The sequence below is a fragment of the Ambystoma mexicanum genome, chromosome 7p (genome assembly GCF_040938575.1).
Source record: "Ambystoma mexicanum isolate Mex_15411 chromosome 7p, UKY_AmexF1_1, whole genome shotgun sequence".
In the NCBI taxonomy this organism is placed as follows: domain Eukaryota; kingdom Metazoa; phylum Chordata; class Amphibia; order Caudata; family Ambystomatidae; genus Ambystoma; species Ambystoma mexicanum.
Genome location: NC_090939.1, coordinates 652355288 through 652427376, shown reverse-complemented (window position 1 = coordinate 652427376; position 72089 = coordinate 652355288).

Genomic DNA, 72089 nt, shown 5'->3' with positions numbered 1-72089 from the left:
GCACAAGTAGCGCACGCGGCTGGCGCACAGCGTGCGCCTGCGATAGTCTGCGCCAGGCACGTGCGCTAAAACAGATTTCCGCGCACAGCGTATTCATGGATTTCAAGCTCCCAAACCAGCCGTGGCGCAGAGAATCGCAGCGAGCCTGCAGCAGCGCCAGTAACGCCCCCAAGAACGCCCTCGCGCAAGGAAAAGCCATCAAAATCGCTAAATCATCGCTAAGGGCTGCGCTAACCCTGGACCACTTCACAGGGCAGGCAAACAAGGAAAGCAAAGCGGGCAATCTTCAAATCATGAGTACGCGGGAAGTACTACACGCGACTAGGCAGGGAACGTGAATTACAGGGGTACGCGGGAATCACCACACGCGAACAGCCAGGGTACGTGTATTACAGGGGTACGTGTGAAGTAGAACACGCGATAGGCCAGGGAACGTGTATTACAGGGGTACGCGGGAATCATCACACGCGAACAGCCAGGGTGCGTGTATTACAGGGGTAGCGGGAAGTCCAACACGCGATTGGCCAGGGTACGTGTATTACAGGGGTACGCGTGAAGTAGAACACGCGATAGGCCAGGGAACGTGTATTACAGGGGTACGCGGGAATTATCACACGCGAACAGCCAGGGTGCGTGTATCACAGGGGTAGCGGGAAGTCCAACACGCGATTGGCCAGGGTACGTGTATTACAGGGGTACGCGTGAAGTAGAACACGCGATAGGCCAGGGAACGTGTATGACAGGGGTACGCGGGAATTATCACACGCGAACAGCCAGGGTGCGTGTATTACAGGGGTAGCGGGAAGTTCAACACGCGATTGGCAAGGGAACGTGTATTACAGGGGGACGCGTGAAGTAGAACACGCGATAGGCCAGGGAACGTGTATCACAGGGGTACGCGGGAATCATCACACGCGAATAGGCTGGGTGGGCCCTCACAGGTGTACCCTGTACACCCTCCACGGCCCCTGCAGGCAGCCCACAAAACAGTGGACTACCCTGCACACCTGATCATGTCCCCCTGCACCCCCATCCACCAGGGGCACCCTCCACCAGGCCCCCACCCATGTCTCCCACCACCCCCACCCCCCAGCAGTGCAGGGGCACCTGCCATCAGGCCCCCACCCATGTCTCCCACCACCCCCACCCCCCATCCACCAGGGGCACCCTCCACCAGGCCCCCACCCATGTCTCCCACCACCCCCACCCACCAGCACTGTGGGGCACGTGGCCAGCAGGCAGTCAGGCAGCAGCAGATGGCAGGTGGGAGCGTGCTCAGGGCTCTGGGGGACTTTAATTTGGCCTCCTGGCCAGGAGCGTGGTCTTTCGTGTTTGAACGCGTGGACAGCCTGATAGGGAGTGATTTTGCACGTGAAAACCCCACACTCAGCGAATCGCGCGAAAAGCCGTCCCCAGCATATGTGCGTCAATAGTTACCTGCACGTGCAGTGTCAAAGCGTGTGATTGGTGAAAAAGGATCTACACGCAGGAGTGACAAAGCGTGTGATTGGTGAAAAGTGAGCTACACGCAGGAGTGTCAAAGCGTGTGATTGGTGAAAAAGGATCCACACGCAGGAGTGACAAAGCGTGTGATTGGTGAAAAGTGAGCTACACGCAGGAGTGTCAAAGCGTGTGATTGGTGAAAAAGGATCCACACGCAGAAGTGACAAAGCGTGTGATTGGTGAACATGGGCCAAGCACGTACACGCCGTAAGTGACGCTGTACGTGTGGGCCTGTATAAAAGGTAGTGTTGAACACCATTTCCTTGTACGTGCTTTTCGTGGAGAGCGAGTGGGTGAATTCTGTACTTCTTGTCGTTTCACACGCGATTGACTTCACGGCGTTTCCAGTTCGTACTCCCTGTTACCTCTGACAGCTTTTTCTCTTTTTCCTCTAGTACTGGTTTACCTGGGCCTGTTCCCTCAAACAGTGTCCCCTTCTACTGTTGTCCTGTCTCCTCAGACAGCGTACACATCTTCTTTTGGCGGGGGTGTTGCCAACCAAACGCGCTCATTTTTCACGCTCTTTTACCTGGCAGACGGTGAGTCACTCACGTATCTAACTTCTGTGCTTGCCCCGTGTGTAGCCTACCCCTTCAGAGGTCATTCTAGGCTGCGTGTGACACGCATACGTTCATTGTGTTACTGGATGCCACAGCGTAGTGCAGGGTTTTCCATCAGCACACGTGGTCTAGGAGGGGTATTGTGCACGTTCCTTAACTTTTTTGGGGTGCCTGTGCGTTGCGTGACCCGTCATCTTTCCCCAGGGGTGTCATATAGCCTTGCCACTGCACTAGGGTACGAATACCATCTGGTACCCAACCCCTTTGACACCCAATTGCCCAGGACAATTGTGCACACCGACTCCCATACGCACAATACCATCAGTGCCATGGTTGGGAGGCGTGCAAGCCGTAAGGGTGGCAAAGGTGGCCGAGCCACACGTGGTGGCCGTGGAGGATCCACTAGGGGACGTGGTTGTGACTTGCAGGGTGCCCCTGTCCCCCCCAGTCTGGAGGACCAGTCAGGGACACCCATGCCCCTTCCCCCCCCCCAGTTGAGAGTCATGTGGCTGATACCAACCCTGATCAGCCCTTGTCGGACCAGGCCATTGTGGCACCAGACCTGTCCGAGGGTGATCCCATCGCTGACATCCAGGTCAGCAGGTCCACTGCACGTGCACCGGTGCACATTGGTGTCATCAGGGCACGCGCATCTATGCCAGATAGGTCATCTGCTGGCCCCCGTAGCCAGGGTGTGGCTCCATCCACCCCACCTCTCATACACCCTGCCAAGACTGTGTCGGTCCTAGTTCATGCACCTCAGATCAGGCCTGACCCCATCCCACTACCCCCAATGCCTGCACCTACTCCCATGCTGAGTGGGCAATCCCACACACCCAGTACTGAGTCCACCACGGCTCCTGCCCCTAGTGTCCACAGCGGCGTAGGACACTCTGGATCCCCACCCCCTTCCAAGCGCAAGAGGAAGAGTGCACGTCCGGCACAGGCTGATGCACCAGGCACGGCTGCACAGTCCGGCCCATCAAGGAAGCCAAGCTTCACAGACGCCGAACTGAATGCACTTGTTCAGTATGTGTCAGATCATGATAGGGAAATGGTCATCGTTGCAGGGTCCAAGACCACACATGCCAGACGCCAGGCACACTGGCAGACCATTGCTGACAGAATAAGTGCCCTTGGAGTAGTGAGGCGCACAGCTAGTGATTGCCAGAAGCGCTGGAATGACCTTAAGCGCAGGGCAAAGGATAAGCTGGCCTCAAGTCATGCCGCAACCTTGGTGACTGGAGGTGGGTCCCCAGCACAGGAAATAGAACTCACACCACACGAGTCCGTAGCTGGATCCTACGTCACCGAGGGACAACTCCAAGGTGTGGGAGACCTCCCTGATTACGAGGCATCATCCGGTGAGTGCACATGCATGTGTGTATTATCCATGTGCATGGTGTGTGTGTGAAGCATTCATGTTGGGTGCCTGTCAAGGGGGTGTGTGGCAGAGTTGATAGTGGCACCCATGTGCCCCATCCAGTATGTTCAGTGCAACACCATCTGCCCACAGCACTATCCCTACTGGCAACAGTGCACATATGGCCCGACACCATGGAAGTTGCCCTTGAATTGTCATTTTGTCACTACATTGTTGCTCATACTCCCCTGTCTATTCATCTGATGTCTTACATACCATTCCTATACTTTCCCCCAGCCATTCAAGTTTCATCTTCACATGCCTGACATGCAATGATACCACATGCTAATGCGTCCTCTGTATATAAATGCCAACCAACATGCTGTCATACTGTGGATGTTGCCTTGACATCCACCTCCTACCTGTGGGCTTTGGTACCGTCTGGTTTCGAGCCCCATTCCCTCACACTCCATGCTGCTCTTCATGGTCTATCTTCCATGACTTCTACAGTTCAGACCATCGTGCCCTACTCACGACACCTGCTTGCCAAAAGTCAAATGAGGGCACCCTGCCCTCCAATGCGACCCACCCTATTGCTGACCAGTGCATCTGAGCCTACTCAAAGCTAACTCTCACTGACATCTGCTCATACATGCCTTTGCCTGTCCCATAGACCCTTCACATGGTCCCTGTCCTCTCTCCTTGCTCCTCTTCCACCATCAATGGTGGGACCCGTTGGGGTGTACTCCTGGCCTCCTTCCAATCCTCAGAGGCCACTATTGATGTGCATGGTAATGGGAGCGTCCCAGTCCAAGGCCCTTAGGCCAACCTCAATCTCCTTGAGAAATGCTACCCACATCTCATCAACTTCCTTACCTCTCCTGCTGTCCCCCCTCCTCTCTCCTCATCAATCCTGCACTGCCTCCCTGCACCCTCCCATGAACCTTCTCCGCCTCCCACTCCAACTCCTACACATGCTGCACCCCTGATCTCTAGCACTCCCCGTAAGTCCTACAAGGCTGTCAACCTCCTCCACAATTACACTCCTTTCACTGCGGCTGCATCAGGCATTCCTCCGATATCTGTCACTTACATGAGGTTATGCACATTGACATCCTTGGTCTCATGGAAACATGTCTGACGGCCAGCTCTGTCTGCATCCTTCACACACTCCTACCTGATGTTCAGGAGACCCTCTCCTTGGCCCGCCACTACTGTGCAGGGGGGGTGTGCCCTTGGCTTCCCTGAGGGTATTCCTGCCACTGTCACTCCTACTTAGACCTACTCCACTCTGGAATGGCTTGTGTGACGTCTCTCTCCACCACACCTTGACATTCTCAAACAGTGCGTACTGTGTCTGGGAAAACTGGTCAAATGTACTACTTCCTTTCTGAGTGTCCTCACCTCTCCTCCTCACTCATGTCCCCAGACACAGAAATCCTCATCCTTGGTGCTGTACGCATCCACCTGCATGCTTGTTGACGCCCCCACGTGACCTTTCTGTGACCTCAGCAACTCCCTCTCACCCTCTAGACTCCCGTCTGTCCCTACTCATTCTGCAGGGCACACTCTTGATGCTCTGATCTCATCTGACTTTCCCCTCTCCGTCCATCTCTGCACTCCTCTCTCCTGGAGTGATCACATTCTCCTCTCCTCCCAGCTCACCCTCACCACCCCACAGGCAAAGCCACCCTCACCACTATCACACACCTTCTTGGTATTCCGACCCATGAAGTGTGTGTCAGTCGAGGCTCATGCTGCCAAAATCTCCCCCCCATCCAGCTCCCCCTTAGGCTCACTCCCATCCTGACAGGGCCCACTCCATGCTCCACTCCATGTCAGGTACACTGGATGTCTTTGCCACGGTCATGACCACCTGTCTGAAGCCCCATGCCAATGCAGAGTCCTGGCATGACTCGGATCTTGTGAACCCAAACCACAGGTGCCGGGTGGCAGAGAGGGAATGTCCTGCATCATGGCCATCCTCTGGCAAACTGGCCTGCCACATGCTCCAAAGGCAATAGCGCCTCACCCTTTTCACCAAGATGAGATCCCCAATCCAAGGGCACATATCTGCGGCATGTGACAACTCTGCAGGACACATAGAAATCTGCAAGGACCTTGCCGAGCCAGATGCAGTGTGTACCTCCCCTGTCCCCTCCGAGCCCACAGCACTGCATGATTGACTCTGTACCCCTATAGGCCACCCCCCCAGCACTTGTCTGCGCCTAACACCATCTGCCCTTGACGTCAAGTCCTACTTACCTTGTACAGCACTTCCAGCCGCCACTTCCCCTTGCACTTCATTGTGCCACCCACCCCTGCACTTGCGTGACATGAATGACACCAGCACCAGTAGGATTGTTGACTGGCATCCCCTTCTGCCCCACCACCCCTCAGTGCTCCGCTGTACCTTCATACATTTCTGGACCGGTGCTTCACGAATGCAATATGAATCCTTTACAGGTGATGGGGAGGTGGAATCACATTGTTTACTGCATTTTGTTGATGTAGACAAGGCACTGTGCATCGTGGCCTATTTGGACTAGCAGATCCATGTACAACATGTATACTTATTGAAGTGACGATGCAATGTCAGGACCAGAGTGGTTGAAATCCAAAAAACTCGCCCTCCTCTCCCTCTTCACTTGGTGGCTATGTCACATGCCATGTGTGTGATGGCATGTGCCTTTGACATGGCAATCACCGGCCAATGTGTGATGGCAGTGCTAGGCAGCATGGTGAGCAGGCGTTGCTCTCCAATCTGTACATTGTATGCCCTGAGCCTCCCCTACAGACCCAGTGATGGTGAATGCATAGGAGGTCTCCCAGTCATGTGGGACATGTGTCGTAGAACTACTGCCTCTGTTGTTCATCAGCCCTTGTTGCATGCCATGGTGCTAATGCCTGTTTCCATTTTTCTCTTTCATGTCTTTGCAGGGGACGAAGCACTTGTTGATGCTGGGGATGTGGTGGTTGAGCCGTCCCAGGAGGGCAACCCGGGCCGACCTACCACAAGTGAGGGACGTGGTGTGTTTGTGGGTGAAAACCCACAAGTGCTGCAGGTCGTGCTGTCGAGGGGTGTCTCTGGGGGTTCCTCCCCCGAGCAGTATTCAGGTGTAGACTCGGAGGATGACACCTATGTGCAGTCGCAGGTGAGTGTTCTTGGGAGAGAATCTCCTCTGTCCGACCCACCTGCAGCCGGGCCATTGCCCTCAATGGGGATGTCAGTGTCGGCAGATCAGCCTCCGGTGGTTACGGATGCAGGGCCACACCACCCAATCTCTGATCCTGTTCCTGGGGCTGCAGATCAGAGAGGGAATGCAGTCCTGCAGCCTGAGGCCTTGCCGGCACAGCAAGGCGCAGTCCGCCTTGCCCCAGGCAGGTGTGGTGCCCGTCAACGTGGTGGCCGTATGCCACCTGGCAATACCGGTAGGGAGCAATCCATCTACGGTATGGCCACCCAACAGGCAGCATCATCCGAGATGATTGCACAGGCCATGGATAGGGTGGCCACTTCCATTGTCCCCCCAGAAAGGCTGATGGAGCGACTGGAGCAGGCTACAGAGTCCATCTGCCAGGCACACAGGGAGGATATGTTGGCGTCCAACATGGACAGGCGGGCGGCACTGGCGACTCTGCGGGAATCACTTTCCATGGAGTCCCAGCGCCACAGGGAAGGCCTGAGGGAAGAACTCCGTCACCTCAGGTCGACCCTGTTAGAGCTTGAGGCTTCATCCCATAGAAGGACAGAGGAGCAGCTGGAGCGTCTGACACGGACGCTCTCGGCCGAGATGCAGGCAACTCGTGCGGAGGTCAGGTCATCCCGGGAGTTACTGCATGGGGACCTCCGCATGATTATAACCCAGAACCAGAACTACCAGACCCGCCTGCTTGCAGCCATGGAGGAGCAAACTCGTGCTTTGCGTGGGCTGCCTCCCATTGTCACACCATCTTCTGAGGCAGCTCCCCCACCTCCAGAGTCAGCTGCAGGGTCTGGCCAGAGCCATAGCGACTCATCTCCCACAACAGAGTAGCCGTGTGGGCCACGAGCCTATGGGGTGTTTTCGTTTCCCATGATCCACACAGGTGGATTGTGGCGTGCATCCTGTCCTCGGACCTCATAGGTGGCCCCCCCCCCCCCCGCCGGCCCTTTCATGGCCATTTTTTCTCTATTTTATTTTTATTTTGCAAGAGTGTTGCCTTGTGTGGGTACCTGGGCATACACTGTATTGTGGCTGGGCACATGCAGGCTTGTCCTGAGTTTGGTTTCGATGCTTGGGTAGCAGACATCCACACCCCTCCTGCTTCCGTTTCCATGGGCTTGCAAAGGGTGTGCCCAAGTGACATCAAATTACACGGTGACATTGGACTCCCATGAGCTGTTGGCCAGTCCATAGTCAATACTGTGTAGACATTCATAGTGTTCATTGTTGTTGCACCTAACTATGCATGATGGTTTGATATGTGCCTCTACTTACATATGTTGCTCATGTTTTGCAGGTATTTCACACAGATCTTCACAAGGGCATACTCTCTGGAGTCAGACTACATGTCGGTAGATGTGCACTGACACTTTTGCATGGCGCCATCACTGTACATCTGGACGGTGAGGACATACCAGCAGAATCAGGTAATGAGACTACCATTGATTACATGCATTGTGTCTTGTTTGGGTGGGCTTCAGGGTGGGTTGGTGTGTAATTTGATTGAAATTACTCTTACACAGGTGTGTAGTAGTGGCTCCAGGTCCGTTAGCTGCTCAAGTGCGGCTATGTTCCATTTGGGGCACTGCTATTTGTGACACTGGTGTCATGTTGTGATGGCCAGTTTGTTTGCTGTCACATACCATGACATGGTGTCCTCAGTGGCGGGACTGTGAAGGGAATGGGTGACATGGCAATGTTGTCATGTAGTGAATCGCCTGTGGCAATGCATATTAGATTGATGGAGTTGTGTCTTTGCGTTGTGATGCATTGCTGGTGTATGTGTAGCTAGGGGTGCACACATATTGACACTTCCATGTTAACAATCTCAGGCTGATGTGTATCTGACAGTTTATTGTCAAGTAAATTTCAGACATTGTCAGGTAGTGTCATCATTGATTGTCAGATGGTATGTGCCAGAGCAGTGTGCACTAGCCAGCACTGTGATTCCTAGGTGAAGAAGTTGGCCACCAGTTGCGTACGGGCTGCCTCCCCCCGTGCCCTTTCCCCTCCCATGCGCAGCGGGCGTGCATGTGGTTGTGGATGTGGGGGCACCACCATGTCCACGGGCAGGCCCCGGCGTGTTGCAACGTTGTGCAGGACACATGCTGCCACTATGATCCTGCACACTATTCGGGGAGCATATAACAGCTGCCCGCCAGAACGGTCAAGGGAGCGAAAGCGTGACTTGAGCACTCCGAATGTGCGCTCCACTATGCCCCGTGTTGCAATGTGGGCTGTGTTGTACCTTACCTGGGGTGGCGTGGTGGGGTTCCGGATTGGGGTCATCATGTGGGGGCTGATAGGGTAGGCACTGTCCCCTGTGGAGGTGGTGATGGGTATCATTAGTGGTGTTGTGTCATGACCCAGTATCTGACATGCATGCATGTGCAGTGGCATTCATGCTCACCAAGCAGCCATGTATCTCCATGCTGTCCAGCCTCTAGGTCCCGGCATAGGGTAGACATTCTGTAGATGAAGCTGTCGTGGGTGGACCCTGGATAGTTGGCATATACTGATGTGATTATTCCCTTGGCATTGCATACAACTTGCACGTTGATGGAATGCCAGTGCTTGCGGTTTCTATAGATGTGCTCTGTTGCCCTGGGTGGACGTAGAGCCACATGTGTGCAGTCAATTGCACCAAGCACTTTGGGGAATTGAGCCACACCATAGAATTCCTGGATGCACGTCCGCCTTTCTGCATGAGTCCTGGGGAGATATATATGCCTGCGGACTGATGGCCGTGCAGTGATGATGTTCAAGACCTGGTGTAGGCAGCGTGACTGCGTGGCCTGTGACACACCACCCACTATGGCACTTGTCCGCTGAAAGGATCCAGTGGCCAAGAAGTGCAGTACATTCAGGACCTTCTGCAGGGGGCTGAGTGCTTGGGAGCACAGGGTGGGTGATGTGAGGTCATCCTCCCACTCACTGACCAGGTCCAGTATGATGTGTGCTGGAAACCTGTACCTCCCATACACCTGGTCATCAGGCATCCCGAATAGGCTGGTTCTGGGTGTGAATATTCTGGCCCTGACTCTCCTCCTCCTCCTCCTTTGGTAGCCCACTGCCACTGCTGCTAGGAACGGTATGTTCATCCTGGCATCTGGCTTGTTTATTGAAAAGTGCGCAAATTAATGCCTTGCGCGTGTTGTAGGCGAGCGTGTGAGCCTCGCACCCCTGGAATCGAGTTCCCACTCCAATCGCGTGTGGAAATTCCCACGCAGCAGGCATACAGGTGCGCTGACGTACTTGCTTGTGTAAGTGGCCGCGCACCCCTGAAATACACGTACATAGGCCAATGGCGTGTACGCGCACTTTTGCCCAATTACACGCGATGAAATACACGTACATAGGCCAATGGCGTGTACGCGCACTTTTGCCCAATTACACGCGATGAAATACACGTACATAGGCCAATGGCGTGTACGCGCACTTTTGGCCAATTACACGCGATGAAATACACGTACATAGGCCAATGGCGTGTAAGCGCACTTTTGGCCAATTACACGCGATGAAATACACGTACATAGGCCAATGGCGTGTACGCGCACTTTTGGCCAATTACACCCGATGACACTCTGACGTGCAGTATTTCCGCGTGTGCTCCGTCTTCACGTGCTGAGTGGGGAACGCCCGTGCGGATCACGTCAGACGCGCTTACGCGATGAGGGACTCTGGTCCAATAGAATCGCGTATGCGTGCTGACGCACTTACGCGCTAAGGGCCTTTCCTCGGATTTCACGCTGACGTGCAGGAATTTCACGTGCCAAATCACTCCGTATCAAGCTGGCCACCCGAAAACACACGGAACACCATGCTCCTGCCCCGAAGGCCGAGTTACTGCCCCCCCAGTGCCCTGAGCAGCCTCCCACGTGCTATCTGCTGCTGCCTGCCTGCCTGCCTGCCTGCTGCCACCGTGCCCTGCCATTTGGTGCCTGCACATCAGCCATCTGCAGGGGTCCAGTTGCTGTGTCCACCCCTGCTGGAACTGAAGACTCCCAACTGGGATTACATCGCTCCACAGCCCAGCCCCAGGACCCAGTTGCCCACCCACACCTGCCTCTGGGGTTGCCATGTCGGGCACTTCTACATCTGGCACCAGTGGCAACCCCAGGCCAGAGGGGCAGAGGGGCACCAGCTTCACTGCCACCGAAGTTGGTGTCCTGGTGGAGCATGTCCTGGGGCAGTATGATGCCCTCTTTGGATCGTCCCGCGCCAGCAAGGAAGGACGGGAGAGGATCTGGGCCGACTGTGTGGTTGCCATCAACGCGGAGGGGGTGGCAACCCGCAACGTCCAGAAGATCAAGAAGCGCTGGGAGGACTTGAGGTCCAGGACCCTTGTGAAGGCCCGGCGTCTCGTGGAGGGGGGCCGGGGCCACATGAGTTCCATCCAGAAGAGGGTCCTGGAACGCGTACGCCCAGCGCTCCACGCCCAGATCCTTGAGAGGGAGACCCGTCTGGAGTTGAGCGGTAAGTGTCCAAGCATCACTGTGTGAGACAGTGCATGTTGCGGTGTGCTGGTTCTATGATACTTGCCTGTATGTGTGCCATGGGCCATGTATGCATGTATGTGTGCTGGGACATCATGGTAATGCATGTGCGACCAGTGATGTGTGACCCACATGGTTGTTGCATGTGTTGAAATGCGGCATGGGGAGCACTATGCAGATTTGGGACATGAGAGCATGCCAGTCTCGTTACCTGGACATGGATGGGGGTGAAGGATGGGTGCTGATGCCAGGTACATATATGGTAGTCATGTCTGTGTGCCTGACCTGCATGTCTGTGACTTGTGCATGCCATGGATGCATGACACATGTGTGTGACAATGCACAGATTCAGTGACGCACCCAACTTCCCCTTGTTTTGCCTGTGTTCGGTGTGATTGGGGCCAGATGGATGTGACTGAGGTGAAGTGTGTGCATGTGATATGCATGAGCCATGATGCATGTGAGTTACATATCATTGAATGTTTCAAGAGTCAATTGGACATGCATGGAAATGTGCATGGCATGCACCATGCCTGTTACTGTGTGTGTTTTGCCTGGACTGACCCATGTGTTGTGGAGGGACATGATGGAAGTGTACTTTGACAGGGGTGCTCATCTGCTATTGCTTCCTGTCTAGGGGACCATTGTACAGTAGCCTGATGCTTGTGTCCTTTGTCTCCCTCTACGCAGCGGCTAGTGAAGAAGAGGGCGGAGACGGCGCTGTGGAGCAAGGCGGCGGGGATGCCCCCACGGCTGCAGCGGAAGGGGTGGGTGAGCCCCCACAGGGGCCTGCTACGGCGGGAGACGGTGAGGAGCCATCCAGGTTGGTGGTTTGCACAGAGGAGGAGGAGGCCGACACTGGTGCACACATGGGGCCTGGTGGGAGCATCCCTGCTGGTGCAAGTGGTGCAGTCCAGGGCCAGGGGCAGGAGGCAGCACAGGTCACCGTGGAGGTGCCTGTGCATGTCGCTGTCCCTGACCCTGTGAGTGCACCACCATGCACCAGCAGGGATGCCCCGTCCCAGGCCCGTCCGCAGGTAGAGGGGATGTCCATGTCAACTGACTCCCCTCCACCTGCGGCCGTGGGAACCCCTGGCCGCGTGGAGCAGGTCCTGATTGGGGTCGCGATGCGCACAGCTGTGATTCGTGATGACGTGCGTGCTTCCCGGGAGGAGCACGCACGTCATCACGAAGTGAACCGTGCCGACGTGGCCCAATTGGGATCGGCCATGTTCGGGGGGTTCCTGCATGTGTTGGCCAATCTGACGGCCCTCTCCTCCTCTGTGCAGGCTATCCACCGGTCGTTCTCCTTGCCGTCTTCCGGCCCAGATGCCACCATGGCCCCCTGTGGACCTGCCCCGACCAATGCAGCCAGCTCGGTGGGGATCCCATCCCTGCCGCAGTTGGGAGTCGGAGGTCCAGCAGGGGTGGACGACACAGCAAGTGGACCCCAGCAGATGGAAGATGTGCCGGCATCATCGGGCAGGGCACGTGCACGACGGCGTCGGTGGTTACCATCAGCCTGGATGCCGTCGTGCTGGCAGAGGCAGTGGCGTCGGAGGCAGCAGCGGGCTCGACGTGGGAGGCATCATGGCTCAGGGCCATCAAGATCAGAGGGGCAGGCATCGGCCGGAGGGCAGGGCAACCCTGGCATGGCGGTGTGTTCCGTGTGGGAGGAGTTTGGCCAGCGGATAGGTGCAGAGCGGCAGCGGGCGGAAGAGGAGCGGCTCGCCATGGCCAGGGCGGAGATCTCCATGCATCAGGCATTGAGGCGGGCTGAGTGCCTCGAGGAGGCTCGCAGGGAATTTGGTGAGCACATGGGGTTGTCCCTGCGAGACCTCGGGGCCAGGACTGAGTCCCGCCTCCAGGACATTGACATGGAGTTCGAGGATGCCCTGGCCAGCATCACCAAGTGAGCCGCAGGACTAGCCCGCTGCCTTTGTATATAGTTTTTTAGTTAGTTAGTGCTAGGTTTCCTTTATTTCTTTTTATTATTTTGGACCGCTTGGACAATGGCCACTTTTTTGTACATATTTTTTAACTTAGTTAGTATTAGGTTTCATTAGTGGTGTTGGGCTCATGGACCCTTGAACATTCCTGTATATATTGTTATTTTTTGGGAGATACATTTTTTTAATTTCATATTGTTTACACCATGTCGTAATGGTTTTTCTTTGATTTCATGCTACATGTGTTTGCTTTGGACAAAATCTATTGATTTTTCTATCCTTTGTTTTTTGGTTTCTCATTTTTGTTCCCGGACATGGACCTTTTATTTGCTTTGCCAGATAGTTGTATTAGTTTACTTATTTTTTTATTTAATACATTTTTATATTATCTTACACTTGTGTCATTTTTTCTTTGGTTTCTTAGATGTCATGATATGGGTTTTGACATTCACTTGCACCCATTGTGTATGTGTGTGTGGCGGACATGTGTTCTTTTGCATACTTGCCTTTGGGGTTGTGTCATGTGATTGCATTCACTATGTGGGTGCATGCAATCCTTGCCTGGGTGTTTGTGCTGGGTATGCTGGCCATTACTGCCATTATTGTGTATCGTCAGGACCAGGGGCCAGGGGGACATGGGTGGGGGCCTGGTGGAGGGTGTCCCTGGTGGATGGGGGGTTGGGGGTGGTGGGAGACATGGGTTGGACATGGGTGGGGGCCTGCTGGCAGGTTCCCCACAGTGCTGGGGGTGGGGGTGGTGGGAGACATGGGTGGGGGCCTGGTGGAGGGTGCCCCTGGTGGATGGGGGGTTGGGGGTAGTGGGAGACATGGGTTGGACATGGGTGGGGGCCTGCTGGCAGGTTCCCCACAGTGCTGGGGGTGGGGGTGGTGGGAGACATGGGTGGGGGCCTGGTAGAGGGTGTCCCTGGTGGATGGGGGGTTGGGGGTGGTGGGAGACATGGGTGGGGGCCTGGTGGAGGGTGTCCCTGGTGGATGGGGGTTGGGGGTGGTGGGAGACATGGGTTGGACATGGGTGGGGGCCTGCTGGCAGGTTCCCCACAGTGCTGGGGGTGGGGGTGGTGGGAGACATGGGTGGGGGCCTGGTGGAGGGTGCCCCTGGTGGATGGGGGGTTGGGGGTGGTGGGAGACATGGGTTGGACATGGGTGGGGGCCTGCTGGCAGGTTCCCCACAGTGCTGGGGGTGGGGGTGGTGGGAGACATGGGTGGGGGCCTGGTGGAGGGTGCCCCTGGTGGATGGGGGGTTGGGGGTGGTGGGAGACATGGGTTGGACATGGGTGGGGGCCTGCTGGCAGGTTCCCCACAGTGCTGGGGGTGGGGGTGGTGGGAGACATGGGTGGGGGCCTGGTGGAGGGTGTCCCTGGTGGATGGGGGGTGGGGGTGGTGGGAGACATGGGTTGGACATGGGTGCGGGCCTGCTGGCAGGTTCCCCACAGTGCTGGGGGTGGGGGTGGTGGGAGACATGGGTGGGGGCCTGGTGGAGGGTGTCCCTGGTGGGTGGGGGGTGGGGGTGGTGGGAGACATGGGTTGGACATGGGTGGGGGCCTGCTGGCAGGTTCCCCACAGTGCTGGGGGTGGGGGTGGTGGGAGACATGGGTGGGGGCCTGGTGGAGGGTGTCCCTGGTAGATGGGGGGTGGGGGTGGTGGGAGACATGGGTTGGACATGGGTGGGGGCCTGCTGGCAGGTTCCCCACAGTGCTGGGGGTGGGGGTGGTGGGAGACATGGGTGGGGGCCTGGTGGAGGGTGTCCCTGGTGGATGGGGGGTGGGGGTGGTGGGAGACATGAGCAGGTGTGCAGGGTAGTTCCCTGTTGTGTGTGCTGCCTGCAGGGGCCGTGGAGGGTGTACAGGTAATGCCTGGGAGCACACAGCCAATTCGCGTGTGTAACTTCCCGCGCACCCCTGCAATCCACGTAGCCGGCCATATCGCGTGTGGAACTTCCAGCGCACCCCTGAAATCCACGTTCCCTGCCATATCGCGTGTTGAACTTCCCGCGCACCCCTGTAATCCACGTAGCCGGCCATTTCGCGTGTGGAACTTCCCGCGCACCCCTGCAATCCACGTACCCTGCCATATCGCGTGTGGAACTTCCCGCGCACCCCTGCAATCCACGTACCGGGCCATATCGCGTGTGGGACTTCCCGCGCACCCCTGTAATCCACGTAGCCGGCCATTTCGCGTGTGGAACTTCCCGCGCACCCCTGCAATCCACGTAGCCGGCCATATCGCGTGTGGAACTTCCCGCGCACCCCTGAAATCCACGTAGCCCGCCATTTCGCGTGTGGAACTTCCCGCGCACCCCTGAAATCCACGTAGCCCGCCATTTCGCGTGTGGAACTTCCCGCGCACCCCTGAAATCCACGTAGCCGGCCATTTCGCGTGTGGAACTTCCCGCGCACCCCTGCAATCCACGTAGCCGGCCATATCGCGTGTGGAACTTCCCGCGCACCCCTGAAATCCACGTTCCCTGCCATATCGCGTGTTGAACTTCCCGCGCACCCCTGTAATCCACGTAGCCGGCCATTTCGCGTGTGGAACTTCCCGCGCACCCCTGCAATCCACGTACCCTGCCATATCGCGTGTGGAACTTCCCGCGCACCCCTGCAATCCACGTACCGGGCCATATCGCGTGTGGGACTTCCCGCGCACCCCTGTAATCCACGTAGCCGGCCATTTCGCGTGTGGAACTTCCCGCGCACCCCTGGAATCCACGTAGCCGGCCATATCGCGTGTGGAACTTCCCGCGCACCCCTGAAATCCACATAGCCCGCCATTTCGCGTGTGGAACTTCCCGCGCACCCCTGAAATCCACGTAGCCGGCCATTTCGCGTGTGCAACTTCCCGCGCACCCCTGCAATCCACGTAGCCGGCCATATCGCGTGTGGAACTTCCCGCGCACCCCTGAAATCCACGTTCCCTGCCATATCGCGTGTTGAACTTCCCGCGCACCCCTGTAATCCACGTAGCCGGCCATTTCGCGTGTGGAACTTCCCGCGCACCCCTGAAATCCACGTACCCTGCCATATCGCGTGTGGAACTTCCCGCGCACCCCTGCAATCCACGTACCGGGCCATATCGCGTGTGGGACTTCCCGCGCACCCCTGAAATCCACGTAGCCGGCCATTTCGCGTGTGCAACTTCCCGCGCACCCCTGGAATCCACGTACCCTGCCATATCGCGTGTGGAACTTCCCGCGCACCCCTGGAATCCACGTAGCCGGCCATATCGCGTGTGGAACTTCCCGCGCACCCCTGAAATCCACGTAGCCGGCCATTTCGCGTGTGCAACTTCCCGCGCACCCCTGAAATCCACGTACCCTGCCATATCGCGTGTGTAACTTCCCGCGCACCCCTGCAATCCACGTAGCCGGCCATATCGCGTGTGGAACTTCCCGCGCACCCCTGAAATCCACGTTCCCTGCCATTTCGCGTGTGGAACTTCCCGCGCACCCCTGCAATCCACGTACCCTGCCATATCGCGTGTGGAACTTCCCGCGCACCCCTGCAATCCACGTAGCCGGCCATATCGCGTGTGGAACTTCCCGCGCACCCCTGAAATCCACGTTCCCTGCCATTTCGCGTGTGGAACTTCCCGCGCACCCCTGCAATCCACGTAGCCGGCCATATCGCGTGTGGAACTTCCCGCGCACCCCTGAAATCCACGTTCCCTGCCATTTCGCGTGTGGAACTTCCCGCGCACCCCTGCAATCCACGTACCCTGCCATATCGCGTGTGGAACTTCCCGCGCACCCCTGCAATCCACGTACCGGGCCATATCGCGTGTGCAACTTCCCGCGCACCCCTGGGATCCACGTAGCCGGCCATGACGCGTGTGGAACTTCCCGCGCACCCCTGTAATCCACGTACCCTGCCATATCGCGTGTGGAACTTCCCGCGCACCCCTGAAATCCACGTACCCGGCCATATCGCGTGTGCAACTTACCGCGCACCCCGGTATGCACGCACACGTTTATTTTTTCTCTCTGCGCGTGTCTGTGTTTGTGGGTACCCCTTTGTACGTCATTTGTCCTGGAGGGCCACAGTATTGGACATTGATCATGTCTGTATATAGGTGCTATTTGTTGGCGCACCTTTTAGCGCACATTTCTTGCAGGCGCAGAGACGCTACCGCCTGCTTTCTTGTGGCGGTCGTGTTTGTGCCTGTTTGTGCCTGTGCGCTGCTTTGAGCGTGCGCTTTTTTGCCCTATTCTATTCCATGAATACGTGTTGTATGCGAGCGTGTGGGCGTTCTGCGCACTTGCCTCCTTAACTTTCCCCGTGCCGCCCACATTCTTCCCCATTCCGAGTGTTGTGCCCCATTTTATTCCCCATTCCGAGTGTCCCGCCCTGTGTCCCGCCTACTTTAGAGCTGTGCGCTGCGCTCGGAGTGATGGCGCAGTGGCCGTGGCGCACGACGTTGGTTGACCTGTGCGCCGGCCTGCGCCGCGCGTTTTTTCCGCGCACGTCCTCTGCTTTTCTTGCGCAGGGACTTCCATGAATCGACGTGCGCTGGTTTCCCTGCGCTTTGCGCTGATTTTAGGCGCAGCGCACGTATTGGCCCCTCTGCGCCGGGATTTTCGGCGCACATTTATTCCATGAATCGGCCTGCTGGTGTCCCAAATAGGGCTCTTCTCCTGTTGTTCCCGTATGACAGAGGTGAGGGGACGGAAGGTAGGGATGACGTGTCCACCTGCTCCTCTACATTCCACCCTCTGGTCAAGTCCTCAAGCACCTTGTCCTGTTCATTCTTCTTCATATTTTCTTCATACTTGGGTTTCTTTGGGATCCATACTTTTGTCACCCCCTCTAAGAGCACCTGCATTCTTTATATGCTCATCCACACTCCAGCTCATGTGACAGCATCCTCCAGTTGGTTGACAGAATACCCAATGCCTAATATAGTTCTTATGATCCTTTGGATAATAACACTTCATCCGTGGGAATGCCAGAAAACTCTTCATGTTCCCACCGGTGGTGTCTTCAGTCTGTGGTGTATGGTCCCCATTCACATCGATCATTATCTTCATCCCAACAGCTTTTTTAGCTGTCTTCTAACATTGTCCCAAAATGATCCTTATAAGACAGAATCCCAGAATTACCAGCATTAGTATTGCTCCAAGTAACCTGAAGGCATTTGCCAACCAAGTTGGAATCCATGAAAACGGAGACAAAAACCAGTCATCTCCTTCTGTCTCATCAACTTCATCCTCCATCTTCGTATGCAGAGTTGTCAGCATAGTTGTTGCTTCTGTCAGGGTTCCATATTCTCCATCATGGATAGGAAATGAGGTACAGCAAGAAGGCCCGACCTTGGAGCACACGCCACCTTCCATTGCTATAAGTTAGTCAGGACATACCGGTTCTGGAGGGTCATAAGCCTAATGGCCCTCAGTTCTTCTCTGATTGCATTAAATAATTTTATTGTTGCATTAATCGTTTGCAGCAAATCTCATCTGGTAATCTGCAGCCCGTTGGCATTCACTGCCGTCTAAAGTCCTGGCATGCATGTAGATGTTATTATTATTGCCGTCTAGCTGAATAATTTATGTTCATCTGGAATATTGTTATATGATTCTATTGACTTTGATGAGAAATAGTTCTCCCTTTTCAGACAAGAGAGGTCTAGCGACCTCTTCTTTCTCTGGTGTTCATGCATTATTGGAAATTCATCAATCTTGAGGTCACTTTGAGGAATCACTAATGCAAGAACCTGTGTGACCACAATTGAGCATACTCCTCCCCAATTTTTAGGCAATTGCATGTAGGCTCTGGATCCAAAGGCCTAATATCGATCCAGCAGCACAGCATTTCCTCCATTCATTCCTGGTACTTCGAGCACCTGCTCACATCCTTTATTTTCTCAAATTAGAAACAGGCCTTCATTCTTGAAGCATGTTGTCCCATTTTTTATGGGTATTATAGATACTGGTCCTGCCTCATTGTCAACCCATGTTAGTAATTTAGAGTACTTGTCCCATGGCTCGAAAAACATGCCATTTATTATTTGTACCACGCTTGCTGGTTCCTTCTTCAATAAGTGTGTGGGGCAAAATAACATGCCTTCTTCCCATCCTGTACTGGTGGCAACTCGTCCATACACCAATAGCTGAGGTCTCTCCCAGCATCCTGGTACTCATGATCTTTCCACTATGTCTGAACATTCCATCCTCTTCAACTCGACAACCTTTATTCGTTCTCCAATCAGGGATGGATATATGTGTTGTTTTGCCTGTCCAACCCATCCCTTTTCCCATCCTTTGGGTTTTCACATAAGTATCTTCCTAGGGAAATGTTCTCCTTGATTGCCATCGTAGGGTTGCCCATTTTCCATCAAATTTTGCATCATGTGCAGGCATTTAATTAGCAATAAATATTCTGGCTGCATTCATGGTATAGGGGATGAGAGAACATACGTAGCAGCTTCCATCTGAAGTCTCTATCCCACCTTGTTCATGTGCTGGTACCACAGGTTATTCTTTAAGTGAGATGTATTGTCAAGATATGTATTTATAAAATTCCAAGATTCTACCCAGCATCTCCTTTAAGCCAAACAACTCATTTAGTAAAATCAGGAAAGATGCTGCTTGTGCTTTTGTTAAGGATCATAAATAATGGTTCATTGTCCCCCACTGTATCTACATTTTTAGTTATTGTGTCTAAATGCCATACTAATAAAACAGAACAGACAAATCATAATACATAATGACATCACAATTACTATTCCAGAAAACCCATTGATTTTCGTGATGGTAACAAATCTCTTATATTTTGGAACCTTCCCATCTTGTTTTTAATTCAATAAGTAATTTTGTTATTTCGTATAAATCACACTTTTATATAAACAAAACTGCAAAATAATTGGCACAATTATTCTGAAAATAATATGATTGTTTTCTTGATTACCAAGAAATGTTATAATGTTCACATGTCGTCTTATCAGAGCTGTGTAAGACTGCAATATATAGGTGAAGGCAGCATACAAGAATGTGTGCAATGTTATTGTGATGGGTAGCATAGAAGACGTAGTGTGCTCCTTGTTTTTTGGCTCTGGTACATCAACACAATGTTCCTTGTTCCTATCTAAATAAGTTCCAGGATAGCTGCAAGTCCATTCTTTACTTATTACATTAAAAATATTTCTGTTTTAATTTGAAAGATATTTTGTTATTCCATAGACTTTTCCTTTGCTCTTGATTGCTGATCTTGTCTGCATGCGCACTGTCACTGTCAGTAGATGCAGGAGGGGCCCGGTCTCTCCTTTGTATGCTTTAATGTCATGCAGATGTAGCCAGGCAAACCGTCCTTGTAGCTTGACACCTGTGGGAGTAACTGCTTCCACCTCGTAGGGTCCTCGAAACAGGGTTTATTTCAAGTGCGGACCAATTTGCACACCAGCACCTGGTCCCCTGGATATAAACCAGGTTATGTTAATAGACAGTCTGGATCAGTTGGCTGGCTTTCTTCTTTAATCCTCTTTGATGCCTCCTTTTGGTTCTTGATCTGTTTAGACATTTTAAAAAACAATAGCGTCAAATAATCATGCATCTCTTTTTTTTAATTTGTATTTTGAATTTGTAGTGCGCACAGAATGGACCTAACCGTAAAACAGCGCAGATGGAACAACATTCAAACAGAGCATAACTAAACCCAAATACAGGACAGCAAAGTACCCCTACCCTATCTAAACAGAAAGGTTTTTACTGCTCTACGGAATTGATAGAGAGAGGGAAGAATCCTCAATTTTAACGGTAGAGAATTCCATAGTTTTGGGCCAAATACTGAAAATCTTCTATCTTCCCGGGACTTACACACTGAGTGGGGTACAGATAGAAGATGAAGGTCACTGGAGCATAGCTGTCTGACGGGCCGATATGGGTGGATAAGGTCTCTCAAATATTGAGGGCCGGTGCCATTAACACTTTTGAAAACAAGGCAAGCTGTCTTGAATCTTATGCGATCCTTTATCGACAACCAATGCAGATCACGGTGGAATGATGACACATGTATTGTTCTGCCCAACTTGAAGATTATCCTAACCACCACATTTTGTGCTTTTTGCAGTCTATAGATCTGTTAAGATGGAATTCCCAATAACTGACTATTGCAATAGTCTAAGTGAGCGCTGGTCAAACCACCGACCACGGCCGCCCGATCTTCTTTAGGAGTACAAGGAAGTGCTTGGCTAATGAGTCTAAGGACATAATGTACTGCCTGGACCTTAGCTCCCACTTGACACTCGCTACCCAGGTCATCTTGCCAAACACAACCCACATTCTTCACCCTGGATACAAATTTAAACTCTTTCCCAAAAGATTGGGGATGGGTTATTACTTGGCTACAGTCAGTAGATGTCTTGGACCAAACAAGATGAGTTCAGTCTTGACTGCATTGAGTTGTAGTTGGTTTTTGGACATCCATCGGCTTACTTCATCCAGACACTGTCCCAATTTGCTGAATGCTTCGGCAAGATTAACCACCCTATTGAAGATCTGGGTATCATCCGCGTAGGAATGAAAATTTAACCCATAGCATCTAAAGATCTCCAAAAGGGGCCGAATATATAAGTTGAACAACAACGGTGAGAGGGATGAACCCTGCGGGACTCCACAATTCAGTCTAATCAAATCTGACATAAAATTGACTCATCTCACCTGCTGTTGATGATTGGTCAAGAATGACCTAAATCAGCCTATAGCATGGTGAGATACTTTTCCTACCTCTTGCAATTGCTCAAGGAGGATAGGTTGTCAAAGGCTGCGGACAAATCGAACATTACCAGGAGAGAAAGTTCTCCTTGGTCCGCGGTCTGTAACAAGTCATACTGAACAGCGAGAAGAGCAGTCTCAGTTCCAAAACCTGGTCTAAAACCTGATTGAAACGTGTCCAGTAGCAGTTGGTGTTCTACAAATTTCTGCAATTGACCTGTGACCACCTTTTCAAGGATATTTGCTGGCCAGGATAGCCCGGCAATAGGACAGTAATTCTGAAGAGACTTGGGATCTAACGTTGGCTTTTTCAATAAAGGAGTAACTATGGATTGCTTTAAGCAGTCAGGTACAATCCCCCGAGTCAATGATTTATTGACGATATTCGTCATGAAAGGGGTCAGGTCATGCACAAGGCGTTTGGCTGCATATGCCGGAAGAGGGGATAGAGAATCAATAGTGGGCTTAAGAGTCTCCAACAATTGGTATATATCTTCTTCACCTACTAGCTGAAAATAAAAGGTAGGCTGAGAGATAAGATTGTGTAAATCATTCGAAATAGCCACAATGGGAGTGTCAAATGATACTGATGAATTTATAGCAGTGGCCAGACTGATATCAGCCTTGATACATTCAGTTTTATCATTAAAGAATGAATTATAAAGATTGGCATGCACGACCAAATGGTCAATTAGGTTGGCTTTATAGCTAGGATTACAAAAATGAGAGACAATGGAAAACAATTTCCTTGGCAGATTACTAGCAGTGTTAAGCTTTTTCCCCAGGAACTCTTTCTTCACCTTGAAAATAGCCAGCTTTTAGTCCAGGAGTGCCTTCCTTGCCAAAGCTTTATTCTCCAAAGTCTCATCCCCTAATGTCTTTGCTACATGTTGGGCATCAGTTTCTAACCTAGTTGGAGGAGCAAGAGGTGTTCTCATTTGGCATCCAGTCACCAATTCATGAGGAGATAAGTGGTGATCTGAGCCAGGCTGATTTCGCCGTGATAGTGTGAGGGGCAGCCACCCCTTCTTTAAAGTCATTTTATTCTTGGCTATCCTCTCTTTAAGTAATCCATTTAAACGTTCACAAATCCAATTAGCCTGTGGGTAATAGGCAGAATAGAACTTGTGTTTTATCCCTAATAAAAGAGTGACCTTCTCAAATAGTTCATTTACAAAATGTGGTCCATTTTCAGATTGCAGGACCTTGCACACACCCCATCTTGGGAACACCTCACGCACAAGGACCTTAGCAGCACATGTGGCATCGGGGTGCATACATGGACCTGCCTCAATCCATCTAGAAAAGGGACATACCATGATCAGCATATACCTATAGCAGTTGCATGTCTGCAGCATATCTACATAATATATATGAAGATGCTGAAATGGGTAATTGGGTCTAAGGTTTGCTCCTCTCTCTGTTTGCAAAGTGTGCCTTACAGTAAATTTCTGGCACACGATGGAATACACAATGAATTGTGTCACATTGTCTTACTAATTTGTTGAAACCAATCTTCTGCAATAACATCAGCAAGACTCTCTCGAGTCATATGTGTGGGGTAATGCTCAATAATGTTAGAGGCATAACTGGCTTTCAAGTGCAATCCTGCCTCCATATTACCTCATTTTAGGATAAAGAACACCCACATTTTCTCCATAGGTCTTGCTCCTCCTGTGAGGCTCAACCTTGTATTTCAATTAACTGAACAATAGACAGCATGCCCAAACCATCCTTTACCAACATACACCGTCCTGTCATCAGTTTAACAGTTCTTATTTCGAAATCAGAAATATTTGAGAAATGTGCTGCCTTTCTAGCTTCTAATTCTGCGGGTTGGTTCCCACGAGAAATCATATCTGTTCTTTTAGTATGCACTGCGCATTTCACGACTGCGATAGTCAGTGTGAGCCTTAATGCCTCAATGACCTTGTCCAATAGGGCTGCATGTTGCACTGGTGTGCCATCTGCGCGGAGGTAGCCCCTCCTTTTCCAGCGTGACAATCTTGCATGAACAGTTGACTTCACATAGGCGGAGTCAGAGCACACTGTCACTTTCTCATCCTCGTATATTTGAGTGCGGTGATAAGCGCCACTAATTCTGCAGCCTGTGCTGAGCAATGCGAAGGTAATATCACACTTATGACTAATTTCAAATTCACTCTCTCGGTTCAGCTTAACTACTGCTGATCCGGTTTGCCTTTTGCCCGTCATTTGGTAAATTTTTGAAGAACCATCAATAAAGAGAATTTACCCCCCTGCGAGAGTATTTTCTCTTACAAAAGGAATGTCATCATAAAATTCAGTATACAATGTGCAGTCAGGTAAGTAATCATCCCCCAACCCCCAGGGTTCGGCTATGAATGTTGCTGGGTCACTATTCTGAATCTAACAATTTTGATCACAGGGTTTGAGATAATTACCTTGTACCGTGATGCTCTTTGTGTGGTCAATGTATTTTTAATTTTTTTTAAAATAAAAAATAATGCATGCTCAACAAATAATGTTACTGCACACCCCATTGTAATACTTGAAGCCTTTTCAATGGCAAATGCATCAGCAGCTAAAGCTTGGATAATGCCCTTTCATAACTGGGTCTAAAATCCCACTGTTGTAAGCCAATGGTTTATGTCCATTTCTTAATATCTTTTTCTGTGTAAGAACTGCTGTCATGACTTCTCCATTTGAATGGGAAAATAGATACCATTCTTCATGATCTGAAATTCCTAACACAAGGGCTGTAGTGATTGCCTTTTTAATTCCTCAAATCCTTCAGTCATTTCATCTGTCCATGTTATTTTACTTTTGTCTATCTGTGCTTCTTCGAGTCCTTTTAAAAGTAGTCAGATATACGTACTGTAATCAAAAAGCCAGGCCCTACAATAGTTTGATAGACCTAAACAGTGTTGCATTTCCCTCACTGTTTTAGGTTCTGAAGTCTTCATAATTGCTTCAGCTCTTTCAGGGGTCACTTTTCTCACTTCTTGAGAGATTAACTGTCCTATGTACAGTACTTCTTCCTGACAATATTGTAGCTTCTCCTTGTCTACCTTGTATCCTTTCTCTGCTTGTATGGACATGACTCAAACGGAGTCTTCTCTCCATCTTTCTCCTGTCTCACTGAACACTAAAACGTCATCCATATAATGAATTATTGTACCTTTGAGCTGAACATTACCCAGATCTATCTGGAGGACTCAAAGTTTGAGGGGGACTCACAGTACCCTTTAGGCAAATGAGTATGTTTCAGGCAGATATTTCTATATGAAAATTAGGTCAAATATTGTGAGTCCTCATGGAGGGGAATTGAGAAGAATGCGTTTTTTAAATCTAGAACAGTAAAATATTTGACCTTTGATGGGATATTACATAATATTGCAGCAGGATTTTAAACTAAAGGAAACTTCATTTAAGCAATATTATTTAGAGGGCGGAGATCCTGAATACATCTCCACAACCCCCCATTTGATTTCTTCACTGGGTACACAACTATGATACATGGGGACTTAGATGGCACCAATATTCTTTGCTTCATTAAAGCAGAAATGGTCTTGAATATACCATCATCAGCTTCTCTAGACATGGGAAATTGTTTTGCTCGTGACATAATTGCTTGTGGTTCCAGCTTGATTTTAACTGATCCTACTCCTTTCAGTAGATGCACATCATATGGACTGGTAGGCCAAACAATATTTAGCACTTACTCTAAATCTTCCTGGATAAATGACAGTTTCTTTTTTGCAATCACCATTCTCTGCAGTATTTCTCTATTCTCTACTCTAATCCAATAAGTGAGACTTATAAAAAATACTAATTCATCATCTGAATAATCATCCCTAAATAGTTCTTCACCTGGCAAGTCTGTCAATCTATATCCTTCACTGAGGGCTATCACTGCTCTCCATCCTCTCCCCTCATCGTCTGCTTTTTCTCTCTGACCACTGCTGCTTCTAGCTCTAAAGCATGGGTGCACAACATACGGCCCGTGGGACAGTTGCGGCCCGCCATGCTGTTTTGTCCGACCCGCGAGGCACAAAGACTTTCCTAATGGAGGGTGGCCCGCAAGCAGCATCGGCCGCCCTCCATTAGGAAAGTCTTTGTTGTCTTCCGGGCCGGACAAAACACTGGCCGTCATTGGCTCAGCACACACGCACCACGTCACTCCTACGAGCCACGTAGAGCGTGTGTGCTGCACCAATGGAGGGCCAGCACTACGGCTGGTGTGGCCAGTAAGGCTTGATGCCGGAAGGCATTTCAGCCTTGCTGGCCACGCCAACCGTAGTACCACTCACTTTGCCAGCGTTCCAGCTTACCTGCCTTCCAGCATGTCCGGTAAGTGGTCTGTTTGTTTGTGTTTGTGTGTCGGGTCTGTTCTGCTGTATGTTTGTGTTGTGAATGTTGAGATGGGGGGGTTGGGAAGGTTGGTCGGATGTGCATGAATGTTTGTTTTTGAGTGTTTGTGTTGTGTATGTTGAGTTGGAGGTGTGGGGGGTTGTCGGATGTGTATGAATGTTTGTTTTTGAGTGTTTGTGTTGTGTATGTTGAGATGGGGGAGTGGGAGGGGTGGGGGGTGTCGGATGTGTATGAATGTTTGTTTTTGAGTGTTTGTGTTCTGTATGTTGAGATGGGGTGGGGGTTTGGGTCTGTATGGGTGCATGCTTGAGAATGTGTGTGCTGAGTTGGGGGTGGGAGGGTTCGGGTCTGTATGGGTGCATGCTTGAGAGTGTGTGTGCTGAGTTGGGGGGGTGGGGGTTCGGGTCTGTATGGGTGCATGCTTGAGAGTGTGTGTGCTGAGTTGGGGGTGGGGGGTTTGGGTCTGTATGGGTGCATGCTTGAGAATGCGTGTGCTGAGTTGCGGGGTGGGGGATTTGGGTCTTTATGGGTGCATGCTTGAGAGTGTGTGTGTGCTGAGTTGGGGGGTTCGGGTCTGTATGGGTGCATGCTTGAGAATGTGTGTGCTGAGTTGGAGGTTGGGGGGTTTGGGTCTGTATGGTGCATGCTTGAGAGTGTGTGTGCTGAGTTGGGGGGTGGGGGGTTCGGGTCTGTATGGGTGCATGCTTGAGAATGTGTGTGCTGAGTTGGGGGGTGGGGGGTTCGGGTCTGTATGGGTGCATGCTTGAGAGTGTGTGTGCTGAGTTGAGGGGGTGGGGGTTCGGGTCTGTATGGGTGCGTGCTTGAGAGTGTGTGTGCTGAGTTGGGGGTGTGGGGTTAGGGTCTGTATGGGTGCATGCTTGAGAATGTGTGTGCTGAGTTGGGGGGTGGGGGTTTGGGTCTGTATGGGTGCATGCTTGAGAGTGTGTGTGCTGAGTTGAGGGGGTGGGGGTTCGGGTCTGTATGGGTGCGTGCTTGAGAGTGTGTGTGCTGGGGTGGGGGGTTTGGGTCTGTCTGGGCGCATGCTTGAGAGTGTGTGTGTGCTGAGTTGGGGGGGTGTGGGGTTCGGGTCTTTATGGGTGCATGCTTGAGAGTGTGTGTGCTGAGTTGGGGGGTGGGGGGTTTGGGTCTCTATGGGTGCATGCTTGAGAGTGTGTGTGCTGGGGTGGGGGGTTTGGGTCTGTATGGGTGCATGCTTGAAAATGTGTGTGCTGAGTTGGGGGTGGGGGGGGTTGGATCTGTATGGGTGCATGCTTGAGAGTGTGTGTGCTGAGTTGGGGGGTGAGGGTTTCGGGTCGGTATGGGTGCATGCTTGAGAATGTGTGCGCTGAGTTGGGGGGTGGGGGTTTGGGTCTGTATGGGTGCATGCTTGAGAGTGTGTGTGCTGGGGTGGGGGGTTTGGGTCTGTACGGGTGCATGCTTGAAAATGTGTGTGCTTAGTTGGGGGGTGAGGGGGTTCGGGTCAGTATGGGTGCATGCTTGGGAGTGTGTGTTCTGGGGTGGGGGGTTTGGGTCTGTATGGGTGCATGCTTGAGAATGTGTGTGCTGATTTGGGGGGTGGGGGGTTCGGGTCTGTATGGGTGCATGCTTGAGAGTGTGTGTGCTGAGTTGGGGGGTTCGGGTCTGTATGGGTGCATGCTTGAGAATGTGTGTGCTGAGTTGGGGGTGGGGGGTTTGGGTCTGTATGGGTGCATGCTTGAGAGTGTGTGTGCTGGGGTGGGGGGGTTTGGGTCTGTATGGGTGCATGCTTGAGAATGTGTGTGCTGAGTTGGGGGGCGGGGGGGTTTGGGTCTGTATGGGTGCATGCTTGAGAGTGTGTGTGCTGAGTTGGGGGTGGGGGGGTTTGGGTCTGTATGGGTGCATGCTTGAGAGTGTGTGTGCTGAGTTGGGGGGTGGGGGGTTTGGGTCTGTATAGGTGCATGCTTGAGAGTGTGTGTGCTGGGTTGGGGGTTTTGGGTCTGTATGGGTGCATGCTTGAAAATGTGTGTGCTGAGTTGGGGGGTGGGGTTTCAGGTCTGTATGGGTGCATGCTTGAGAGTGTGTGTGCTGGGGTGGAGGGTTTGGGTCTGTATGGATGCATGCTTGAGAGTGTGTGTGCTGAGTTGGGGGGGTGGTGGGGCACGGGTCTGTATGGGTGCATGCTTGAGAGTGTGTGTGCTGAGTTGGGGGGTGGGGGTTCGGGTCTGTATGGGTGCATGCTTGAGAGTGTGTGTGCTGAGTTGGGGGTGGGAGCCATGGGGCATAGTGTTTGGTTGGGGGTGAGGGGACCATGGGGCATAGTGTTTGGTTGGGGGTGAGGGGGCCACGGGGCATAGTGTTTGGTTGGGGGTGAGGGGCCCATGGGGCCTAGTGTTTGGTTGGGGGTGAGGGGGCCATGTGGCATAGTGTTTGGTTGGGGGTGAGGGGCCCATGGGGCCTAGTGTTTGGTTGGGGGTGAGGGGGCCATGGGGCATAGTGTTTGGTTGGGGGTCAGGGGCCCATGGGGCCTAGGGTTTGGTTGATGGTGAGGGGGCCGTGGGGCATAGTGTTTGGTTGGGGGTGAGGGGGCCATGGGGCATAGTGTTTGGTTGGGGGTGAGGGGCCCGTGGGGCCTAGGGTTTGGTTGGTGGTGAGGGGGCCGTGGGGCATAGTGGTTGGTTGGGGGTGAGGGGGCCATGGGGCATAGTGTTTGGTTGGGGGTGGGAGCCATGGGGCTAGTGTTGCACTCCAAGAGTGAACCCAATAATAAAGCTAAAACAGGCACAGTTAGGAGATGTACATCCTTTGCTTTTTTGAGGAAACCTGACTCAACGAAGGCCATACTCCTCTTGGGCAACCCAAACACCAAAATAACAGAATAATTAAACTGACGATATACAATAACTAAATCGAAATAAATTATAACAATGGAAAAAGTGTAGTACAAAATGTAAGTTTGAAATGCAATAAAAATCGTTACCCCTCAAAAACATATATTCTTTTTCCATGTGTTTAATACAAATTGGGGGTTGAAAAAGCATCATGCCACGCCCCGCCTACCGCCCTGCCCACATTTACTTTCGGCCCACTATAGCCCTCTGTCAAAATTAGTTGTGCACCCCTCCTCTAAAGGGATAACCTGTCCTTCTTCATCATCCATAGGTATTTGTTTTATGAACAAAAACTCTCAGGTATTCTCAATATTTTACCTACCAACTTGGTTAACCATGATAATAAAACAGTCACTCCATACAACAATACTTCTGGATCTAAAGGCACTTCTCACAATGCCTTCTGACCTGTAAAGGCTAATATAAACTCTTTCACATTCATGTAGTGTATTCTTTCATCAGTAAAAGTTATTGGGCCTCATGACAAGTTTGCCGGTCTGGAAATAAGGGTGCCGGTAAGCTCATCGGCATCCTTGTTTCTGGACCGGGTGCAGCGGTCACAGTAGTCAAAGCCATCATGGAAGCACCTGCACTGTTAACAATGCTGCCAGTGCTTCTGTGTCCCCACTCCCATAGAGTCCAATGGGACTCTATGGGAATGGGGACTAACAAAATTACTGATGCCTGACTTCCCGGCCACCGGACTCATAATGAGCCATTGTCACCGGGAAGTCAGGTGCCGGTACATTTTTACGGGTCCGGCGGCACCCCGCTGGTAGCACTGGCAGGGTGACCACTGGACCCGTAATGAAGCACATTGGCCCTCACTATAACGCTGGCGGTAGCCGTGCCCTTATTAAGGGCACCGCTGCAGCCGGAGTTGTTTTATTCCGGGACACGCAAATGGGCAATAACCGGGTCATGCCGAGTTTGGCAGACCCGGTAATTGCTCATTCGTGGGTGCCGTTATGGCTGGGGCAGAATGGGAATCGGGAGCATGGTTGCACCAGCACCGGTTATATCGGTGATGGTGCAATCATGAGTTCTGCTCCCGGGTGCCGGTATGCACTCCTGGTCAGACCAGGCGTGCAGTCTTGCACCGGCGAGCAGAACTCGTAGTGTGGTGGAGAGGTAACAACGGCGCCGGTAGCACTAGCAGCGCCGTTGTTGCCTTTGCGCCACACTCATAATGAGGCCCGTTGTCATGTTAAATTCTGTCATTAATTCAAATCCTAATATGTTAACTGTTGTCTGCCAAGAACATAATCATGGTATCAACATGACATGTTCTTCTATGAAGATTGGTATTCCTCTGTAAAAGGAACTAAGCTCATCGTCCCAGAGATTTCCTGCGCTTTCATGACAATGCCTGACATTGAGTATTTTCCCTCACAGACACAGGAATGAGTTGCTGCAGTGTCTACAAGGAATGAAAATGTCTTGCCTCCTATTGTTACCTTGCCCCTTGGATCCTCTTGGGGGTCCGGTGTCACTGATAGTACTGAACACATCAGGTCGCTCTCTGGGCTGTCCCATTGTGGATATCAATTCATCCCTGTGTGATAGTCAGGTGACTGACACAGGACTACAGAGAGAGCATGGCCGTGATGGCCCATGTTACCAGGCAGGGGTCTTTTGTCCTACCTCTAAGTAACAACTGTGTCCTGTCCTTATTGTGTCCGTGCCCGCTGTGCCGTGGAGCACCGGACATCACCCCCGGATGCCACAGCCCCCGCCACAGCATCAGAGCAACTGCCCGTGACACAGGGTGGCAGCATGCCCACTCGGCCCCTCCTCTCACTGCTGGCATGAAAGGCGAGCAGCTGCGAGGAGAGGCGTGACTCCAGGAGGCACCAGGCCACAGAAGCTGCTGAACATACCCCAGCCAGGCCAGCATTGGTGGCTGGCACTGCACGAAGGACACGTGAAAAAGCAGCTGCAACCCCAGCAGTGGGAGATGACTGTCAGAAGCTCTGACAAACCCCACATCAGCACAAGAGCACAACCTACCGACTCACTACACCGCTGCAGATGTATAACAATGCCTGCTAGACTACCGAGTGAGCCTTGTGTGGGAATAACATGGTGGAGGGAGGAGGAGCACCTCCTGGGCATGTAAGAACAGATAAGGGAGCAGCATCCCTGCACAAGTGCGACCCACCAGACTGCCCAGGCCCACCCACAGGAGGAGAAAGGGATGAAGTGTAAAGCTCCACATTGACCCCACAGTGGAAACGATAGCTGTCAGACACCGTGAGTACCTTTCCAGATGCGGGTGGCTGTAGGGGCAGAACTCAACAAACTGTAAGACCTCAGAATCATTGAAAAAAACCACAGGCCCCGTGGGTGTCTCCAATGGTGGTGACTGCAAAGCCGAAGCAGCCTCAAGCAGTGCGTTTTTGCATCGGCATGCGCCTACCAAACGTGGGCACAGGACAGGAGAGACACATTACCCCATGATTGACAAACTGATTGTGGACCTCACAGGGGCCACAGTTTTCTGAAAACTAGACTTGAGGTCAGGATACCTTCAAATCCGCCTAGCCAAGGAGCCACGCTACATTACGATGCTCTCTTCTCATCTAGGGCTACAAAGATACTGCAGACTTATCTTCAGGATATCCTCCATGGCGGACGTCTGTGAAACTAGGTATGCTATTCTATGCTAACAAAAGGAGAAGATCCCAAAGACACAGGAATTGGATATTTCAAACAGAATGCATCTTTATTTATGCATGTCATTAGTCACTAATCTCTAACAAGCAGCACCCTCTAGCTATGAGTGCTTCTAGCAAACCCAACCCTCTCAGCATCACTGCACCCCAGCCCTCTCGCTCTAGCTCTCAGCAAGCCCCCAGCCCTGAGACTGCCAGGCTGCCTCCCCTCACTCCCAGCCAGCTCTGAGACATCCTCCCTCCTGAACCTACTGAACAGGACAGCAATTTACTGTTATACAGAATGATGACGCATTCATTTTACAATTCAATGCGTAGAAAGCATTCTATGGCAACCTAGGTAAATTCTATAGCTACGTGCATGCATAATTTCAGCATAGCATAATGTTATACTGTACTAGAACACAGTGACATGACATATTCTCGTATAATATTCTAAGAAGAACAGTATATCGTGTAACATTCCTGTCTCTGTTAGAGACAGCAAGGCTCTCCTGCAGAATGAAAACATTTCTCTGCAGCCAGCCAAGGTTGTTTTCTAACAGTCTGCAAAGAGTCACGTTGTTAAGATAACATCGCTCACACTGTGTTCGGCTACTCTTTTGCACTCAGCATGAGCCAGATTCATAATAGACAAAAAACAATATATATAGCGCTTAGAAAACACTACAATGTGCACTATACAAAATACCAAGCTAAATATATTTGCATAGATTTCAGCAAATATCGATCTATAATCAAAACAAACTATAATTCATCCTAAATGGATGCATGTATGAATTAATGAATTAATGAATGGATTAGCCCACGCTAAACTATATAACATGTCTTCCAGCATGAAATTAGGAAAGTACAACAAGAACTCCTCAAGGTCACAAAAGAGATCAACAACATCATGGTCTTTGGAAAGTCTGACGAAGACATGACTCTTGGCTGGCGGCAGTACTACAGCGGCTTAAAGACTCAGGGCTCACCCTCCATGCAGAGAAATGTGAAATTGGCAAGTCAACACTGAGCTTCTTCAGGTATGTCTTCAACAAAAATTGAGTATCCCCAGACCCGAGCAAAGTGGAAGATATAAAAAGTGGCTGAGCACCCACCAAAGCCACAGAAGTCTGCAGCTTCCTGGGGATGGCCACTTATCGATTCATCCCTGACCTAGACACCACAGCCACACCACTTCGACAACTTACCAAAACAAAGTCCACATGGGCATAGAATGACACACATGAAGAGGCCTTCCAACGGATAAAAGACACGCTGTACAGCGATGCCACCGTGGCTTACTTTGACACATCCCGGAAGACAGAGCTACTCGTGGACGCTAGCCCGGTCAGGTTAGGTGCAGTACTACCCAAGTACACCAGGACGGAACAGTACTCCCCATCGCATTTTCCACTCGACCCTCACACCGACCTCAAGGAACTATGCGCACATTGAGAAAGAAGTGTTAACCATACTGTGGGGATGCTGGCACTTCCATGTCTACCTTGTAGGACACCCAGTCACTGTTCTAACAGATCCCAAACCTATAGTACCCATATTCAAAAGGTCAGCGCCCCACCCCCCAGCGAGAATAGAATGCTGGATGCTCCAACTTCAACAGTTCGACTTAGAAGTACAATACAGAGCCAGAGCAGACAACCCGGCTGACTTCCTATCACAACACCCGAGGCCAGCCACAATGACAGAGTGCGAGGCTGCAAAAGAGACATAGGAACAGGTCTGTCATATCATCACCTGCGCACAGCCAAAGGCAATGCAACTGAAGGAGATAATCACAGAGACAGAGGAAGACACCTGCCTTCAAATCACGAAAGAAGCCATTATGTCAGGAGAATGGAAGAACTACCTCGCGGCAGTAGCCCATCGCACCCCACAAGCGCAAGAACTCATGCAGAACCTGTTCAGAATCAGACATGAGATATCAGTCTCGCCCGAAGGGCTCATATTAAAGGGACACTGCATTGTGGGGCCCTTCAGCTTGCAAGACGGAGCACTTCAGCTGGCGCATGAAGGCCACCAAGGAATAGTCAAAACACAAGTGTACCTGATATCAATAGTGTGGATGCCACAAATCCAACAGAAGGTAATAACGCTGGTAGAAACCTCCAAGTCATGCTAAACGGCTTGCCGAACAGGACCCCCAGAGCCAATGGCCAATCCGTCCCGTAGTGAACGCCGATGGGATGCCGTCAGCATTGACTTTTGCACCATCACAAACGAGGCCTACCTCCTGGTCATAGTAGATGAGTTTACAAGATACCCGGAAGTAGAACCAGTAAGATCCACCGACACAGCCTCAGTAACCACAGCACTGGAAAAGATGTTTGCAGTCCACGGGATACCGTCCTCAATCAAAAGTGACAATGGCCCACCATTCAGGAGCAAAGAATTCACAAGGTTCCTCGATGACATGGGGTTACGGCACCACCACATCACACCCTATTGGCCCCAAGCAAATGGAGATGCAGAAAGGTTTATGTCCTCGATCAAAGGCTGACCATGGCTGCCAGAGCTAGACCGGTTTCTCTGGTCTTACCGGCAAATGCCACACTCATCCACCCTACTAATTCCAGCAGCACTCATGTTCGGGGTTCACATCCAACCGGGGCTTCCCCTCCACCACACCTGGGACCTTTCATGAGTAGACAAGGACAAATAGAGCAACAGCGCTGAGAACACAACGAAAGAGAAGACAGGGCCAGGAGAGCGACGCCCAGCCAGCTACAAGTGGGTGACATAGCACTGGTAAGGAACGGGGCCTCCCCCAGAAAGATGGTGCTCCCATACAAATCTCAACCATGGGTTGTCACACACCGAGATCACGGAATAGTGATGGCCTCCCATGGACTGGAGACAGTCAAAAGGCACGTGTCGCACTTCAGGAGGATACCAGCAACCACTTGGCAAGAGGGATCGGAGACCACACTGACTGCAACCCCGCACGCACCCCATATCCTAACACCACAAAGGGAGAGCCCGGGGAGACACCTGCACAGATGCCAGAGGGTTGCAGCAAACCAAGGGATGAACCGGAAAACGCTGGAATGGCCGACACCCCGAAGAGAGATGGAAGTGATCAATAATCGCTCCACCAGTGACCGGCTGAATCCACAAAATTGCTGGGTTCATCCTAAATGGGGTCTATCGGCGAGTTCTGAGAGAAAAAGAGACAGTAAGGTAGAACTATGTTTATGTTAAAACGTGCCCTTGGACATAACGGAGGACATTATTGAATTGTTCACAACATGTTTGTTTGTTATCCAAGTTGGGGAGGGATGTGATAAGTCAGTTGATTGACACAGGAATATGCATAGAGCGTGAATGTGACAGCCCATGTGACCAGGGCAATGGATAGGAGGAGAAAAGCCCGCCAAGTGTCTTCTGTCCTACCTCTAATTAACAGCTGTGTCCTGTCCTTAAGGTGTTCACACCTGATGTTCCGTGGCAGCACTGGACATCACACCCTGTACCTGTGAAAGGGTTTCCTCCTACCATGGTCAAACTCCCTAATCTAGGTGCGGGTGTTTTTAGGACTCCTGCATTCTTATTCCATTGTGGTGCTATAGCCTGTTGCGTATGCGCCTGCTGGGTTTGTATCTGTGGTGTTTGCATAGGCACTTGCTGCGGTTGCCCTTGTGGCAATTGCATTTGTAACAGAGCTTGCTGTGATTGCTGTGGTTGTGGTGCATGTGTGATCTTGGGCATAGTATTCCTGTGGTTCTGTATTATATTGTGGAACATAGCCCATCCACCCTCTTGGAGCTTGCCAATTTTGCAGCATGCCCCTACTACTTCTACATGTTCTGGCTATATGACCTATCCTTCCACAATTCCAACGTTGTTTCAGCTATCTGCCATTTAATCCTCCTCCTCCCTGAAGGCTCTGAAATCCACCTCATCCTCTCCTCGGTCCATTCCCTCTTCCTCTTGGCCAAAAACTTTACTCACTCTAATCCATAGGGTATACTACATTGATTTGCTGCGCTGGTCGCATCTCTTGTGTCGCCACACCTTCACTGCTCATCAATAACAATCCCTCCATGGCAGATTTGGCAATTATTTCTAAACTAACTTCACTTCCTCCATGTTTCTACTCTCAGGGTTCTTCTTATTCTCTCCCGTGACAATCGGCAATGATGCACAATAGCCAATTGTATTTCTGGCCATGGCTTCACTTCCATACCTACCTGTTTCTTCATCTGCCTTTTGCACTGGCTGTGGCAGTCCCTAGCATAAAATGTGGTAAAAAAATGCCACCATTTTATCCCACGGTTCTCTCGCCTCAAGACGCCATCTCTCTTGAATAACGGCAACAGGATCTTGATCCTCACCCACTTTCCTAGTCATAATCTCACCCATATCTGATGTATCAGGATATTGTACTCTGAGCGGCCGCCATACATCTACTCTGCAATTATGGAGCTCCATCGTGTGTCTTGATTTGTGCAGTCACACCCGCATACCCTGCTTGTTTCCAAATGGCATCAACCCTCTCTCCTAGAATGGCTACCACTAGGCTTTGTATGCCACTTATTCCTAATGTCATTCTTGATGTCCTTCTTTCTAACTCATGAATCCACTTCTCTGCACCTGAAGTCAAACTATGTAACTTAGATTTCAAATTATCATTATCTATTTGTGGCCACGGAATAGATTGTGGTCATCCTCACCCCTTTCTCTAATAATGGAAATTGTAAAATCCCTTATCCATAATCATACCCACCTACACTTTCTGTTTTCCAGGTGGAGTTACTCTCGCCCATTTGTCTGCATCCTGGTAGTCACCTCAATCTGCCTACATATCATGGGGATACATCCCCTGTACTGTGGACCCACGCGGCTTGTGGTCACTCAGGGTATGGGGTTGGTCCTGGTGTTTTTTCTATAGTGTCCTCTAGGTCTGACCATTTTGCCCCTTTTTCTAGACTTGAATCTTTCGAAAACACACCTGCGCCCTCTCTTCGCGCTTTCTCATTTCTTCCCTTTCTTCATCTGACATCATTATGCCCCAGCTTGTATGGCTTTCATCCCTTTCCACATCATCAAGATGTAGTCTACTTGAAGACAGCGTTCTGTGCTCGTCTGTTATGATGTCATCTGACCTAACTCCTGTTTCCCTCAATAAAGAACCTTCAAGATTCTCTTTAATTTTACACCCCGTCTTTATCCCTTATTTGTCTACATAAATCCCTGATCCTCTTCCATGTGTTTTCTGCTTCATGCTTGTCAGCCCGTGTTTGTATTCTTGGTATTCCTTGCAGCTCCCTGTGGGGCTGTTGTGACCCTCTCTCTTCCTCAGATCGTTCTCAGGCTTTGATCAGCAATATACTTCTATTAAATAGATGGTCTATCTTGTCATCCTCTAGTCCCCTGCTTCTGTTCATCTCTTCTTCCCTTGTCCTCATCTCTCTCAGCTCTTCTTCCTCTTGCCTTCTTTGTAACCTACGTACTTTCAGTATTTGTATTTCTATCTCCTCTTGTTTCTTCTCTTCTAGTCTCACCTTTTCTTTCCTTGCCTTGTACCTTCTTTGTTCTTCCTTTTGCTTCCTCTTGTTTTCCTTCTCTTCTTTGTCTGCTCCCTAGTGTTCTCATTCTTTCTTTTCCCGCTCTTCTCTTTCTCGAACCCCATCAATGCCCTTATCATCTATCTTGAGTAATATCTGTCCTCCCATACATACATTCTGTACTATCGTTACTCCCTTAGTCTTGTCTTTGACTTCCCTTTGTCTCCTTGCTTCTTCCTCTATCTACATCTGTCTATGCGGCTTGTCCTTTCTCTCATCACGCTGTTTACTTTCATCGCGTGTTGGCATATATTTGTGTTCTTTATTTTGCTTTCTTACATATTGTCCTTATTGTTATAAACGGGGGGCTCATATGCCAAATTAACATACCCTACCGCTGCTTTCAATTCCTCTAAAGGATACAATCCCTGCTCCTCAGTATGCGCACTCTTGTTGTCAGAAAGGGAAAGAGGAGCCGAAGACGTTACATCCTCCTCTTTATGCTGATTAAGCATCCATTTCTTCTCAGGAGGATCTTCTTTCTCACTCTGATTCCTCTTCTACAACTCGAAAACGGCCAAACTTTTCTGTAATTTCTTCCCCTTATATGTAGAATGCAAATGTGTTGTTATATGTTGCAATACTGTTTTTGACAACAAACCCTCTTGAGGCAACAGCATGAGTGTTTTATTAATCGTGCCTCTGACCCACTTTGCTTGATACTGCCTTATCTTGGGGGTATATCTCGGCAGTGACCTGCATAGGTGTAAAAGAGGAGTGTCCCCCATGATGACAAGTTGATCTCGACTGTCAATAGTTACAGATCTTGTATTCTTTCATTTATTTTATCAATTATACTGCACTGATTAATTTGAGCAGCCACGATCAATCGCTGCTTATTACCAAAACCCAATTTTCAACCACTTTTTGTTCCTTCGTTTACACCTTCGATCAATTTTAGCCGTCTTGTTATTTTATTATTGATGTTTTAAGAATCTTTTCTTTATTTATGTATTCTTCTTTGACTTTTACCCTTTTGATTGACATTAATCTCTTAATTTAAAAATATGATGATCACCTTAATTTGTTACTATTGTTTTATATCTCCAAATTGGGACACAATAAAAGTTTTATACTGACATATTTATAACCCCATACACATGTGAACTTTTTCATTTTCTGTGTATGCCTTCCTTTGCTATCTCTATTAAATGTATATCATCTCACTTTTTACCCCATTTTGGAGTTTGATACAAACTCTTCTTTTTGGCCTTGCCTCAGGAATTATTAAGGCTTCCCCTACTTGGAGTTTTATTTTAGTGCAAACCCTTCCACACCTCGATGTATCGTATCTCTCTTCATTTTAATCCGCCAAAAATCCTGTTATTTTTATACATATATGTACAATACAGTCCCCTATTTTTGCCACTTTCAATGTTTCGATGTTCTACTTACATCCATGGCTCAGCTTTAGTCCCTCAGCATCGACTCTTCCCCAATCGACCAGTTCGCCTTCAATCCTGCAGGAACCGTACAGGAATTTCATCAAGGGGCACCTGCCAAACGATTCTTCTCACATGTGTTTTGTGCACTGATCTCAATAGGAAGCTCTAGAGTCTTCTGGCTAATGGTGAAAGCAATCAAGAGTCAGAGAGTCTAGATCTAGGACTAGCTACCAATATGTGCTCTAGCACCTTGAAGCGTCTCGTATGCTAGATGGAATTACCAATAACAATCTCGGAACCAAATAACAGGACAGACTCAAAGAATATGGAAAAGTGCTACTTTATTATCAGCATAAAATAAAGTAGGACAATCTGGTGAACAACAAGCTGTAGTCCACACACTCACAACCAAATGTGATTATACAAAGGTTTTATGCCTCGATATGCGTAATTTTTTACATCATTCTACATGGCAAATAGTAAACCTATTGAAGGGATGGATTGGTTAATGGAACATATACCTATATATCATGTACGTTTTAACAATTTTACTGTATGCCCCTTATCTGGCGGGCACATCTTGAACTACCTCTAAATAGTAATACTGATTATAGCAGAATACTGGCAGTGGATTGGTCTTTGCAACATTATATAGCATATTGCTACATAGACCCTCTGATTGGTTGGCATGCTTTCTTAACCTTTGACTTTCGGCTTGTTAGCAGCATGTAAGTAAAATGGACCCCATGTCCTGAGAGTAACGTCAGACTTTGCACCACTTTCCCAATTAGTCCATCATCTCTCATGGGTTTGGTCCTAAAACAAGGCTTCTTCTTTGTAGTTGACCTTGCAACCTGTTCTTTATTCTGGGACTTTATTTTAAGGCTGTCTAGTTACACCATTATCTTTATCTGAAGCTTAATGAATAGCCCTTGTTTTCGACTTCTGAATCATGTGTGTGGAGACCACAAATTTGTCAATTTCGACCTTCTATTTTTCTGCAATTTGATTAAATTGTGCTTGGTGTCATTGCTCCTCTCTGTCTCTAGCAACTTGCTCACTCCACCTTGTATAGGCTTTTCACATCTTTAATTGTCCAATACATGACTTTTGCCTTTACTTAACAAAAGAGAAATATGTCTTACATACATGGCTTATCATTTTGACTGCCCTTGTACCTTGCAATCATTCCTTGAAGTATCATCCTTGATCGCAGGCCAATAAACTCCTCTTTAATTGCTCACCCAAAGCTGTTTTTCCAGTGTCCCCTGACTCTGCAGCCCTGGTCTGTCTCTGAGGTAGCTTGATTGGTTTCAATAGGAGTCCGGCGTCCATCTTTCCATCATGGAAAAGCCACGCCCTAGCCACGTTATGTTTTCTTATGCAGCAAGCTTCTATATGTCTCGTCTTCCTTATATTTCTGTGTTAATACATATATTAGTTAGCAGGTTACTTTATCTTCTTTGCATATGTGATTTCTTTATATTTGATTACATGTTTTTCTTGCTACTTCAGTTACATCTTTATTCTTAAGTATGTTCATATTGTTTCAGTACATCTCAGTATCTTTCATTCATGATGTCACTCTGCGCTCATCAGATTTCACTTATAGCTCTATGATGTCGATTGGTGTGTGCCGACATCTTTCTACCTTTCAGTGCAAGGTTATATTTGATACGGTTGTCTGAGTGCATATCATCTCTCATATACTCGATGGGGTATTGGGATGATACCTGGTGTTCCACACAGGGCTCGTCTCCTGCTGTTCCAGCATGACATAGGCGAGGGGACGAACTTTAAGAATGACGTGTCCACCTGCTCCTCTACAACACAATTTTGCAACTTACCAAATCAGCAACGCTGCAAGGATCAGGACAGCAGGCAGGTCAGTGCTGGCATGTCTCACGCAGACTTGCGCAGTCTTGCTAGTCCCTGACAGCCAGCGCTGATGCGTCTAATTCCAATCTAAAATTGCCCGTGGACTAGGAGAAGCACAGGAATTTTTGTTCCATTTGCATATAGGCAACAAATACTAAAGCAGAGTGTCTAGTACTTAACCACGGTGTGGTACTTAAAATCAAAATGACTTTTAAAACACAGTGCAGGCAGCAAATTAGAAAAAAACACATTTTAATATTCAATTTGATAACATTTTTTCTAAAATTCAAAGTTCCCTTCAATAAAATATGGCTAGTGAAGTGCAATTTGAATAATTCAAATCTAGGTGGAAAAAGTAGTTATTCCCAATTGAGCGTGCTATGCTAAGAACGACGGGCTAACGCTGCAATAACTATTTCATTCCCTTCCGTACTAACATTAGACTTGGGAGGAGGGTGTTATCTGGAAATGACGAAAGTTGGTGACACTGTTACTAAAGCCAGTGGAAATAGAATATGCTGCTGGGCCAGTCCTATTATGAATGCAGTTTGTACTCATATGAATCACACAAGCTTCATGAGTAGTATGTATGACCAGAATGACACACCAAATGATATATTTGAGAAAATGACTAAACTGGCGAAATTGTTTGGCTCAGTGGCTGCCTTCAAGTGAAGCACAGAGGGCAATGTTTCTAAGATGTTCTGAAAAACCACTTCTTAGATAAACCATCAGAAGGATTAAGAAACCCTTAATGGAACATGGCCAGCTAGCTGGTGTAAAACCTATTAAAAAAACCCAAATTAAAATACAAGAACTGGCTAAACAGACATAAAGCTTCCATACATGATGTGCAAAGTCAGCTGATGATTAAGGCACTAAATAATAATGATACCCACAATTTCTGGCAAATATTTAAAACTTTAAGGGGTCTTTGAATGAGGCTCAAACAAACCCTATAAATGAAGGGAACTGCATTTTATTGCTGATACTTTTGGAGCACAGATAAATGATACTGTTGTATTGAGAGGGTTCACGTGCACCCCGACCACATGAACGAGCCAACATTGTACTGAAAACAAATCCTGAAATATGGGCAGTCTAGGTGAATCGGCTATATGCACACATTATACAAACCAGGAGAATACCACTATCTTGGAGAAAATTGTTGCTTGTGCCAGTGCATAAAAAGGGGGGCCGCAATGTACCGAAAAGTGATCGCCTATTGGTGTTAATTGGATGCTCCAAGTAAAATGTTTACCAGTATGATTCTAAAGGAGGTTAAGGAAGGTTTACTGAGCTCTGATGAAACAGCTTTTCGAAAGGGCTTGTCTATGGTACATAATATTCTGGCTATTAATATATTAATATATTGAAGCAAAAAACGTGCACATCCATTGTATGTTATATATGTGGACTTTAAGGCCACATTTGATGCAGTTATGCGAACACTTTTGTGAAGAAGCTTTATAACTGGAATGCACCTAGTGCCTTATTAAATAGGCTAATACAGCGCTACAAGTACATCCTCCTCTCCTATTCCCCAACAATATACTCCTCTCATAGTCCTCATTCCCCTCTCTCTCTCACTCAAATACTGCTCGTTATCTCGCACAAGCTCACCCCATTGCTTACCCCTTTGATCCCCTGATCTTTGTTTTTATCCCTAAAGTCTTTCCCCCTGCTACTCCCCTTTCTTACCTCTCTCTTCAACTGTTCTCTTCCCTCTGCTCCCCTCCCCTCTGACTTTAAAAGAGCTGCCATTATACCTAACCTGAAAAAAGCCCTCACTTGACCCTTCCTCCCCATCCAACTTTCATCCAATCTCTCTTCTACCTTTCCTCTCAAAAATATTGGAATGGGTTGTTTACTCTCGAATTTCCTCCTACCTGAATACCTACTCTCTCCTTCCACCGGCTCAATCTGGTTTCCACCCCCTTCACTCCACTGAAACCGCTCTCTGCCCCCCATTTCAACCTATCGTCTATCCTTATCTTGCTTGAACTATCTGTTACATTCGATACAGTTGACCACCCCACACTCCTGTCCACTCTAGCTTATCATGGATTCTCTGGCTCTGTCTTACAATGCCTTCATTCCTATCTTGACAATTGCTCTTTCACTGCGTCTTGGGCCGGTAAGCAATATCATTCCCTTCATAGGGTTCCTCAAAGTTCTACCGTCGGCCCCCTTCTCTTTTCTCTCTTCACCACCCCACTTTCTGGTATTATTTCATTATTTGGGCTTGGTTTCCACTTCTATACTGATAACTCTCAGATTTTACTTTTGTTCTCTTTCTTCCCTAACTCTCTCCGCGCCTCTGTCTCCTCCTGTCTCACGGCTGTTCAATTATGGATACATTCACACTTCCTCCCTTTAAATGCTTCCAAAACAGAAATCTTATGTTTTCCTTCACCCTCTATTACCCCCATTGACTCCCCATCTATCTCTTTCTCTCCTTCATCTCTCCCTATGTCGCCCTACGCCCGCAATCTGGGGGTTGTCTTCGACTCCGCCTTCGCCTTCATCCTGCACATTGCCAACATCACTGTTCTTGCAAATATCAGTTGTACAACATCCAAAAAGCTCATCCTCTCCTCACCTTTCATGCCACCAAATTACCAAATTATTAATTTCCATACTTCTATTCCTGCCTCGACTTCTGTTATTTCATTATTATTATTATTATTGTATTTATTGAGCGCAAACCTAGCTTTGAGAAGCAACAGAGTGCTTCACAAGGGTATACAACAATAAAGATACATAACGGATTGCTTAACAGAGATGTAAAACAATACAGATGCATAATAGAGCGCTGTTCGTTCAGAGGTAACAACAGAACAGATATACAGTTCGGAGTGGGATACAGAGGGGCACAGAGGAGGGGTACACCTGTACCGGATGGTGCAGTTGAGAGGGGCGGGTGGCCTCTAGCGAGTCATGTAGTGCGAGGAGCGACGTGATGGCCTAGGTGTTGAGGCACAGAAATTCCTTCAAGAGGTGGATCTTGAGTTCTTTTCTGAATTGTAGGAGTGTGGGGGCGAGTCTGATGCTGACGGGCCATGGGTCGAGTCTGATGCTGACAGTGAGGAGGTTCTATAGTCTTGGGTGTAGGCAGATAAGGCTTGCTCTTCTCTCCTCATCAGTCTTCTAGCCTATGAGTTTGCCTCTTTTAGCACTATCTTTAATTCTGCCATCTGTACTCTTTGCTACCTTTCTCCCCACATATCTATCACCCCTTCTTTCCACTCCCTCTCTTGGCTTTCTTTCGAACGTCACCTACTCTTTCATTTCCTCTGTATGGTCTAAAAAAGCACCCATGATCTAGCACCCTCTATCTCTCCTCTCTACTTTCTTTCTAGGTCCCATCATGTTCCCTCCATTCTGAATCCTAGTTTCTCCTCTCTGTCCCTAAATCCCGCTATGCTCACTCCTGCTTTCATTCATTTTCTCTTCTCGGCCCTAACCATTGAAACTCACTCCTGCTTGATATCTGATCGTCCCCTACCCTTCATCTATTTCGCTCCCGTCTTAAATCCTTCTTTCTCAACTCTGATCCCAAACTCTTTCTCCTGCCCGTTCTTGGATGATGCTCATTGACTGCTCTATTTTACTTGACCTGTGTTTTATTATCTTTCTTTTTACTACCACATGCACTGTACCACCTCTCTTTTGTATTAAGAAGCGCTTTGGCAAAGGCGCTATATACATTAAATTAAATACAATTCCAAATATAATGATACTCGGGTACAGGTGAGACTGCATAGCATTATTTTTTTTTCTAGGAACATTTCAACAAATTGAGGATAGAAACAGAGAAACAGTTGCGTGCTAGCATTTCAAACTCTATCTGGCAGATCTGTCGAAGCCACTGACAGAAGTCAATAAATTTCCATCTAAATTGGATGGCTTACGCCGCTGATGTGATCATTTTAGAACACACTCCTACTGGTCTATCTCGGAGTCTGAATGCATTACAAAAATATGCCAAACAGAATGACCTGATGCTAAACCCATCTAAAATGAAAATAATGTGTTTTGGGAAGAATGATTAATCCAATATGATGTGGAAGCTGGTTAGAGACCAGATATAAATTGTTAATAGGCATGTCTACCTGGGTGAAAAATAATGATTAACAAGGGCATTTCCAATAGGGAAAGAAACTGCAAAAGCTTTTGCATTGATGCGAGTTATTAAGAGATTTCACTTTATAATGTATTATTCTATCCTACAAACGAACCATCATCCCCACAATTCTGTATGGGTTTGAAACCAGTTTTTTTGTAAAAACACCAAAAGGCTAAACATAATAGAGGGGGAAATGTGGCACTCTGCTCTGTCCTTCCCACACTGCACTTCCATTGAGGCGTTGCACCTTGAGTTGGGGCTAACCTCTTTATCATCAACATTAGCTATCATAAGAGATTTGTTGTATATCAAGGCAAGTAAAAACAATGAAGGCCTGTTACTTACGTTTGTATTTGTAATTATTTGCATTTATTGGGTTTATAGAGCGCTTTAATCCATTGATGAGGAAGGCTACTAAACAAGGTGGCTGTAAAGTAATCAACGCATTTGACTCTATTAACCAACAATTATTTGATGACAATGAATGTTGGCATGATGAGACTCAAGATTTTGTAATATTAAGAAGCAAATTTGTTTTAAAAAAAAGCTAAAGAGTGGAGCTGCCAGTGTAAATATGAACATAGACTTAAACTGTTTAACAATCCTGATATTATGAGTTATAAATAGTTGACACCTTAAGCATATATTTTGTTGTTTCCTTCTGCTAAATTTAGAAGAATTTATATGTTAATCAGACTTAAATAGGCACCCACATTGGAAGTTATTTGATATAGAAAATTATTTGATGTTAGTAATAGATGTTGCAGGTTCTGTAATGAGCACACTTAATAAGAAAGTGCAAGACATTTGCTTATATTGTCTAATGCCAGGCTATTATTCAAGTCTTTTCACAATGGACGAGCATACTCGTCCTTGCCACTTAAGTGGTTAAATGCTACATTGGTGAATAAAGCCAGCAACTTGGCCTCGACAACACAATTACATCTCTTCTCCCAACAGATACAGGAGTTGGGATGTTTGAACCAATGAAAGGCAGCCAGGTTTTATGAGCTGGCTATACAACCTTATGACACATTCCTGGATTTAATCAAGGCCAAAATGCTTGATTTTGTTGTAGGAACAGAGCTTGCAGAGGAAAACAAATGCCTTATCAATTCAAAGAATAGATTCTGAGCAGTGATCTGTTCTTGATGTAATCACATCTTCCCCTCAGTCAGGTCTTTCCAGGAGGATGCGATTCACACCGTACTTGACTTAGAGTGTAGCTCATGTTTTTAGACCAGAAAAGCAATCTCTTAGTCGAATGGTATGTATAATATGTTGGCCAGAAGCATCAGGTGACAAACATCGCAATCCAAGAATCGTCAATGTAACCAAAGGGCATCCATTTTGTGAAATGTCGGCCATTTGCTTTTTTCTTTTCTGTCAAAACGCTTTAATGGTTACTGAACAAAAGACAAAAGGAAGAATTGACCTAAATGACACCCCACAGAAAGAGCCCGATGGAGAACTGTTTTGTGACGGTTCTTGTTTTAAATTGCCAGATGGCACAACAACTGCTGCTTATGCCATCACTACACTGAAAACTATTATAGAAAGCAAACGAATCCCATATAACTCAGCACAAGCTGCAGAAATAATAGCGTTAACAAGAGCATGTGAAATTTCTGCAAACCTCAATGCAAACATATATACTGACAGTCAATATGCCTTGGAGGTGGTACACAGTTTTGGTTGATTATGGGCTGAAAGGGGTTTCCTGACATCACATGGAACCCAAATCCAACATGGCACTTTGATAGTGAGACTGTTGTCAGCACTTGCCCTTCCCAAGTGATTAGTGATAATGAAATGTGAAGCACATAAAAAGTAACATGTAATGTAGGAAAGGGAAACGCATTGGCAGACAAAATTGCGAAACAAACTGCCACTAATGTACACACAAAAATGTATGTTGAATAAATAGAAGAAGTACCCTGCATAATAGAAAATGTAATTGCAACAGTTAAGTAGATCCAAGCAGAAGCTACTGTAGATGAAATAAAAGATTGGTCTGAGGGTCCAGCAGAATTAGATTCTGAGGGTTGTTGGGTGGACAAACAAAATAACCGATGGATGTTGCCAAATGCCTATGTAATGGGAATGGTCGCTATAGCTCACAGTCCAACATAAATATGTGCTAGAAAAATGATTCAACACCTGAATTCTGTATGGCAGAATCCACACATTAGAAAAACTGCTGAAAGATTGGTTCAGAATTGCATGACTTGTTCACAAGATAACATTGGAAAGGGAACAGTGACACCAGTAGGAAGTTTTGGCCCACTGTCTATGCCATTTGAAGTCATCCATTTTGATTTCATAGAAATGGAGAGGTGCCAAAACTATAAGTATGTTCTCGTGGTGGTCTGCGCATTCAGCAAATGGGTAGAGGCCTATCCACTGAAAGATTGCACAGCTATGCACACAGCTAAAGCCATGCTAAAAGAATATTTTTCTTGATTCAGGCTACCCTGTGTCATATGGTCAGACAATGGGGCGCATTTTATTGCGGCCATGATATTGCAAATTTGCGCAGGCCTCCAAATTGATAAATGATTCAATTCGGCCAGACACCCGATGAGTGCCGGTTTGGTAGAACGCCAAAACGGTATCTTGAAAAACAAGCTGAGTAAAATTTCCACAGAGAGCAATTTGAAAGGGCTCGATGCACTACCCCTAGCTTTACTTTGCATACGAATAGCTGTACAGGTGAGGACTGGTCTCTCCCCATATGCAACTGTCATGGGGAGACCACCGAATGTCTGAAACGTGCCTCGACCAAAACGGAGGGATATTGAATACTCATTACTTATTGATTACTGCCAACAGTTGACTCAAAACTTGCATTTGATTCATCAGCAGGTGAACAAGGCTATTCCTGTCAGACATACCAGCCCAGGACATTGTCTGCAGCCACGCGACTGGACTTTGGTGAAAAACTTTGAAAGAAAATCTTTGCTGGCACCGTGCTGGACGGGACCCTTCCAGGTGCTACTGGCTACGCAGACTGAAGTCTGAGTGAATGGCCGCAAGCACTGGATCCACACAACACACACGAAAATAGTTCTGTTTCCTTTGCCACATGAGAAAGAGATTGATGATCCTGACTTCGAAAGAAAGAGAGCTGCACTTGATCATAAAGATATCATCGCCAGTTCCCTATCAGAAGTACTTCCTAAGTCTGAGTAAGGGCCTGGGGAGATTGCAACGAAGATCAAAAGGCCAAAGTTGCCTCAACTTTGTCCGACTGCTGCCTCATCATCACGCAGTGCATCATAAGTTGGCACTGATCCCGCATCTGGAAATGAGAGTGCATTGTTCATCGATCATACAGAAAAGGATATGATAATAATACATTACTATTGATTATGAATATGACCCATGCTAATTTGAATAGGTCCAATTGTTGGGTCTGTTCCCACTTACCCCAGCACGGGGAAGAGAAATGGGTTGGTATGTACATCTTTTGCCACTTAATACTGCCTGTTATGCATCATTAAGAGCGCTATTTTTGGAAAATGAAATGATAGTGTCACTGGTCAGTTTGATGGAACAAGCATAAATGAATTTGAAAGATTGGTATTGGAACCAATGGGTTGTTCCGTATTTACAGGCAGAAGCAAAATAAAACCAGTAACAACAAGTCCAGTAGATATACTCTCTAGGCCTTACCAGTCCCTAATCACCTTTAAAAATGGCTGCGGTAGGAAACAACGATGCTGTGCCTCCCTCCTATACTATTAATACATAGTCCACGTTCTGTCCCATTTTGCTTACGGAAAAAAGGTTCCCACCCAGAGGGAACATTCACTAGATGCATGAATATTGCTGTGCTTGAACAAGAAGAAAAAACATTATATATAGGAGGTTCTGTCTATTTTTTATGTGGAGATCAGGCCTATCCTTGGTTACATAGAACTTTGGAAGGGACATGTTATTTAGGAATACTTTAACCTGGTGTATTTCTTTCCAAAACTTCTGAAATAACAAAATTATGTAGATCTCGGCCACGACGAGATGGTACCGCAGGACAGATTGCTGGGGATATAGCGAAATCATTTATACCATTTTGGGGACAAGCAATAAACTCATGGAATATAAGAAACCTGTCTAGGGTGTTAGAAAAAATGATAAATGGGACAACAGATATACTCTATAATATGACATTGTAACAAAAAGCAATCAGATTAATTGCACTTCAAAATAGAATGGTGCTTGATATAATTTTGGCTGATCGTGGAGGAGTATGCAAATTGGTGGGCTCAGCGTGCTCTGTATTCGTAAGTGACTCCTCCCCCACGATATTTGAAGCAATTAAGAAATTGCATGTCCTAAATTCTGAAATGCATGTTCCCATAGGTGGTTGGAATCTGAATATAAATTCATGGTTTTGGGAACTGCTACGTTCATGGGGATGGAAACTAATTGCAATCTTGGTTATGATATTTGGAATCCTCATATTCTGCTGTTTTTACATACAATGCCTGCCAGTCCTCTGCTCCCAAATTACAAATGAGTTTGTACATGAAATTAGTACGAAAACCCCTCTCATATTAAGTGAAGGTGCACAACACAAAAATGAAATAATTAAATAATTTATGGCAATTAATATTTCTGATGATGATTATAGCGACATGGGTAGTTCAGAATTGGACACGTGGTCCGATGAAGATGCGATGTACGGATTATGCTATTGGCTTAAGGCCAAAAGGAGGGTTTGTTAGACCAGAAAAGCAATCCCATAGTCGAATGATATGTATAATATGTTGGCCAGAAGCAAATCACATCTTGTGACAAACATCGCAATCCAAGAATCGTCAATGTAACCAAAGGGCATCCATTTTGTGAAATGTCTGCCATTTGCTTTTTTCTTTTCTGTCAAAACGCTTTACAAATGTATTCTATGCTTTAGACTCGCACACCGTGCGAGGCCACAGCTTGAACGCTGAAATACTAACACAGACAGGAATGTCAAACTGTGCAGAAATACATTGTTTTTCTCTCTCATTAAGTCCTTGAAGCCGAGCAGAAGCTGCATCCAATAAGTAGTCCAGGTGACGGTTTGTCTTGCAAGCGCTGTTGTAAAAGGCAGTTAAACATGAATTATATTCTCCTAGCGGTGCTCCTTCACGGCAAGTGGTATTTTCTGCTTCAGAACTATCTGACCCTTAGCTCATGAGCCGAAACACACAGATAACGTAGTAAGGAATGTTTCCCTGCTAGGAACAGAATATCCTTGCTGAGCCAGAGCTCCATGTTCCCCATAACAGAAAGCTGTCTCTGCTGCCTTTGCTAAAATAACTATCTTTAGGCTGAATGAAGACTTGTTGTAACGTGTCATATTTGCCATAATTGTCAATCACTGAACCCTAGCCTGTATGACATGTATGTGGGCGGGTCGAATTGCCTTAACATAGGATATGTCTAATGTATATATATATTGCTGCTTGAACGCTGTCCGCTCTCTAGCATCTCACAGTGTTTGGGAACACACGTCGTGAGTCATTGAGACCCAGTCGGCTGACTGAGAAACATTTGAAATAAGCCAGACTTGTTTGGAAAACGAACCTCGCGTCTGACGTGTCATTATAGTATATGGTTATTGGGCCTTAGTTTCCATATGCAGTCTTTCTGGCCTCGCAATGTGATAGAAAGTGACTGGAATCACTCAACGGGGCAGGGACCTCTTTCAACAAATGGACAGGACAGCCTAATTTCAAAGCACCTTCTAGCACGGATATAATGACAACAAGCCTTTTCAGGAGTCATTATTGCCCCAGCTCTGAGCCTCAAAGGTACTGATGCCATATGGCCATGTTACTAGGGCAGGAATTGGGGGTGCCATTTAATATTTTGTAAATAAGAGGAAAATGCCCTATGTAAATTTTACATATGCAATCACATTTGTGTGTATAACTTGTGAAGGAAAGATCGTAGAAGTGTAGTGTTTAAAAAAAAAATCCAGGGTGAACTGCTCTGTCAGCTGAATATAAAACATGTTTTGGGGGATAATTGTTTAATTATGCAAATTAGGCAAATGTGGATATTTTTGCACAGAAACAACACGAGTTAGGGATTCAAATGTCCTTGCTGGTGGGTGATTATTCTGAGCTGAGAAAACAATCCTTGTGTAAAAGTGTCAGAGAGCAAAAGACAAAAATATGTAACACAAATATCAATGTTGTGCTGAAACCAGACTAACATCATTTGATTTGAAAGAAATCTGACAAAATGATTATTAACATGAACACATGTGAGGAATATGATCTTTCAGAAATGTTCAATTGTTTAATATTGAAATCTCCAAGATAACATCACATCAAGTGGGATGGGAACTGAGTTTAGAAGTTACTCCCAATAGACAACCCTCTTCCTTAACATGCTCAGTGACACCAAAGAGGATGATTTAGTGTATGTCATTTTGGAACATTGTCCAATCACGTACACTGACCAATGTGAATAGAGAAATGATACACATTTCTAAATTTGCGCAGTTTCTAATCTATAAAAGCACAAACCCATAGATTTAGGGGACCCACACTGGTTTACCCACTGACTGTGATGAACTGACTAACATACTAATGAAAAGGGGAGAAAGGAGAATTGATAACAACAGAAGGAAGAATGGAATATTTTGTTTTCATTTGGACTCACTTTGAATTAGCAGTATTACTCTGTAAGAGAGGCCCACCTGGCGTTAAATCCCCAGGCCTTCTTCTTTGGAAAAGACAGCAGAAAGTCCCGACACAGAAGGAGGGAAACTAGACTGTGGAGGAAAGATGACCCAATAGTGCTGATTGAGGCTCACCTGTTACCTGAGAGGGAGAATTGAACCAGTACTTAAGAGGATGCCCACCTGCCTCTGAGACAGCCATAAGACATTTCTATGTAAGCATAGTCTAAATGGGAAAAGTACTGTGGGCAAGGGTTTATAAATTGACTGCACTTTCTGGGAAATTAGTAAATATTAGTAAATATTTCAGAATGGTAAATGCTTCTGTAATAATAGACTTGATCAAGTAGGGTATATGGTGTGTATACGAAGATATCCCCTGGCTCCTTCTCTGTGTAATGTGCAAACACAGAAGAATTTTTTAGGGAGTCAAAAGGATGTCTCACTGTGTACATACCTAGAAAAATAATGTAATTGAAGTCATTCCCTGGGTACATCACCAAGCAAGGTCATGTTACTGATGTTGAACCATTCAAGAATAAGGTGAAAGTATTATTCGCACCCGGGGAAGGGCCATCAGCCAATCAGGTGTCTGGAACAGCTGGTAAGACTAGACATTCTCCACCCACTGCTTCCAGCCTCCCAAAGCCCTTCCCTGAGTGGCACCATGTTTGTTGTTGTTGTTAATGTGGGGAGCCTCTCTCTGTTGCCTCCCTCTGTTGCTTCCACACCTCACCCTCCCCCCAAAATCCCCCGATCCCCTTTCCCACATTCTCCCTCCATCCCCGCTTTCCCGAGGGACCGGAGCTCTGTGCTCCGGTCCCGGTGCTCCTCCCATCTCCCACCTGCTGCCATAGACACAGAAAAGGGACTTAGTCCCTTTGCCATATGGCAGCAACCATCTTTTTTAAATGTTTTTCTTTTTTCCACAGAGATCGGCTGCACTAATCTCCCGAGAGATAATAATGAAAGCCATTCGTGCCCCAGATGAACCACGGGGTGCGAATGGCTTTCATGCCCGCTCTGGAGGGCGTACTCAGGCCTGCCTTAGCTCGTGCTGGTGGGCCGTTACCGGCCATGTCCTTGCTCCTGAGCGGGTATTAAAGCCACATTAACTGCTAACTATATTTCCAACTTTAAGTTGTGCATTGAACATGACAAATGTAACTTTTACAAATTCATGCAATAGAAACACTACAGAAGGTATCTATCCAACATACATGTTAAACATACATTTTAATTTCCTGAGCCCTCATACATTTTTCAATTCATGGTGGATGTGCCCTCAGAATAACCTAAATGTATATATGCTAATTTCTGTGTTTACAAAAGTCTACATTAAAGAATGCAGCATTGAAAAGGGATGCAACCAGTTTATTGATCATTCTTTATTGTAGACCATCGACATTGGGATTTCCTAGATTCGGAATTTGTTATATTTCAATTGATTTAATTATTTATATTTGATTAATGAATAGACTTTCTGTGCAACCCTGCCTGTTTCTTGTCCTGAAAGGGAGGCTGTAGGAAATCAATATTGTTAAATTATGGGTCCAGGTTCTTAAAAGGAGCTTTATTAAATAAAAAGGGCATGCACCTGATTTGGGTTGGTTGGGAAATTCCCCCGAACTAGCTGTCACCCGATTAAAAGCATCCTAGAGTACCGTACCTGAGAGCTGCAAAAATAACAACTAAATTCCAACAATGCAGACCCGTGGACTGTGGATTGAGTAATGGCTTTTTCCAGTGTGCACCCAGGACCCAGAAACTGCAAGCACCTGGCAGCCGTAGGAGGTCAGGCAGAAGTCCATGACTAAGCCGAGAGCCTAGATGTAATGGTAGCAGTAAAGAAATTCCATGTTCAATATGTAGATACTTTAGGTAATGTCAATAAAGAAAGGATCTATATATCTGACTTGGATGATATTTTACCCATAGGATGAAGAATAAAACATTGTTGCCTAATGGAACACTAACTTTCATCACTGTGATACGTCTACAGTTATGAAATGAGCTCTAAACATGAGATAAAGGTGAGCCTCCATACTTCTGCACAAATGCTTACAATTGGAGCCCTGTGAAAGCCCTCATGATGTACAGACAGAAATATGTCAGTAGAAGCATGAATAAAACGATTGTCTTGTCATGAATTTTACAAACATGTAGAATATACAAATCTGTAATTTGCCTGTTTTCCTTAGAGATTTCACACAGAAATGATTTGATTTGAGGCTTAAGGATCGATCACTAGGAAGGTGAGGCAAACAGATTGGCTTGTGTTTTAAACCAAGGTCGCAAGCAGCAACTTTGTATAAATGGAACAGTATGTGAGTCGTTGGCAATGGGCGACACAAGTATAATTGGAACTAAAAAAGTAATTGAACTTTGGGAGACAACCCAAGATACCATACACAGAGTGGTCCAGCGCCATGTGGGGGCTTATTCAAGGGTCTTTGTTAGATATCCAACTGATGCTGAGTGTGAGAAAAATGAATACTGATATTGAGGTCGCCATGTAACAGGTCTTGCTAAATCCTGTGCACATTTGAAAGTCTTTTATGGTTTAAAGTACAACACAATTGGTCCGAGCCTGGCTGAGGGAGACCATTTGAGAGAAAGAAAGGGATCTGAGCCCAGCAGAGGGGGATCCAGGAGAACCGTGAGTCACCCGAGAAAGAATTCTCTGAATATTGTTATGAAAGGGATCTGAGCCCGGAAGAGTGGGATCCAACATTGAACTTTGTTTTTGAAAGGGATCTGAGCCTGACTGAGGGGGCTCCAGGGTGACTACTCAAATTGAATATTGCTAAAAGGAAAATAACGTTTACGTGTTGTTTTGTGTACACCAGGCCCGCTGAGTCAAGAGACTTGCAAGAAGCAAAGAGACTTGGACACAGGAGGTCCTGAATTGTGAAAATAGAACTGTATCCTCGTTCCGCAGAATACAGAGTGTGTGCTTTGCTCTAGGGTACCGCTTTGCCCCGGGCTGAAAAGGTGGGGAAGAGAGGCCAACCGTCCAATCATCCTGACTTATCATTTTGTGAACACTTCTTTCTTTTTCCTGAACTTTACCCCCACACTATTTGTAAATTGGTAGTAAGAATTGGCAATATTTGTTTTAGTATAAGCCCTTTTAATTTGACAAGACTCCACTAGGACTAGAAATGCTGCCTGTAATGCTTGGATAGCAGACAGCGTTTACTCAGTTTGCATGGTGCAAAAAGGGTGGCATACAAGTGTGTATGGTGCCTTTTTATCCTCCCCTTTTGCACTCCACCATGCAAATGATGAAAATAAGGCAACAAGACCTGTTTTGGTGAAAGTGCAAACGTAACCGGTCTCCACCTGCTTTGTGTAGGGAACTTGAAAATTAGCCCTATATGTTTAACAGGAATGCAATTCTCACATTACTAAGTATGAATAAAGCCATTTAAAGGTAAATGGTGGACAGGTCTGAATTTAATTGGCGTTCCAAAGATGCCCATTTGCCCTCCAGCCTCTGGCAGGAAGGTCGGAGGGGTGTGATGGCATGCAGCAGTGCACACACTCACCCCCTACTCTACCATGACAATAACCTTAATGGGCCATTCAAAGGAAGGAAAGCATGGTCTATTTACATTTCAAGCACTTGGAAAAAGAAATGCAAGTCTCTAAAAAGACAGCCATGGTTGCAGTGCTTAATTTGTAAAAAAATAAGTGCCAGTGCCCCCAAAGGCCGGCATCGGCGGGCGTTGCCCGCAGGGCGGGCGGTCCGGGCCACTTCACAGCTAGACCTAGATCGGCCCACCACCAGCCCATCACACTGCTGCTGCACCATGTCACATGTTTGGCGCCCAGTTTCCTTGAGTCAGCAAAACAATGACACCCGATTTATGCTTGGTAACGTACGCCTTACCTTGTTTTCAGGGACAAGGATGCGTACCACACAGCAGCCTGAGCCTTTCAGACTCTGACTGCCACCACGATGAACCTCGGATGAAGTCGCTCACTGCAAACTTAAAGGGGGGCAAAGGCACTAAGTCAATGAAATTGCAAAGCGCTGGCATGATACCTCATATGCTCAATAGGAAATTCAACTGCTGGAGGCAGAATTGGGATATTTGGGTTCACATAAAAGGCCCCTGAACTGTATGCAGCAAATTGTGAGGGTAGGAAAAAGAAATCCTCATAGGACAGATTGGGCCAAATGTAGGTATTGCAAATGAGACATTTTACTAATAGGGCCCAGTTTCTAAGGCAGAGTGAATTTAAGATGACAGGGTGTTAATATTTTACTGACCTCCATCACAGCACCCACAGACATATCAATATCACTATCATAGCATAACAGGACATTTCAGAGTCTGGGGCAATGCACTGGACGGGCCAACCACCTTCAGTGGCTGCGAGCAACAAGGAAGAAAATGTAATGTTGGTTTTACCACAGTTAGTCCGCTACACTAGAATCTCTGGTGCAATGACTGTCTGGTGAGACTATGGCCCTCATTCCGAGTATGGTGGTAGTCATGGTGCTATTTGCACCATGATGCCTCACATACCGGTACCGACTCCGGTTTGGTTCATTGGGGACTTACCGGTCCATTCCGACCTTGGAGGGACCAGTAAATCTCAATTTACCAAACCATTCCCATTTGAGACCCCATAGGTCTCAATGGGAATGGGGAGGGTGCAAATAACGGCCCGGCATATGCCAAGCCGGTTATTTGCGCCCAGGTCCCTTAACGGGTCCCGTCCTTAACACCTGGTCAGACCAGGCGGTAAGGAAGGGACCTGCTAAGGGACCTCGTAGTAGGGCGGTAAGGGATTACCGGCACCAGTCTCCTTACAGGTGCCCGGTATCCCTTACCGCCCTACTCGGAATGAGGGCCTATGTCTGCCTGTCAAATCAAGTGTTATGACTCCAAGACTGGGGGAGGGCCAGTGAGCAATAATGCAATTCTATGTGACAGTATTGGAGCCAGTAGCAGAGGAGGACCAGGGTACATCAATGTGTACCTACACTTATTAAAACTGTCCTATTGTAACTTAAGGGTGGAAACATAATCTCTTATAATATAAGCACCCCAATTTTTGCAGTTGAAGTAAGGGTGAGATTACATTATTTGCCCGGGATCACACACACTTATGCTGAACAGCGAAGTATGGATTTTAACCCACTCTGCAATTTGGGAACAGAACAGCCACGTTCTTCCACACTTTACATGGAACAAATATTTAAGTTTTGGGTGTCAACAAGACCCACAATAATACTGTCCTATAGAGTTTACTTGCAAAATACATAAATTGCATAGTAAAGTATCATGACAACATGTAAATCCTTATAGCAGCATGTTGGGCCAAAATAATATCAGTGAACCTTTATTTTGCACATCCTGAATGGTAAACTATAAGATGCAAAAGACAAAATATCTATTTGCCCACTTTATTTTCAACGCTTTTAATACACAATAAAATAAGTTGTCTTAAACTCACTTAAACTCGCGCACATACTATGCAATGGTAAAATACCAAACAATCGCTAACAATGCAAGAGGACACGTGGTAATGGTGGCACCATGGTAATAGATTTTTGCCGTACATGTAACTTGAAGAACAATGTGGGTGACCTTGATTGCCCCGGGCACTCCAGTTGCACTGAAGCACGAAATGGCACGGTGGCGCATGGGGAGGGATCAAACAACAGTCACAGGGGGCATGAGGAGGCAGAGGGGAACAAATGAAAATCACGGGTGGCATGGGGAGGGAACAAACGGCAGTCACATGGGGCATGAGGAGGCAGAGGGGAACAAATGAAAATCACGGGTGGCATGGGGAGGGAACAAACAGTCACAAGGGGCATGAGGAGGCAGAGGGGAACACACGAAAATCATGGGGGCATGGGGAGGGAGGGGGGAACAAACAAAAGTCACTGGGAGCATGGAGAGGGAGGGGACAACAAGCGAAAGTCACTGGGGGCAAGGGGAGGGAGGAGGGAACAAACGAAAGTCACTGGGGTTATGGGGAGAGAGGGGGGAAACAAACGAAAATCACGACGAAGGACATGGGAAGTGAGGGGGGAACAAACAAAAGTCACTCGGGGCAGGCTCAGGCCGCCCTCTTAGCATTCATGCCGTGTGGGTCAGTACGTGGTGAGCGTTGCGGAACAGGTGGGATGGGGAAATACGCACCGACAGCGCGTCTCTGCACAAGCAGCCACTTACAAGTCGAAAGCGTAAGGAAACATTTCAGCGCCAAAGGCGGTTGTGCTTCCAAGCAGTGCTGGTGTTGCTTGCCTGCCAGTGACGACGAGAGTGCGAAGCAAATGGAGGAGGCACCCCGATAACCCGGGCAGTGTCCTCCTCCTGGCCTCCCCCTCCTAGGAAGAAGGGGGGGGCAGGGACGCCGGTGCGGCAAAAGGAAGGAAAAGCCCCCAAAAGAAAGTGCAGCGGAATCTGGAGAAAGCCCGCGAAGGGCAAACAAAGGAAAGGGGAGGGGATTGCCCTTTATAACGGGCAGGCTCTGGACACAAAGCAGCATCTCCAGCTGCTGCAGAGGATGCCCGTTACCCACTGTTGGCGGTCTCCGGATGCCGCCGTCCGTGAGTCCCCCACCCCCGTGACACAGAGACACGGAGACAGCGGTGTTACCAGTGTGGGCTCCCCGGTGACTGTGTCGTCACTGGGAACGCCCCGTTTATTTAACTGCGCACGCGACGGAGTGAACGTCACCCCGTCACGTGCATACCCTTAAAGGGCCAACGCCACACTCCTCCTTTTCCATAACAACAAATTGGAAACAGGAGGGACTAACTATCACACATTTATAAAGCACACAACTCTGTCAACTCCAAAAAACCCCCATTTATTCACAGCCACCCTGGATCCCCCGCGGGTACCTGTCACGGCCTGACCATTACCCCCGGTCAGCCTCCCCAGCTTAGTCCGTCACATAGTCTGTGAGACGGGCAGGTTTCCCACGCCCTGTTCTCAGGGGGTACCTCCTGCCAACGTCCCTGGCCGGTGTCTCTTGACCTGGTCTGCCTCGAGCTGGAGAGTCCACGGCGGGGCTTTCACCCCCACCTTCATCCAAGGCACCCTCACTCTCTCGGTTGTCCGGGCTGTCCATTCTCGGGTCGCCGATTCTCCTGAAGAATGAAGCATTCCTTGTTACAGACGACGTCCCGTCAGAGGCTGTCACCATAGAGCCCTTGACCGCCACGACATCTAGAGGAGCGGGTTCATACGTGAGGGACAACTTTCCTTGTGGGTGGCAATTCCTCACCAACACCTCATCTCCCGGCGCGATGTGTGGCGGTCTCAGGCCCCTCCGTATGTTTTCCATCTGCGTCCTGATTCGTCTGTCCTCTTCGACCTGTTCATTGTCAATGACGGCAGGGTCCCTGTCCCCCACCTCCGGTATGACGTCTCTCGGGTATCTCTGGAAGAGAGCCTCTGCCAGGGCCACACCCGTTGAGGAGTGAGGTGTGGTCCGATATCCCCGCAGGAAGACGTACAGGGCCCTCTGCAAGCACTCGCCCTTTCCATGGGCGATGCTAAACACTTTGTTGAGGGTGCGCATCATGCGCTCTGCCTCCCCGTTGGCCCGGGGCCACAGTGGGGTTACCCGCCAGTGTTGAATGCCATACTCCCTCATGAGCTTGGCAAAACTCTCGCCTTGGAATGGTGCCCCGTTGTCGGAGCACAGCACAGTGGGCAGGCCATGGGTGGCGAAAATCTTCTCCAGCGCCACCACCACGTTCTCAAATGCGACGGACTCTATGAACTCGACCTCCGGGTATCGAGACCACTCGTCCACCACAACTAGGAAGTGAGTGCCTCTCGACGTGGACCCGGAGTCTGCGTGCACTACTTCCCATGGCCTGGTCCCTCTGGGCATCGCTTCAATGGATGGTTCCCGCTGGGCCGGTGCCGCAGCCTGGCACCATACGCACAACGACACAAATGCTTCCACCTTCCGCTCGAGTTCCGGGAACCACACCTTCTGGCGGAGGTGAGCTTTGGTTTTGGGCGCCCCTTGGTGACCCTGGTCCGCCAAGGCGATGACCTGTGCAATTTTGGCCTGGGGCACCACGATTCTCTCATCCCTCAGTAGCAGCCCCGACTCTGAGAATGTCAGTTCTTCTCTCACTCTCCATAACTGCTCGAGGGCCACTCTGGCTTCACGTGTCCTGCGTTCCACGGCCTCCAGTACCGTCTTCCAGGTACCCCTCTGCATGGCTTCCCTCAGGATGGCGAAACATTTGTCGCCTTTCGATGCAACCTCGAGCTCTTCCACCTGCATGAAGTTTGGGGTGGCCGTCTCCACAACCAGGCGGACATGTTCGTCGGCCTCTTCCGCTGATGCAGACTCCTGCGAGTCCCCTCTTGGGTGTCGAGAGAGGTAGTCTGCCGCGTTGTTAGCCCCTGGACGATATGTCAACGACACTCCATACTCGAGCAGGGCGAGCATCCAGTGCTCTATTCTCACTGGTGGACGGGATGATGAGCCTGCCATGATCGGCAACAACGGCTTGTGGTCCGTGACCACAGTCACGGGGCGCCCCAGAATGTAGAGGCGAAAATGTCTGCAACCCCACAGCACCGCCAGGGCTTCCCTCTCAATCTGGGAGTACCTTTGCTCGGTGTCGGAGAGCGCCTTACTGGCGTATGCTATGGGTCGAATCTCCTGGTCATTCCCCACTTGTGTAAGCACTGCCCCCAGTCCATATGGGCTGGCGTCCACAACGATCTCTGTCTGCAGACTCGGATCGAAGAACGCCATGGTGTCGTCCGCCCCCAAGGCACCTCTGATGTCATCGAATGCCGCCTGCTCAAGGGGGCCCCCTGCCAGGTGGTGTCCTTCTTTGTGAGCGATCTCAACAGCTCTGAACGGGACGCCAGATTCCTGATGAAACGGCCACAGTAAGTAACCATACCCAAGAAGCTCCTCACCTCCGCAACATTCTCTGGCGGACGCGCCTCCTTTATGTCCCTCACTTTGCGGGGGTCCGGCGACACCTCATCCGCCTTGAACACGAACCCAAAGAATTCGATCGTTGTTTTCAGAAATTCACACTTGTCCTTGTGCAGGGTGAGTCCCAGCGAGCGCAGGCGTTCAAAGGTCTTGGCCAGGCGTGCCAGATGCTCCGTCTCCGACCTGGCATACACCAAAATGTCATCGCTAATATTAAGGACTCCATCCAAATCCGCTAGTGCCCCTCTTATGATGTTTTGGAAAACCTCCGCCGCGGAAGACACCCCAAAACTCAACCTCTTGTATCGGTAAAGACCTCGATGAGTGGTAAAGGTTGTGATGTAGCGGGACTCGGGGTGCAGGACCACCTGATGATAGCCTGCTCTCAGGTCCAGTTTGGAAAAGAACCTCGCCCCTTGCAGTTCTGCTATGATGTCATCGATGGTAGGGGTCAAGTGTCGTTCCCTCTTTATGGCCTTATTGGGGAGTCGCATGTCCACACAGATCCTCACCGCATCCGGCTGTTTAGGCTTGCGCGCGATGACAATGGGAGACACCACGGCGTGGGGCCCTCAACCTTTTCAATAATGTCCAGCCCCACCAGATTGTCCAGTTCTCGATCCACCAGATCCCTGAGATGAAAAGGGACTCACAGGTGCTTCAGCGCCACTGGTTGGATTGACTCATCGATGTGGAGCCAGACCGGCTCACCCACCAACTGTCCAATGCCTTCAAACAGGGAGCTGTGTTTGGCCAGGAGTACCTGAATGTCATCTAAGTACACTGAGTATGCAAATGTGACAATTCCCAGTGCCTCAGCCGCAGCACAGCAAAGCAAGGTGTTGTCGCTCACCAGGGTGACATAGAATCTGGCCTGGATGTGTGAGTCACCATATTGAACATCAGCCACGAATACGCCGTCCAGAGGGAGGGGCTGATCGCCGCCGAAAGCGAATATGCGTGCTCTCGGTGCGGTCAGCGTGGGCGGGGCCTGCATGGTATCATAGTGCTGTCTGGCCATCACATTCACGTACGCACCGGTGTCCACTAGCATCGGTACAGAGTCACCATTGACAAGCACGTTGCACCTGGGCTGTCTCTTGGAGCGGGATTTCAGCATGCTCACACTGGACACGAAGAAGACATTTTCCTCGTCCTCTTCCTCCTCATCCCCTTCCTGAGGCGCCCCTTCGTCACTCTGGTCCACCTGAGCGACATTGGACGTCCTTTGGGGTCGGAAGAAACCGGCTCGAACAGGCCCCCTAGGCACTATCTTGGGAGCTGCAGATCTGCACATCCTGGCGAAGTGGTCCGCACCTCCGCACCTACCGCACTTAACCCCAGTCGCAGGGCATTCAGCTGGGTGCGGGAGATCGTACCCACACTTTGGGCACGAGGAAGTGGTCCCAAGCGGGCGCGGGCTCTGAGTGTTCATGGGGCGCCTCGCTCCACGGCCTCTTCCGACCGCGCAGACCTCCTCCACCTTGACTGGGCGGGCACCACCTTCCATTCTGGTCGCCCGCAATTCCGACACCTCGTGGCACCTTTCCAGTTCTAGGATGCGAGGAAGGGTGATGCCAGGCTCGCGCAATATCTGGCGCCTCAGTTTCCCAGAGACAGACCCCTGAATGAGTTGGTTGCGAATCATGACTTCAGGGTCGTTCCACGCACATGGCGCCGCCAGTCTCCGTAGCCGCCCATAGAATACATCCAGAGTCTCGTCATCCTTCTGTCGAGCCGTTCCCATGAGAAAACATTCATAATCTGCGTTGGCCATTGGCAGAAAATGATTATGGAGTGCATCCTTTGCCGCCGCAAACGACCCATCCGCCGGCTGCAGGGACAGAAATATCTCATGCACTGCTGGGCCAGCAGAGTACAGGAGAGTGGCCAGCTTGCTGTCGTTGCTTGTCTCCATCGTGGCCCTGAAGTACATCTCAAGCCTATCCATCCACATCTTCCACCTCTGCCCCAGGCTTGATGGAGCACCCGAGGTATCAAACTCAGGCATTGCCTGTAGGGACCCAGGTGGTTTCAGCGGGGGAGCAGGCGGAGCCGCAGCAGCAGCAGCAGCAGCAGCAGCAGCTTGACTCATGGTGGATAGCGCACAGGCACCCGAAAAGATATAATTGATGGGGCCGCAACTCACCACCAGCAGTCAGCCTCCAGAGATGGTTTGAATTCTGCCTCTCACCAGGCGCACTCCTCGCAGATGTATCACTCAAGCCAGCAGGCAGACAATGAAGTGTCCAAAAATTGAGCAGGGGGGGAGACCCCTAGTGCATTCAGCAGGCTTCCCATAGAGTCTCACCCATCTACTCAGTGAAAAACAGTGAAAATGTCAATGAATCATTCTGAAATTGACACGTGCTGTTTCCAGCGACTGTCCGCCGCTGAAATATCCAAAAATTATGTCCGGATGGCTCACCGACGCTTCGCTATGAAGCCGTGAGTCTCCGAGGCCTATTCATCAAGATGGCCGCCGGCCGCGTGTGTCTCTTCCTTCTCCGCGGTCAGAATTCGCTGGAGCGTTCAAGTAGGATCATCTACGCTCCGAGCGAATGTCTCCGCCTGTTCCAGGAAGTGATCCCGGCACTCGTCGCCACTGTTGTCGGTCTCCGGATGCCGCCGTCCGTGAGCCCCCCGCCCCCCATGACACAGAGACACGGAGACAGCGGTGTTACCAGTGTGGGCTCCCCGGTGACTGTGTCGTCACTGGGAACGCCCCGTTTATTTAACTGCGCACGCGACGGAGTGAACGTCACCCCGTCGCGTGCGTACCCTTAAAGGGCCAATGCCACACCCACCGAGGAGGTTTTCGTTTTGCTGATGTTCCAGGTTTCGCGATGTTGGTGATGGAGAAAGCCCAGCTTTCGTGAAAGAGAAGGCCAGTGTTGGTGATGGAGGAAGCCCAGCGTTCGTAAGAGAGAAGGCCAGTGTTCCAGCATGGGGGTGTCTGGTCGGTAAGGAGCGTCGGGTCGCGGTGTCAAGGAGAGAGTGAGTAAGTGAGAGTGGGCCGGCCAGAGTAGGGAGAGCCATAAACCATGGGCAGGCGTGCAGTTTCAAAGTGGCGGAAGGCTAACAAGAATGTTATCCATATTATCCATATGTACGGTCGGGGATGTTTTGAATGACAATTGGTTTGCCTTGCCTTCGTTGTGACTGGCATTCTGGGGCAGTATGGTTTCGAAATCTGCTTGCGTGTAGTGAGGCCAGCCTGTGATCATGAGGAGTCATTTGGTGCACATGGTAGACGGGATGGGGTCGCTTTGGGCATGTCGGGGGCTGTAATATTTTGCAACCAAAGTAGCGGACATGTGTTGCAACTACAGGTGTGGCAGCGGCGGCATGCGGGGAACCCGCTGTGTAAATAATGAAGGTCAGCCGGGGAGATTATGTTCCCGGGTCCGCATTCGAGGGCTGACGTTTTTTTGCGTGCCAAACAGTGTGCTTGGAGGGGCCCCCAGGAGGTGGTATCACCAGGCGGAGTGTTAGATAGTGGATCGCTAGTGCCGCGAGCACTAATGCACGGCTGGGGGTATTTTAATTCCTTTTGGTTAAATGATTTATTCAGCCATGTTGTGGGGGTTTGTGACTGCATGTAGACGTGGGTATGCAAATGTGCTATACCGGATATAAATTTACAGTTTTAAGGTACAGGCCGGTTATAAGGCGTGTTCCGTGGGTCGTTTGTCTGACGATAGCAGGGGCGGTTCTGTTAAATGACATTTTGGTGCGCAAGTTGTGGGAGCTGCGCGAGAGGCAGCATTCGATTCAGACGCTATGGTTTCTGGTATAAGGACAGGAGATGGTATGGACTGGAAGGAAGCGGGCGCTGTCCCGCAAGTCGGCTGTGTTGCTCATGTGCTGAATTGATAAGGGCAGGTTCAATGCAGCTGACCCTGCGAATTGAGGTACGGTTGTCACAGTACGAATTGATAAAAAAAGTAAATAAATGACTGGTCTCAGGCGGTGCTGAACCGTACGTCTTGTTAACTTCAGACGAACCCGGCGAAAACTTTAGTTCTAAACAGGTAGTGCCGAGAAGGAGCATGGTTTCGAGTTTGAACGAGGCCTTAATGGAAATTGTTCTCTTCAGCTATGGGGGAAGATGTGTGTTCACCATTAAGCTGGATTGTGTGGGCCGGCTACAGGGGTGTGTAGTGGCGGAGCCATGCAGATGGTAAATGTGCGAAAACAGATGTGTACAAACAGGTATTATAAGTAATGGGCTTGGCTTGCGGTTGAACTATGTTGCAGGGAAATTGTTCTCTTCAGCAGTGGAGGAAGAGGGAGTGGTTGCCCGGCTACGGGGGGTTGCTCCGTGACGGAGGTTTAAAGATTTAAGGTGGCTGTTGCCCAACCACAGGGGGCTACACACGCCCGGATTGCTGCGGCCGATGTTAAAGTTGGCGCTCACGATCGGAAGCCGTGCCGCATGTCCGGTTGCAAGATGGAGGTTTTCAATCATTTTGGGGATCCTGGGACAGGCTTCATTTACGTACAAAGGGAGTCTTGGGGGAAACATGGCCAACCCCAACACGCTTAGTCGCAAGCACTCAAGCCAGCGACCAAATTAGTCCACATGGGGAAAGGAGATCTAGCGGTCGCCAAAGGGGTACAGTTCGGGGAATTGAGAGCCGGGGAAGTGCACAAGTTTGGAAACAGGACGGCGCAGAGCAATGAGGGGTGTTCGTTGCGTTAATTCGGATGGGCCACCCTCATCCATCCCACGGACTTCAAATATCACAATTCAGGGGGGCAGAGCGGAACCAGCCTGTTGCTGGAAATAGTTATGCACAGGGTGTTTCAACCCATGGAGAGACGGGGGCTCAGGGTCACGGTACAGACATGGGATCGGCGGATGAATATCCCTCTGGGTCTAGTGAGGAACAAGTTGTGGTCACAGGCGATTTCCCAATCGAACGATTACTTGGTTTGGGCTAACCTAAGCGTAAAAGTAAGCAGGAACGCGGCTGGAGCACTCAACAGGCGGCTGTTAGTGAAGTGAGCTGGGCAGGGGCCCGACCCCATGGGTTTAGGTTGGGCATGGAATCACAGGAATGTTTCCCTAGGTTAAAGGAGGTTGACCGCCGTACAGGTCCCCAGACCGCGTGGGGCAGTGGCGTGACTTATGCAGCTGCATTATAGCAGGCTGGTAATTCAGTCCATGGTGGGACGCCTTACCCGGGGAAAGGTATGCTGATTGCGGCATGACAAAGTGGGTGCCTGTTGGGGGCTGGCAGTACCCACAAGGTTATAATTGGCCCTTGGTTGCAGGCAACGTAGGGCAATACAGTGGGATGGCCAGTTAGCCCAAGGTTTTCTTGACATAGGTTTATGGGCCGACAAGGAAGTATAATGCCATGGTTTCTTGGAACGAGGGGTGATGTTGCAGTTTGGGCTGGGACAGTCCGTGGTCAAAGGAGGGGGCTCGAAGGCGGTGGCAGTAGGTTATTGTTCTGGTCCCATTTCATCAGGGGAAGAGGGCAGCAGCAATGGTGGTGTTCCACATTGGCGAAACACCGTCATGGGGGACGGGCGAGCAATGCAGTATTCTGGCAGGCGTCCGTAAAGGATTATTTCATGTGTACAGCCAGGTTCAAGTTGTATTGGGTCCCACTTTTATTTTACCAGCGGGGCAACGCGCTAGCAGCGAACTGAAGGTGGGCAGCCAAAGGAAATACAGAGGGCTGCAGCCGTTGGTTTAACATTTTTAATTTCGGCGGCAGAGAGATTACTGGATGGGGACAGTTTAAACCGCGGCCGTTCCCGCGCAACTGAACAATAGGGGGTTAAGTCTTTCAATTGGGACATAGTTTTCCCGGGCTGAGCGTTCCATAGGGAGCACAATTCTTACTATGGGCAATGGCAACTGCCACGGGTTGCGTAGGTTGGCCGCATTGCTACAGTTTCTATGGCAACTCTGGCCTAAGGCTGTCATTTTAAGGGACAACTTAAACCTGCCTGTTCACGGGTCAGGGACATGGTAAACTAATACCCTTCCTAGGCAGCACAACTGTAGTACGCCCTTAACCGGGGCATGCCAAAGGGAGACTGGTGGGCCGAGCTAGCATGACCCTCCCTCCCTCTCTCTCGGCCAGAGCCACATAACACAAGAATCACACGGTAGGTGGGGTGACTCTGTAGGACAGCCTTGGGTGTCAGGGATGTGGCAGCCAACGTGTGTTGGGGTAAACCAGTACCTGGAGGGGTGAAGATTAGGTGGAAGGTTTTTGGTCCCCACAGTTTGGGATAAAACAGGACCTTTGGGGCGATTGAAGGGTGAGGTGGAATGTGGTGGGCCCGGTTCGGTTCACAGCGGTTCAATTTACTGCCAGGGTCAGGTCCTAATAATCAAAGTGGGGGGACTAATCGACAAACAATGGGAGATGGACATCGGCAGTAATTAACAGGTCAAGGTCGAATACAGTTGGGAAGCACTGAAAGGCGTGCATTTATAACTCCTAGCGCGAAGGGATGCGTACTTCTCGGACCGGCGCCTCTTGGGAGCCTGTCGGCAGGGGCGTCTGGTTGTAACAACAAGGGCCCAGCTTCCCCCAAAAAATGAAACGGCGCTCTCCCCGCCCACGGACACCTGCAAGGGCAGGGTAGGCGCAGGCTCAAAGGGTGGGAGAGTGGGGCTTACTGCAGACTTGGTGCAAACGAATAGGGGGAAGCAGGTAACACCTACAGGGGCAAGCAGAGGTGCCCCGGGGCATGCCCACCCTGGTTAAGGCGGAACAAGAGGGAAAGGGAAAATTTGACATGCCACCTTGTTTCTCCCCACCAGCAGCAGCCCGGAGGAAAAAGAGAGCGGTCTGGGTGGTAGGTCATTCATGTGTCTCAAGGGCAGGGACAAGCTGGTCGGCAGAACAGGAAGAGTTGACAGACAGCAAAATTTCAAATTGAGTGGCACGGGGTGCCGGGGAGGAAGTGGACACAACTGCTGGGGAAACAGCAAAAGCTGGACGTGTTGGTCATACACCTGGAAGGTAACGACCTGACAAGCCTGGGAAGAGGAGCCCTGAGGCGGGTATGAGGGGCTCTCTACAGGAGCTGGCAGGTCAATTGGGGGAAACAGAAATCAGTGCAAAAGCCAGACACATTGGTCGTTCCATTTGGGGGGTAACGATGTGACAAATTTGGGGAGGGGTGCATTGAGGAGGGAAATGAGGTTCTCTTTGCAGGAGCTAGCAGGCCACTGGGGGAAACAGAGATCGTCTGGTCAGATATCATCCCAAGGCCAGAATGGAGAGGTGCAGGGAATCACGCAGCTATAGAGAAGTTCAGGTGGAAGCTAAACTGCAATGGCAAAGTTCTGCAGGGGCTTTGGCCAGATCAGGCACAGCCTGATTAATTTGAAGTCTACAGAGTATTTACTCAAGGATGGGGTGCACCTATTAACATTGGGCATGGATCTGTTTCTGTAATCTCTGCACGAAAATACTGGAAATGTAAGGAGAGGAGCTAAGGGGGGAGCCACAGCAGGCGGCAACCCACTCGTGGTGTGGCGGTGTTTGGCCGAACAAACACATGAGACAGACTCAGGATGAGCCAGGAGAAAGCCGGAAGGGTCTTCGCTCATCTCTGATCCAGCGCCCTTTGGGAGCCTAAGCGGCAGGGGCGTCTGGGAGGAACAACTAGGGCTCAGCTTCCCCCAAGGAAACGGCACTCTCCCCGCCCAGGAGCGCCTGCAGGGGCAGGAGGGGCTCAGACGCAAGGTGGTGAGAGTTGGGCCTACTTTTGGACTCTTGGGGAAAGAAAGGGGGAAGCAGTTATTTGGGACACGGAGCAGTCGCTGCATCTTATGAGTGTTTTCCACAAATGTGTGCAGTGTGGTTTTGTGATATTGTGGAATAAATCTGCAGCCTTTTTATGCCAAAAACAAACTGACTCATTCTCAGCTTTTCTGGGGGGAAAAGGAATGAGCTATTGTGTTGGATACAAATGGACGGATGCCGGGGTTATTTATTTCCACACAAATTTGGTCTCACGCCATTTTTGGTGAGTAACATTGAGCAGGTCACTGCTGCCTGTCATGTGGAGAGTGTATGGCCCTTGAAACGGCAATAATTGAAACACTTTAATAACGTGGCAAGAAAAAATAAAACACTATGTCGATCATGTAAAAATGAAATTGGGCACTGTGTGTTTCGTACTTTAACAAGAAAAGCTCTGAAATCCACACAGTCGATGAAACGTCATGATGACTGAGCCCATGCGTGCTGTGCCTACTACTGGGGGGAATTTGCAGTGGTTTGCCAGAAAACTTTAAAATGCTCTTCCCAGGGCACCGCTACAACAATGTTTATCTCTACAGGGGAGTGAGTGGATGCGAAAGGGTGACATACTTCATAAATTAGCGACTGCCCTAGAAAACCAAAGCGAGAAGCTAGCTTGCAGCAGAGATGTCGTGACTAAGGAAAGGTGGCCACTCCCCTGAGCCTACCCACCTGGCTCCCGCGCTGGGCTGTGAATACACCTCCCCTCCCACGTGCCTCCAGCCAGCGCTCCTTATCACTTTGCTGCACAAAAGCCCCAAGTGGCTGCCTGTCCGCCCACCTACAGATGTTTGTCAACTCAGCCAGCTGAAAGCCACCAACTGACTCACCACAGCTACTGCGTGCCCACCTCACTGCCCTCCGCCCTTGTCCTCATCACCCACCCCAGGGTGCAATGGCCTCGCAATAAGCAGGGATAGCCACTCACACAGACGAGCGACACTCGTGCCTGGCACAGGAAGCCCACCCCAGCAGGGCCACAGCGGGCGTGATGGCGTGGTTGCAGTGCATGTTAAATTGTGGTGACCGCTGACCTTGACTCGTAAGGTGTCACTAATGGGTAATTTCCTTCGCTGACCCCGACCAGGCATTCTTTCTCTCCGCCACTCCTGCAACGGTGCCCCCCGAGTCGTATGCCAGTGGCATGCTTGTCCAATCTCCTGCCATACCCTATACTCAGCTGCCAGTACATTCTTCTATGAGTGCCCGTTGAGTGCCCACCTATGATCCCGAACTTGCTTCTCATAGGGAGCGAGGGGGAACAAACGAAAATCAGGAAGGGCATGGGGAGGGAGGGGAAACAAACGAAAGTCACTGGGGACATGGGGAGGGAGAGGGGAGGAGAGGCCCATATTATGTACATACCTTCCAGATCAGGGAAGCAACTAGGCCCCACCACACGTGCAGGCAGGCTCTCTCTCCTCGCACTCGACACAACGCCACGCCCTGTAACTTGAAATTAAGGTGGCGCCGCGCTGCCTGTGCCCAACAACACCCACGTGACCCACCCCCACATGTCACCATGTAATTTTCATTGGCTCAGAAGAACAGCCAATGAAAATTGTACATTCTGTGTTACTATGCTTAGTAACAACAGAATGTTTGTTTTCATTGGCTGTTTCTCGTTCATTGCAGTCCCAGGCCCAGCCAGCCATGGCCTGTAACTGCAAACAGAGCGAAAGATAAATCACAATAATTTATCTTACTCGAAGGTTAAACAAACAAGACAATTACACATGTGCTGGCCGCAGCAATGAGTTCCGGTGCCCAAAAAAGAGTGCCGGTGTTGGCCACCGCCAAACACCGGCACAAATTAAGCACTGGCAATTTTGAAAAAAGAACAGGCTTTCTTTTGACTTGCTTTATATAGGCGGGGGATACATCATATTATCATATTCTATCACCCTTGCTTACAATTCTGGGGGGATTGATCCTCCCTTTCCCCCCTGTCTCCTAGGCCCATGCATAGTCCTCCTTAACAACTGGCCTATGTAACTAACACGGTGGCATGACGGAGGTGGTCGGGTTTTCGAACTATTGCAATGTGTAACTGGCATGAAACAGAAAAGAAATCTATAGAAGACCGTGTTTAAAATATATCAATCAGTAGTCAAAAAACCTCCTAAAAATTATTAAAAAACACATTTTAAAAAGGGCTGCAGTCCATGTAAGACAGCCCACGGTGTTCACGGGTTGTTTAAGAGACAGCTTTGCATTTTGCAGGCCAGAGTATACCATTCCATTGAGATGGCTGAAGGAGTTCATGTAACTGCTGCTGTGGCATGTGTGTAGCATACAGCACAGCCTCCCTCCACCGAAACAACACAAGAGCTGTGGCTTGGCTCTTACTATTACAGTTCCCCTTTCATAAGTTGCAAAATAGACTTCCCAGTTTTCTGCTCGTGAATCCAAAATCATGGGGAAAGAAAAACGTCTTGTCTCAAAAGGGTAAACGGCCCGTTTTAACAGGGGTCAAGGTTCTCCTTTAGTTTTAATGCTCCTGGGCATTGAAGATTAATCCCATGCCACGGCAGCCGGCTTTGGTGACAGAAGGGGATAACTGCCCATGTTCTCAGACTCCTGCAGCGCTCAGTGTTAAGCATAACCTTGAAGCCCTGTCAGCCTGACCCGCCCAAAGCACTGCATAACACAGCCTCATTCTCGTGGCCTTGGAAGCAGTAAAAAAAAATGCTTACATCGCAGTTCTTCATGTTTACCACAGCATATTTCCACACGTGCAGCGCACGATGCGAGATTGCCGAAATGAGAAGGCTCTGCGTGTATTTTCCGACCTTATGTGTGTGGAAAAACGACGTGAGGATTCCGCGTGTAATGTCTGTCCACATGCAGTGGGGAAAACACGACGACATTCTGCATGTGGGCGTTGTGATCGCCATGGAAACAATAAAAAGCCATTGAAACGCCACCAGAAATGGGCACCCTCTTGGACCCAGGTGCAAATCAAGTGTGGTGGCTTGCGAAATTGGACAATGGCCACCAACTGCCAAATCTAACAGGAAGAGGGGTTGAACAGGGCGTGTCATTGCTACCGGGCAATGAAGAAGCAGCATGAGTTCAAAGGTGGGACTTCAGCCAGCACAACAAAATAACCCATGAGCCATGCAGCTGGCAGCTCGCGGCTGCAAAGCAGGCAGCCCGGCAGCAACCTCAGCAAAAGAGGTGGAATACAGGCAAGCATGTACAGGCGCAGGTGGTGACCAGCAGGATGACCGAGAATCCAGCCAGGATATCTGGGCTGCAATGCCCGTCTGAAGCTCCTCACTTTCTCTTGCAAGTGAACAGTGGTACTTTTCCATGGTATCTGTCATGATGCTTCATGTGATCTGTCACAACCGAAACATGGCCGTCATCTAACGGTGCCACAAAGTTTCTTCCCTAAACGTAGTTAACGGTCTAGACCTTTCCAACATGGCTGCCGCCGAGTGTATTTGACATCCTACATTCAGCGGTTCGGCACGTTGCAACTTTGATCTCCCTCGTTGCGCTGCGCTCCGTAACCTTTCTTAACGGTGGTCCGCTCTATCCCCTGTTGTTTCCCTCCCGCTCGCCATTCCCTTGTTCCTACTTCCTTGACTCCTCCTTGGCTCTTTCTGGGTTTTCTGTCTGGTACAGCCTCCTTCTGCCCCCTTCTTTTTTGTTTCCCTCGAGAATCTGGTTTCATTCTCTCAGCTTGGAATTGTGCTACAGTCAGCTTTCCACTTGTCGCCTTGGTCTTCATCCGGTGTGGACTCTTCTCACTCAACCTACGATCCTGAAGGGGTTTTTGTGCTGCAAGGCTTTTCCCCGTACTCCGTTGTTGGCTGTCGCGGAGGGGAGTCACTGTTGATTCCGGACTCAGAGTCACAGTGGCTTCCTTTCAAGGCAGACCTTACCTTCTTAAGAAGAAGAAGCCACAAGCCAGACACACCCGAAGGAAGAAACTGGACTACTCTTCCACGTCAGGTGAGGAGGAAGGGGAACTAAGAGATATCCTGCGTTTGAGTGAAGAGGAAGATTTAAC